General features: G+C 44.5%; 1 long non-coding RNA gene across 1 annotated transcript; it reads left to right on the forward strand.

Moving 5' to 3' along the window:
• The first annotated feature begins 12,364 nt into the window (after positions 1–12,364).
• Positions 12,365–44,513, forward strand: LOC137544169 (uncharacterized). The gene is made up of 2 exons (XR_011025756.1): positions 12,365–12,433; positions 43,750–44,513. It is a non-coding gene; the product is annotated as an uncharacterized lncRNA (long non-coding RNA).
• The last annotated feature ends 27,576 nt before the right edge of the window (positions 44,514–72,089 follow it).

Raw genomic sequence — 72,089 nt, forward strand, 5'->3', positions numbered from 1 at the left:
AAGCCTATGTTAACCCAAAATAAAAAAACAGCAGGGCTAGTGCTAGCTAGTAAAGCACTGCCCAACAATTATCACTGCATCGTTCTGCTGTGTCCTGTAGTCATGTGCAGTCTCCTCCTAGTCCCAGGCACCCCTCACCCCACTGTGCAATCTAGTTTTGGTTGTTCTTGCTTCTAAAAAGTAATATTAGATTTTGTACCATCCAAGTGTAGTGGGAGGGCATGTGCCTGCCACAGGCAAAGGCCACACATCGTACATCACAATATGCTACAAAACTTCAATACCTCTTACCTTTTTAAAAAAAAATGCTTCTGATCTTTCATATGCATTAGGTAATATTTGCCTGAATCCATTTTTAAAGACACATGATCTCCCAGAGTGCACTGAGGAAGAAGGCTGCATGACAGCATAGCCTAAGCTAAACGTTATTGGGAGGGCAGGGATACATACTATATGAATACATTTACCTAATTATCCGGTGCACCAATCATTACATCTATTAGTAAAACCCCATTAATTGAGGGAAGGCACGGCCAATTTTAACAATGGATACTAGAAATGACAATGGGCCGCCACTCACTTACTATACAAATTCTTTATTGCATAAGGTATACAAAACCACGATTCCCCCGTTCCCCCCACCCTATTTAAAATCCCCAAACCCGTGCTGAACCAATCTAGGAGCGCTCCTGGACACTAGTGTTGGGCGAACAGTGTTCGCCACTGTTCGGGTTCTGCAGAACATCACCCTGTTCGGGTGATGTTCGAGTTCGGCCGAACACCTGACGGTGCTCGGCCAAACCGTTCGGCCATATGGCCGAACTAAGAGCGCATGGCCGAACGTTCCCCGAACGTTCGGCTAGCGCTGTGATTGGCCGAACGGGTCACGTGGTTCGGACCCGAACGCGCTCTGATTGGCCGAACGGTCACGTGGTTCGGGTAAATAAATACCCGAACCACGTCATATCTCCGCCATTTGTCTGTGGGTTTAGCTTTGGGTAGGCAGGCAGGGTAGTTCGCGCTCCAGCCACGCTAGCCAGGGTCCCCCCTGTCATTGTGTCACTGCTGGGAACAGTAGTACACCGCTTGCTCAGCCACACTATATAGCATTCTGTTTACTGCCACTCTGTGTACCTCGCTCAGCCACACTATATAGCATTCTGTTTACTGCCACTCTGTGTCTGCTGGGAATAGTAGTACACCGCTTGCTCAGCCACACTATATAGCATTCTGTTTACTGCCACTCTGTGTACCTCGCTCAGCCACACTATATAGCATTCTGTTTACTGCCACTCTGTGTCTGCTGGGAATAGTGGTACACCGCTCGCTCAGCCACACTATATAGCATTCTGTTCACTGTTCTGTGTCTGCTTGGAATAGTGGTACACCGCTCGCTCAGCCACACTATATAGCATTCTGTTTACTGTTCTGTGTCTGCTGGGAATAGTGGTACACCGCTCGCTCAGCCACACTATATAGCATTCTGTTTACTGTTCTGTGTCTGCTGGGAATAGTGGTACACCGCTCGCTCAGCCACACTATATAGCATTCTGTTCACTGTTCTGTGTCTGCTGGGAATAGTGGTACACCGCTCGCTCAGCCACACTATATAGCATTCTGTTCACTGTTCTGTGTCTGCTGGGAATAGTGGTACACCGCTCGCTCAGCCACACTATATAGCATTCTGTTTACTGTTCTGTGTCTGCTGGGAATAGTGGTACACCGCTCGCTCATCCACACTATATAGCATTCTGTTCACTGTTCTGTGTCTGCTGGGAATAGTGGTACACCGCTCGCTCAGCCACACTATATAGCATTCTGTTCACTGTTCTGTGTCTGCTGGGAATAGTGGTACACCGCTCGCTCAGCCACACTATATAGCATTCTGTTCACTGTTCTGTGTCTGCTGGGAATAGTGGTACACCGCTCGCTCAGCCACACTATATAGCATTCTGTTTACTGTTCTGTGTCTGCTGGGAATAGTGGTACACCGCTCGCTCAGCCACACTATATAGCATTCTGTTTACTGTTCTGTGTCTGCTGGGAATAGTGGTACACCGCTCGCTCAGCCACACTATATAGCATTCTGTTTACTGTTCTGTGTCTGCTGGGAACAGTAGTACACCGCTCGCTCAGCCAGAGTATATAGCATTGTGTTTACTGCCACTCTGTGTACACCGCTCAGCCAGACTATATACCATTGTTTACTGACACTCTGTGTACACCGCTCAGCCAGACTATATACCATTGTTTACTGACACTCTGTGTACACCGCTCAGCCAGACTATATACCATTGTTTACTGCCACTCTGATTCTGCTGGGAACAGTAGTACACCGCTCGCTCAGCCAGACTATATAGCATTGTGTTTACTGCCACTCTGTGTACACCGCTCAGCCAGACTATATACCATTGTTTACTGACACTCTGTGTACACCGCTCAGCCAGACTATATACCATTGTTTACTGAAACTCTGTGTACACCGCTCAGCCAGACTATATACCATTGTTTACTGCCACTCTGATTCTGCTGGGAACAGTAGTACACCGCTCGCTCAGCCAGACTATATACCATTGTTTACTGACACTATATAGCAGACTATATAGCATTGTGTGTACACCGCTCAGCCAGACTATATACCATTGTTTACTGACACTCTGTGTACACCGCTCAGCCAGACTATATACCATTGTTTACTGCCACTCTGATTCTGCTGGGAACAGTAGTACACCGCTCGCTCAGCCAGACTATATACCATTGTTTACTGACACTCTGTGTACACCGCTCAGCCAGACTATATACCATTGTTTACTGCCACTCTGATTCTGCTGGGAACAGTAGTACACCGCTCGCTCAGCCAGACTATGTAGCATTGTGTTTACTGCCACTCTGTGTACACCGCTCAGCCACACTATATAGCATTGCGTACTCTGCCAGTCAGTGTGTATATTGCTGGGATCAGTAATACTCCACTCACCGTCAACCACTATATGAGCTCAACATGAGTTCCCCAGAGACCTCCGCTGTGAGCAGCACTCCCAACAACAGCAACAGCCAACGCCCCACGCAAGCTATAACATCCACCCCAGCAGCCAGTGGTCAGCAGCAGCCCTCCCCGGAGGAGAACGTTGTGTCCATCAGTCCGTCGCCAGAGCGATTAATGAGGGCTGCCATTGAGGAGATGATGGGGCCTGATGCGGAGGAGGAGGTCTGGCTCAGGCCAGCATCCCAAGTTAATGTTGAGGACGATGAGGGGTCTGTGTCTGGGGATGTTGGGGTGGCAGAGGTGGTGGGTGGGTCAGACTCAGGAGAAGAGTTGTATGATGAGGATGATGATCGGGACCATCTGTATGTGCCTCAGAGTCCGACCCCGGAAAACATGTTGTATCGTGTGTTTAGGTACTAAAATCTGCGTTCCCTCCCAGTAGTGTTGGGCGAACAGTGTTTGCCACTGTTCGGGTTCTGCAGAACATCACCCTGTTCGGGGTGACTATATAGCAGACTATATAGCATTGTGTTTAATGCCACTCTGTGTACACGGCTCAGCCACACTATATAGCATTGTGTTTACTTCCACTCTGTGTCTGCTGGGAACAGTAGTACACCGCTCACCCGCCACTGTATAGCATTGTGCTCTGTGTCACTGCTGACAATAGTGGTACACCGCTCACCCACCACTGTATAGCATTTCTGTACTGCCACTGTACTGCTGCCAGTCAGCGTGTACTTTAAGGATAAGTGAAATGAGGAAGAAATCCGGTGAAAGAGGGAGGGGCAAGGGAAGAGGTGTTTCCCCTGATGGTTCACGTACAGGCCACAGGGGAGCACCCAAGAAAACCCACTCAATACTGCCCATGTTGTCCAGGACAACAACCCTCACAGATCCAAAAGAACAGGACCAGATAATTACTTGGATGACCTCTCAAGCGTCCAGCAGTGGGTTAAGCAGCACCAGCACATCACGCACGAGGTCCGAGTCCTCAGCCAGTTAAAGTCTGGGCTTTCTTTGAAGACTGCACTGAGGATGTTACCATGGCGATTTGCAAGGTGTGCAAGACCCGCCTGAGCAGGGGGAAAAGTATTAACAACCTCTCCACCACCAGCATGAGCCGCCACATTCTATCCAAACATCCCACTCTGTGGGCAAACGCGGCAGGACAGGGTACCACCAGCAACACTGCCTCCCTTGGGTTCACCAGACTCACCACCAGACCCGCCTCAGCAGCAGCAGTAGCCCAGCCATTGCGTGGTTCACAACATTCACAAACATCAGACGATGCTGACACTGTCACTTTCCGGACTAGTGCTCTTGAGGTCTCCCAGTGTTCATCAAACACAACAACCAACAGCCCTTCGGTGTGCAGCGCTACGGTTGAGTTGTCTGTCTCTGAGATGTTTGAGCACAAGAGGAAATTGCCAGCAAATGACCCCCGGGCCGTGGCAGTAACAGCCAGCCAGCATAGCCAAGCTTCTGGCCTGCGAAATGCTGCCATATCGAGTGGTGGAGACAAACAGCTTCAAGGGCATGATGTCAGTGGCCATCCCACGTTACGTGGTTCCCAGCCGCTACCACTTTGCGCGCTCTGCAGTGCCTGAGTTGCATGAGCACGTGGTCAGCTAAATAACCCGAAGCTTGAAGAATGCCGTTGCCTGCAAGGTTCACCTCACCACTGACACCTGGACGAGTGCGTTCGGCCAGGGTCGATACATCTCCCTTACCGCGCACTGGGTGAACCTTGTGGAGCCTGGCAGCGATTCCTCACCTGCTACGGCGCGGGTGTTGCCCACGCCGCAAACAGCTGGATAACAACAGCAGCACCTACCTCTCTGACTCCTTCTCCTCCAACGCATCTCAAAGCTGTACCTCATCCGGAAATGCTAACCCAGCACCAGCAGCAGTAGGATCGTGGAAGCAGTGCAGCACAGCTGTTGGCATGCGTCAGCAAGCGTTGCTGAAGCTGATCTGCCTTGGGGATAAGCAGCACACAGGGGAGGAAATTTGGAGGGGAATAAAGGAACAGACGGATTTGTGGCTGGCACCGCTGGACCTGAAACCGGGCATGAAGCTAGACACCTGGCACGAACTGGCAATGTACGCAATAGAGGTGCTGGCTTGCCCGGCAGCCAGCGTTATGTCGGAACGCTGTTTCAGTGCTGCCGGAGGCATCATCACAGATCGGCGTATCCGCCTCTCCACAGAAAATGCAGACCGTCTGACTCAAATTAAAATGAATCAATCCTGGATTGGAAACGACTACGCAACACTCCTGGACCCCAACCAAGTAACATGACCGATGAACATCTGGGATGGTTTAGCGTTTCCGGTCCCTGTTTATTGAACCTCTCATCTGTATTACATTTATGACTGCATGGCGGCAAAAAGCATTGCTGCTATATCCGCACGCTTTTTGTCCTCATGCAAGGCCTGGGTTGTTGTGTCTCACAAAGCGTGGCCTTCTCCTCCTGCGCCTCCTCCTGTTCCATCACGTGTGCTGCTGCTGCTGCTGCTGCTGCTGGGTTACCGTTGCCGGTCCCTGTTTATGGAACCTCTTATCTTTATTACATTTATGACTACATGGCGGTACAAAGCATGCTATCCGCACGCTTTTTGTCCTCATGCAAGGCCTGGGTTGTTGTGTCTCACAAAGCGTGGCCTTCTCCTCCTGCGCCTCCTCCTGTTCCATCACGTGTGCTGCTGCTGCTGCTGGGTTAGCGTTGCCGCGTGGTCCCTGTTTATTGAACCTCTTATCTTTATTACATTTATGACTACATGGCGGTACAAAGCATGCTATCCGCACGCTTTTTGTCCTCATGCAAGGCCTGGGTTGTTGTGTCTCACAAAGCGTGGCCTTCTCCTCCTGCGCCTCCTCCTGTTCCATCACGTGTGCTGCTGCTGGGTTAGCGTTGCCGCGTGGTCCCTGTTTATTGAACCACTTATCTTTATTACATTTATGACTGCATGGTGGTACAAAGCATGCTATCCGCACGCTTCTTGTCCTCATGCAAGGCCTGGGTTGTTGTGTCTCAAAGCGTGGCCTTCTCCTCCTGCGCCACCCTCCTCCTGTTCCATCACGTGTGCTGCTGCTGGGTTAGCATTACCGGTCCCTTTTCCTGGAACCTCTTATATGTATTACATTTATGACTGCATGCCGACAAAAAGCATGTTACCTGTGCAAAGAAAACAGACATTTCCCGCATTTAAAAGACAGTTTTCCCTTTGAAACTTTAAAATCGATTTTCTCAAAAACTATAAGCTCTTTTTGCTAAAAAATTTTTTCCTCTTGTACCCACTCCCAAGGTGCACATACCCTGTAAATTTGGGGTATGTAGCATGTAAGGAGGCTTTACAAACCACAAAAGTTCGGGTCCCCATTGACTTCCATTATGTTCGGAGTTCGGGTCGAACACCCGAACATCGCGGCCATGTTCGGCCTGTTCGGCCCGAACCCGAACATCTAGATGTTCGCCCAACACTACTGGACACCAACATACGCATTCATACCACACTCATCAATCGTGGATTGATCAATCCCTACCAACCGATTGAGATGAAGCATGTACAACGACTTTCACTACTAGCAACCGTTTCTAATCTTGAATAAACTTCCGGAGTAACAGTAATAGTCTGTCAACACGCAGTGTGTCCAACACGTCTAGCAAATCAAAGTGAATTCTTCATTTTACTTGCACTTTTATCTTCACCCACTGCGTAATGATGGCAGACTCCGCTTGGGCCTTAGACAACTCCTTTGACAGACTCAAATCACAACTTCAATACACCAAACCAGCCTCCTGCATTGCACATCTCTGTCCCGGCTAGGCGACTCTTGTGCGTTTGTGCATATAGCAAACAGAGTCTCTGCGCGCCAGGCCACTATTGATCGTGCTTACTCTCCGCGATGCTAAGCATCCTCCAACATATCATTCTCAGGCGTAATGGTAGTTACCTTCTTTTCCGCCTAGGTGCTTGAGGTGCTAGCTCTCACTGCGGCGTCCCGCAGTATACAGGTACCTGTCTCGTGGAGTTGCTTGCCGGCTGTTAGTGTGTCGCTTGTATCCTCATTTGGACGTCCAGGTTGCTCATCGTATCCAGCACGCAGGCCACGCCCACATACGCGTTACGCCCACCAACGTGAGCTTCGTCAGTGTGTATACCTTATGCAATAAAGAATTTGTATAGTAAGTGAGTGGCGGCCCATTGTCATTTCTAGTATCCATTGTTAAAATTGGCCGTGCCTTCCCTCAATTAATGGGGTTTTACTAATAGATGTAATGATTGGTGCACCGGATAATTAGGTAAATGTATACAAGTTTTTGGTTCTGTAGTTGCACGATCTTAGTGGCTTAATTAAGTGGAACGTACCACGACCCTGTTCATCTCCTACCATTGGGTGGGATTTTTATCAATCAATACTGTCCTTTATAATGGCGTATGTTTTAGGGTCAGAAATTGATTCTGATATATCATCTGCATTTCAGGAAACTAGTAAAGAAAGTCAGGATGACCTGAGGGATTTGAAAAGATTCTTTAGGATACATAAGAAACTGACCTTGCGACATCTGAGACGAAAGTGGAGCATTCAGACAATGCAATCTTATGTGGACAAGGAGGTGGTACCATGGGGAATGAGAAATAGGTTTGTCCCTGCAGGGCATTTAAGAAACCCCCGTTTTATGACAAAATGGAAAAAGATGGCAATTGAGAATGATCTAAATGTGATGCGTATTATGATAGAGGAAGAAACAATTCAATTAGATACATTAAAATCTGAGATCGCAGAGAGCATAGCTCAGCTAGAGTGCCATAGATCTCATGCAGAATTTGTTAAATTAAATGATATGGTTAAACGTGAGGTGGAAATCACTCAGAAAAAGATCAAGATGATCAAGCAAGTGAAATTTCAAATTGACGTGAAAGAATGGAATAATGGGGAATACTATAACTGCAATCAGGGTAGAGCAAGGTCTAGATCAAGGAGTAGAGGGAGGAGACCCCAGGAGGATGAGAGCCCCGATAGTTCACCCACCGCCTCAGGGAAATCAATCTCTTTTTTAGAAGATGGAGAGGAAACAGAAGAGGGAGAAGGAGAAGAAGAAGAGGAAAGAGTAGGAAGACCGAACAGAGATTATACACAGGGGAGGGGGAGGGGTCAGAGAGGAAAGAAGAAATGGGACAAGGACATACAGCCTATTTTGAAGAAAAGGATACAACCGCACAGGAAAGGCAAAATACACAAAGAGTAGAGAAAATGGGGGAATCTGAGGACAGAGAGGATAAGAAGAATATTGTAAATCTGACTACATTTGTATTAAAGGATCAGCACATATCAGTGCTTAACAAGGGATTATCCTTCTCCCCGGTGTGTGGAGGAGACCCTTTTGATACATATAAAGATTTTCAGTTTTTTCTAAGGAAAGTTTTATTTAAAAAGATGTTTGCTGGAAGAGAAAAATTATCCTCTCTGTCTAATGAGACTCCTGAACAAGAACAGGTGATTAGATCCTTGAAGGAAAGGTCATTGTTGAGAGACTTGGAAGGATTGATAGATGAGGGAACCCCCTCCACTGCCCCCTCCACCACCCCCCTGCAGGGAACCACGGATGGTGGTGTTGTTGATTCAGGCCTCAAAAAATTGTCAAGATATATGCCTCCACTCTCCATGGATAAAAATATTAAGGTGTTTTCTGAGTTGGTCAGTCGTGACCTCGAATCTATACACTGGGGACCCAGGTTTGATAACCTATCCCCCTTGGAGAGACAGGCTATTCTTGAGTTGAAGGAGGCGGACAACATCATCATCCGTGGAAGTGACAAAGGGGGTAATATTGTACTGTGGAGTAAGGAAGCATACTTCAGAGAAATGAATAGACAGTTAAGTTGCAAAGATACATATATGAAGTTGCGTGACAATCCTTTCCCTGGAATAGTTAGAAAAAGAAACAGGATTTTGGAACAGGCACTAATGGAGGGATCTATCTCAGCAGCAGAATATAATTTTATGAAATTAGAACATTATAAAATCCCGGTATTATACTTAATACCTAAAATTCATAAAAATAGGGATAACCCTCCGGGAAGACCCATAGTAGCTGCAATTGAGGGTCCTCTGGAGAAGGTAGGGATCTTCATAGATGAAAATCTGAAAGGCCTGGTTGAAGAGTTACCATCCTTTATCAAAGATACCAGTGAATTGTTGAATCTAATCAGGGAATTTGAAGTTGAAGATGATGACTTGTTGGTAAGTGTAGACATAGAATCCCTATATACTTCAGTCCCCCATGAGGTAGGAGTCGAAGCAACAGGGTATTTCCTGTCACAATACAGAGGATGGATGTCAAAGAGAAATCAAACGGTGATTGAATTATTGGAGTTGGTGTTGCATAACAATTGCTTCATGGCTGACAGGGTGATGTACCGGCAGACGAGGGGGACGTCGATGGGGGCGGCGTGTGCACCGGCATATGCGTGTCTGCATTTAGGGGCTTGGGAAAGGGGTGATGTGTACCCCCACCCCCTTTTTGGTGCACACGCCGCCCTCTGGCTTCGTTACATAGACGACGTCTTCCTCGTCTGGAGAGGGCCAAGGGAGGGTCTGATGACTTTTTTGGAGGATTTGAACTCGAACTCCAGAAACTTAAAAGTGACATACAGTATAGAAAATGAGAGCTTGTCTTTTTTGGATGTGTTGATTGGGAAAAAGGGAGGAAGACTACAGACGTCTATGTTTAGGAAAGAAACGGCAGGGAATACCTACCTTCATGCCTCCAGCTTTCACCCAAGAAGCCAAAAATGGGGTATACCCTATGGACAGCTTGTAAGGATACGTCGAAATTGCTCAGAGGAAGAGGACTTCCATGCTGAGGTGGATAAAATGTGCGAACGTTTTAAAAAACGAGGGTATCCTCAACAGGTGTTAGAAGATGCAAAAGAGCGCGTCGGTAACATTGAACGTGAGGATTGCTTACGTAAGAGACAAAAGAAGAAAAATGAAGGGCAAGGGAAAGTGAGGTTCATAACTACGTATGGATCTCACTGGCCTCAGCTCAGAAAGGTGCTGGAGAAACACTGGCACGTGTTGAGCCTTGACCCTGAATTGTTAAAAATAGTTGGCCCTTACCCGTTAATGACCCCAAGAAGGGCCCCCAATTTAAAGGACTCTTTGGTGAAGGCTGAGGTTCATTCTAGGAACTTTGATCCAAATTGGGGAAGAGGCTTTTTAGGCCCTATTCCGTGTGGAATGTTCCAATGTGGATCGTGTAAGTATTGTAGGTTGGTGGAAAAAACTAATGAATTTGAAAATGCAAGAGGCTCCAAAAAATATGAAATTAGGAGTTTTGTGAATTGCAATTCTGAGGGAGTAATTTACATGATCACCTGCCCTTGTGGACTGAAGTATATAGGGAAAACCAAAAGGAAGATAAAAGAAAGGATTGGAGAACATGTGGGAAACATTACTGCCGCAGATGAAAAGAGCCCTTTGGGTGTACATTTCGCAGTGTTCCATGACAGCAATCCAGACTGCCTGAAATATAAATGTATAATTAAGCCAAAGAGAAACACCAGGGGAGGGGATTTTGAAAAATTATTATATCAGATAGAAAGCAGATGGATATATACCCTGGGAACATTAATCCCAAGAGGATTGAATTCAGAATTAAATTTAGTTCATTTCCTAAAAGAATACTGATAAATGTTATTGTTGTAGGTTAGATTTGGGAGAAAATACTGAAAGATTCAGATGAGTCTGGATGTGCTGGGATGCTGAGGAATGTATAATGTATAATATATTATAACATAAATCTTAGAGCTAGACGAAAAAGCAGGCCCGTATGTTGTACCTAATGGCAATGTGTTTGACATGTAATGGAATCCCTGAGAGTATATGTAGGAGTATGTGTTGTATGAAAGGTGGTCACATCCAAAAGAATTCTGAAAAATTTAATAATGGGTGAGATAGGAGATGTAGCATGAAAACAGGGTACCAATAAAGTGTTAAAAATGTGAAGATTAGCAGTATCGGATAAAACAAACACTGCTGTCAACTCATGAGGCTTTGAAGCATGAATATGGAAATACGTGAGTGCACCTAACAGTGACTTTTCCCTGAATGCGCAGAATCAAAAAAACGGACCCAGAGAGAGGCTTGGTTTGAGGACAGTTTTGTTTTAAATAGGAGAGGGTGTTCCCACTATTACCCAGCCATAGCGTCATCACACTGACGAAGCTCACGTTGGTGGGCGTAACGCGTATGTGGGCGTGGCCTGCGTGCTGGATACGATGAGCAACCTGGACGTCCAAATGAGGATACAAGCGACACACTAACAGCCGGCAAGCAACTCCACGAGACAGGTACCTGTATACTGCGGGACGCCGCAGTGAGAGCTAGCACCTCAAGCACCTAGGCGGAAAAGAAGGTAACTACCATTACGCCTGAGAATGATATGTTGGAGGATGCTTAGCATCGCGGAGAGTAAGCACGATCAATAGTGGCCTGGCACGCAGAGACTCTGTTTGCTATATGCACAAACGCACAAGAGTCGCCTAGCCGGGACAGAGATGTGCAATGCAGGAGGCTGGTTTGGTGTATTGAAGTTGTGATTTGAGTCTGTCAAAGGAGTTGTCTAAGGCCCAAGCGGAGTCTGCCATCATTACGCAGTGGGTGAAGATAAAAGTGCAAGTAAAATGAAGAACTCACTTTGATTTGCTAGACGTGTTGGACACACTGCGTGTTGACAGACTATTACTGTTACTCCGGAAGTTTATTCAAGATTAGAAACGGTTGCTAGTAGTGAAAGTCGTTGTACATGCTTCATCTCAATCGGTTGGTAGGGATTGATCAATCCACGATTGATGAGTGTGGTATGAATGCGTATGTTGGTGTCCAGGAGCGCTCCTAGATTGGTTCAGCACGGGTTTGGGGATTTTAAATAGGGTGGGGGGAACGGGGGAATCGTGGTTTTGTATACCTTATGCAATAAAGAATTTGTATAGTAAGTGAGTGGCGGCCCATTGTCATTTCTAGTATACTATATGAATACACAGCAGTATAAAGACACAATAAGCATCTCTGATGCTGAAGCCAGGATAGTGAGGGTAAATATGGGTATCCCAAATCATTTATTAGGATCTACTAAATATAATTATGTTTTCACATTAACAATATTTGTGTGTGATTTCCTGTCTTCCAGACTACATGATATCACCAGTCCAAAAGCATTAACAATTTGACTAATATGCTAAATTTTGCTAAATACTTTCTTTCTGCCTCTCTCTCTCTGTCTGTCTCTGTTTCTGTCTCTCTCTCCCTCTCGCTATCTTTTCCCCTGTCTCAGTCTCTCTTCCTATCATTTCAGATTCCAGGATCCTTCACTGTGAAGACATGATATTAAGCCGCACCTCCACTGAAACCTCCACAGCAGTTCCTGGCAGCAGGTAAAGGGGAACAGAGGATGTTGAAGTATTGAAGTGTTATTGACAGGACAGAAAAAACTCCAGGGACACTACAGTGTTTTTTCCACCATGTTAAGAGATGGAATTTCACATGCAGTATGATTCCCCTATTGTGTACATTGGCAATCAGCTTCCGCTTTGCATGCATAGATTGCAGGTGGTCACAGAGTTATCATCTGGAGACTGGAGATAGACGGAAGAGATGCCAGAGATGTCTTGCCTACCACAGACCGCTGAGTCTCTGCATCCCCACAGCTGACTGTCTGAAAACAGATGGCACTAATACAATTTCTAAAGCAGCCTCACATTTAAGGCTCTGGGCACTTTAGATTTCCTAATGTATCTGCAATTCATCCTTTTCCTGGTATCTTTTGATGAAGCATCTTACTTGTATCACTAAGTTTCCCATGTATTTTTGCCACCTTGTTATTACCTTCCTCTGATCTCATCTCACAGAAAGCAGCAGCATGAGAAGCTGAAATGGCTGCAGTTGATGTGCCATGACCACACTGGACTTCCTCACTGTCATGTGGGAAAGCTAGGTCATCACTAAGGATAAGCAGGTGAAAGAGAAGTTGAGTTTTGCCTGAGGCAAAACTGAAACGGAATGTTTGTCAACACAGGCAGTGTGGGTTATCTCACCTTGGTTGCTGCCTCTTGTGCCAGTGTTCCCTGCCCCTCTACATACTCCTGATACTTCCTCCTTCACAGCCATGAAAGGAACTATCAAGAAGATGTAGAATGAGGATGAGGGCTGGCACAAGAGGCAGCAACCAATGTTAGTTAACTCACACTGCTGCAGTCCGTTTCCACTAACACTCAGGCAAAATTTAAATTTGATTCAGCCTGCTCATCCTAAGTCACCACCTTCACCACCACTGTTAACACCTTGCCCAGGTGCAATTGTCTGGTGTAGCACTTCTCTTCAGCTGAACACAGTTCCTCTTCATTTTCAAAGTACCAAATTTTTCGGACTATAAGATGCTCATTACCATAAGACTCACCTAGGTTTAGAGGACAAAAATATATATACTAAACCTGGTGCATCCATGGTGAAGTGCCATCGTAAGGAGTCAGCAGGCCCCCGCCGACGGCCCTGCCGCTGACTCACAGTTGTTGCCGCCCTTGCTGCTGACTCACATGCGTGCAGGGCGGCAGGCAGAGGACGCGTCTCAGTGTGCGCTCCACCTACGTAAACAGCAGCCACATGTCTCCCTGCGTGTCAGCTGGTCAGCTGACAGGCTGAGCTCCGATTGGTCAGGCTTTGTATTTGAACCTGGTGAGCGCTCCAGTCTGGCCTGTGATAGCCTATGCTGGGCTTGTTGCTGAGATTGCACTCACACCAAAGTATGTCTTGCTGCCAACTTGTGTCTGTCTCTTGACTAAGCTTCTTCTAGATTGGATTACCTGTTGCCGACCCGGCTTGAACCTGACCATGCTACTGTATTGGATTACCTGTTACCAACCCGGCTTAAAGGATTTGCATGAACGCTGCCTGAACTGACACTGGCTTGCTTGACCACGCATCTGTCTAGTGATTATACTTCAGCCATTGCCTGCCACCTTCTCTTCATGTGGATTGTCTCAGCCTATAGGCCTCAGGTAACTATTCATTATACTGTGTTACAATGCCTTGCTGTGTTTGGTGATTGCTGTCTGCCAGTTTGTATGCTAAATCTGCCTGCAGGGTATTGTAGTTTGTATCAGGCAGGAGCTTTCGCAGGTGTTAGGGCTGGGTTATATGTCAGTCATATGGGCATACAGCCTGACTCACAGCAGGTGACCAGACAAGCTTGACAGTATCATGGGCCAGATATCCCCTAATCAAAGGAGACTAACAGGAGATTTCCATCGTGGAGGATATAAAACAACAAATATTGCTCCTCACAGGAACTGTGAATCTGCTCTTGGAACAGGTATCTGAACAACAGATTCAACTGACTCAATTGGCCAATGCCTTGTCTCATGCCAGACTTCTCGTTCATTCTGCTGGACATCTTGTACTTCCTTTAACTCCTCGGAAAACTAAGGATCCCAAAATGCCTATTCCGGAAAAATTCTCTGGCACCAGATCTCAATTCAGCAATTTTTTGAATAACTGTTTAAATACGTTCTCAATCTTCTGGTTCAGAATCTCAGAAAGTGTCATTTGTCATATCCTTGCTACAAGGAGATCCACAATCCTGGGCTTATGGCCTACCCTCTGAGCATGAAGCCTTAACTTCAGTGGATAACTTGTTTAAAGCTATGTCTGTCTTGTACTCTGATCCTGATGTTACATCTACTGCAGTTCAGAAGTTAAGGAACTTGCAACAAGGTCGCTGAACTGTAGAGGAGAATGCCGCAGAATTCAGGCGATGGGCCGTCTCGACTAAATGGAATGATTCTGCTCTCATGGATCAATTTTTGTTTGGACTTTCAGATACCATTAATGATATTCTAATCAGTCATCCAGTACCTGCTTCTCTTGAAGATGCTATTACTTTGGCAATCAGGGTTGACAGGCGTGTCAGACAACGCCATCAGGGAAGGGTTCATATGTCAGTTCCGATCCCTGATGACCCTCTGGAATCTACTACAGAGTCTCCTATGTTCGATGATCCTGAACCTATGCAGTCAGGTGGTTCTGGATTAACAGTGGTAGAGAAAGCCAGGAGAAGGCTTTGGGGTTTGTGTTTGTATTGTGGGGGTACAGGGCACTTTGCATTTATGTGTCCTATAGAGAAAGAGAAGTTGCAACTTCAGCACTTAGATGGGGTCAAGAGACCTCCTTTAAGTAGACAGGTATTGCCCACTAAAGGTGATGGTGTTAAAAAATCTTCAGGTATTGCTCTAAGGTCTAATATGATTATTCCTGCAGCTGTTCCTCTTAACACCATTGTCACTGAGAAACCAATGCAAATAGGGGTTTCAAACATCTGTAATTCAGAGAAAACTCATAGGAAAATTGAACGATTATGTTTCTATTGTGGTGATCCAGGACACATAGTCCAATCATGTCCCAACAAACCTAAGAGTTTGGGAAACTACCATGCTTAACTGAGGTGGAGAGAACTCAGTTGAGCACGCAAGGTATCTCTCCAGAAAATCATTTGGTCCTGTTACCTGTATCCATTGCATATGGTAAAAATTTATACAAATGTAAAGCTCTGGTTGATTGTGGTAGGGTGGGCAACTTTATGGATGTATCTGTTGCTAAGAAGTTATCCATTCAGACAACTGCAGTGTCTGAATTGATACACGTTACTGCTGTCGATGATTCTATCTTACAGTAAGGTCATGGGTTAATGTTGATTACTGAAGTTACCCTAAAAGTTGGAGCATTGCCTATGGAAACCATGAAATTTTATTGTTTAAAATTGCCTTTTCCTATAGTTCTTGGGTTGCCATAGTTGAGAAGGCATAACCCAGTGATTGATCAGCAGACTGGTCAGCTGACTGGTTGGTCTGCACAATGCAAGGATGAGTTCTTGCAAAAGGTTGTGTTAAGTTGTACAAGACTCATTGAACAAAGATTACCTCAGACTTATCATGAATTTGCTGCTCCCTCACCCTTTAAAAAGGATGGAGAACAAGTAAATGAAGTTGGATTGGAGTGTTCGGAGTCCACTCCTAGGGGGAGGGGTACTGTAAGGAGGCAGCAGGCCGCTGTCGACAGCCCTGCCGCTGACTCACAGTTTTTGCTGTCCCTGCCGCTGACTACCATGCGTGCAGGCCGGCAGGTGGAGGACGCATCTCAGTGCGCGCTCCGCCTACGTAAACAGTAGCCACGTGTCTCCCTGCCTGTCAGCTGATTAGCTGACAGGCCGAGCTCCGATTGGTCAGGCCTTGTATTTGAACCTGGTGAGCGCTCCAGTCTGGCCCGTGATAGCCTATGCTGGGCTTGTTGCTGAGATTGCGCTCACACCAAAGTGCTTGTCTTGCTGCCGACTTGTGTCTGTCTCTTGACTAAGCTTCTTCTAGATTGGATTACCTGTTGCCGACCTGGCTTGAACCTGACCAAGCTTCTGTATTGGATTATCTGTTACCGACCGGCTTGTTAAAGGATTTGCATGAACGCTGCCTGGACTGACTCTGGCATGATTGACCACGCATCTGTCTAGTGATTATACTTCAGCCATCGCTTGCCACCTTATCTTCTAGTACACAAAGAAACAGTAGGGCTCTGCAAAAACCGCACCACAACAATATAAGGAAAATACAAATAGCCTTTATTTATCCATATCAAAAAATGTTTTTAAAAACAAGTACTAAAAACAATGGCACAACAGCGTATTATATACAATATATGGCACAACAGGGTATTATATACAATATAATGTGTCATATAGTAAATCTATAGAAGAGATGCCCTCATAATGCTGAACATCCACACATAAAACATGTGTGTAATCAAATAATAATGGTCCCAATCCACAGGTGAGAATGGAGCAGTGAAAGTGCTAGGGTGAGTAGAAAACAAGAAAAAATGAATAGGTAGAGCCAAATGCCGAACCACCCTGTCTAATGGATGACAGGGTGACAAGGTAACAAGAGAGGAACCCAATGTGGAGATGGTCCGTGTAAAGACCAAAATGTGCCGTGCACTAGGGGATGAGTGCTCAAGGCTGCGAGGATCGCAGCAAAATATACAATAAAGTGCGCAAAACTAGTTTCTTACCAATGTGGAGAGAGAGGAGGGCGTGCGTGCCAAGAGCACGTACCAAGGGGCTCTTGGCACGCACGCCCTCCTCTCTCTCCACATCGGTAAGAAACTAGTTTTGCGCACTTTATTGTACATTTTTCTGCGATCCTCGCAGTCTTGAGCACTCATCCCCTAGTGCACGGCACCTTTTGGTCTTTACACGGACCATCTCCACATAGGACTAAATGGTTTAAAGAGGCGTCCTGGTGGTATATAAAAGCGTTTAAAAGCAGTTTAAAACCGAGAAAGGTTTGAGGTTGCTTACCTCAAGGACGACAAATCTTTGTAGGGACAAAAGATCTTATTGGTAGCACAGGCAACGCGTTTCACGGGTCTGAGCCCGCTTCCTCAGGCCAATAGCAGTGCCAGGCCAATTGAAATAGCAAGCTAAGGGAGGCTATTTTTTCTTGTTTTCTACTCACCCTAGCACTTTCACTGCTCCATTCTCACCCATGGATTGGGACCATTATTATTTGATTACGCATGTTTTATGTGTGGATGTTCAGCATTATGAGGGCATCTCTTCTATAGATTTACTATATGACACATTATATTGTATATAATACCCTGTTGTGCCATTGTTTTTAGTACTTGTTTTTAAAAACATTTTTTGATATGGATAAATAAAGGCTATTTGTATTTTCCTTATATTGTTGTGGTGCGGTTTTTGCAGGGCCCTACTGTTTCTTTGTGTACTATATTGTGCTTTTTGGCCTTTCTGCACGCAATTGGATTTATTTTTGCTGTACATTGATAGCCTAGTATTATAACCAATAGGATGGTGCTTGTCCAACCCCTGTGTTGCCACCTTATCTTCATCTGGATTGTCTCAGCCTATAGGCCTTAGGTGACTATTCAGTATACTGTGTTACATTGCCTTTGCTGTGTTTGGTGATTGCTGTCTGCCAGTTTGTATGATACATCTGCCTGCAGGGTCTTGTAGTTTGTATCAGGCAGGAGCTTTCGCAGGTGTTAGGGCTGGGTTATATGTCAGTCATATGGGCATACAGCCTGACTCACAGCAGGTGACCAGACAAGCCTGACAGGCATCTTGTGGATTATGCCCCTTTTGCAACTCATGCCCCCTTGTATCTCTTGTTTCCTCCTATGTCCCCATGTGTCCGCTTCTGTCCTCTTCTATGTCCCTTTGTGTCCCCTTTGTGTCCTCCACTATGCCCCTTTGTGTCGCCCTGTGTCTTCCTCTGCATGGGCACAGTACAGGGAATCCCCATCATTGTGGCAGGTTGGAGGTTAGTATTGGCAGGCGTTCACAAGTCAGGAACTCCCTACATTTGGACTATAAGACGCATTGACTTTTCCTCCCACTTTTGTGGGTGAAAAAGTGAGTCTTATAGTCTAAAAATACAGTACTCTATGGAGGGGAGGTTGGCGCTGCTTAGTTAGGTTTATAGCTTGCTTAACCACTTGAGGACCACAGTCTTTCTACCCCTTAAGGACCGGCCACTTTTTTTCCATTCAGACCACTGCAGCTTTCACGGTTTATTGCTCGCTCATACAACCTACCACCTAAATGAATTTTGGCTCCTTTTCTTCTCACTAATAAAGCTTTCTTTTGGTGCTATTTGATTGCTCCTGCGATTTTTACTTTTTATTATATTCATCAAAAAAGACATGAATTTTGGCAAAAAAATGATTTTTTTAACTTTCTGTGCTGACATTTTTCAAATAAAGTAAAATTTCTGTATACATGCAGCGCGAAAAATGTGGACAAACATGTTTTGGATAAAAAAAAACCCATTCAGTGTATATTTATTGGTTTGGGTAAAAGTTATAGCGTTTACAAACTATGGTGCAAAAAGTGAATTTTCCCATTTTCAAGCATCTATGACTTTTCTGACCCCCTGTCATGTTTCATGAGGGGCTAGAATTCCAGGATAGTATAAATACCCCCCAAATGACCCCATTTTGGAAAGAAGACATCCCAAAGTATTCACTGAGAGGCATAGTGAGTTCATAGAAGATATTATTTTTTGTCACAAGTAAGCGGAAAATGACACTTTGTGACAAACAAAAAAAAAAAAAGAAAGTTTCCATTTCTTCTAACTTGCAACAAAAAAAAATGAAATCTACCACGGACTCACCATGCCCCTCTCTGAATACCTTGAAGGGTCTACTTTCCAAAATGGGGTCATTTGTGGGGTGTGTTTACTGTCCTGACATTTTGGGGGGTGCTAAATTGTAAGCACCCCTGTAAAGCTTAAAGGTGCTCATTGGACTTTGGGCCCCTTAGCGCAGTTAGGCTGCAAAAAAGTGCCACACATGTGGTATTGCCGTACTCAGGAGAAGTAGTATAATGTGTTTTGGGGTGTATTTTTACACATACCCATGCTGGGTGGGAGAAATATCTCTGTAAATGACAATTTGTTAATTTTTTTTACACACAATTGTCCATTTACAGAGATCTTTCTCCCACTCAGCATGGGTATGTGTAAAAATACACCCCAAAACACATTATACTACTTCTCCTGAGTACGGCGATACCACATGTGTGGCACTTTTTTGCACCCTAACTGCGCTAAAGGGCCCAAAGTTCAATGAGTACCTTTAGGATTTCACAGGTCATTTTGAGAAATTTCGTTTCAAGACTACTCCTCACGGTTTAGGGCCCCTAAAATGCCAGGGCAGTATAGGAACCCCACAAATGACCCTATTTTAGAAAGAAGACACCCCAAGGTATTCCGTTAGGAGTATGGTGAGTTCATAGAAGATTTTATTTTTTGTCACAAGTTAGTGGAAAATGACACTTTGTGAAAAAAACAATAAAAATCAATTTTCCGCTAACTTTTGACAAAAAATAAAATCTTCTATGAACTTACCATACTCCTAACGGAATACCTTGGGGTGTCTTCTTTCTAAAATGGGGTCATTTGTGGGGTTCCTATACTGCCCTGGCATTTTAGGGGCCCTAAACCGTGAGGAGTAGTCTGGAAATCAAATTCCGCAAAATGACCTGTGAAATCCTAAAGATACTCATTGGACTTTGGGCCCTTTAGCGCAGTTAGGGTGCAAAAAAGTGCCACACATGTGGTATCGCCGTACTCGGGAGAAGTAGTACAATGTGTTTTGGGGTGTATTTTTACACATACCCATGCTGGGTGGGAGAAATAACTCTGTAAATGGACAATTGTGTGTAAAAAAATGAAAAGATTGTCATTTACAGAGATATTTCTCCCACCCAGCATGGGTATGTGTAAAAATACACCCCAAAACACATTATACTACTTCTCCCGAGTACGGCAATACCACATGTGTGGCACTTTTTTGCACCCTAACTGCGCTAAAGGGCCCAAAGTCCAATGAGTATCTTTAGGATTTCACAGGTCATTTTGCGGAATTTGATTTCCAGACTACTCCTCACGGTTTAGGGCCCCTAAAATGCCAGGGCAGTATAGGAACCCCACAAATGACCCCATTTTAGAAAGAAGACACCCCAAGGTATTCCGTTAGGAGTATGGTGAGTTCATAGAAGATTTTATTTTTTGTCACAAGTTAGTGGAAAATGACACTTTGTGAAAAAAACAATAAAAATCAATTTTCCGCTAACTTTTGACAAAAAATAAAATCTTCTATGAACTTACCATACTCCTAACGGAATACCTTGGGGTGTCTTCTTTCTAAAATGGGGTCATTTGTGGGGTTCCTATACTGCCCTGGCATTTTAGGGGCCCTAAACCATGAGGAGTAGTCTGGAAATCAAATTCCGCAAAATGACCTGTGAAATCCTAAAGATACTCATTGGACTTTGGGCCCTTTAGCGCAGTTAGGGTGCAAAAAAGTGCCACACATGTGGTATCGCCGTACTCGGGAGAAGTAGTACAATGTGTTTTGGGGTGTATTTTTACACATACCCATGCTGGGTGGGAGAAATAACTCTGTAAATGGACAATTGTGTGTAAAAAAATCAAAAGATTGTCATTTACAGAGATATTTCTCCCACCCAGCATGGGTATGTGTAAAAATACACCCCAAAACACATTATACTACTTCTCCCGAGTACGGCAATACCACATGTGTGGCACTTTTTTGCACCCTAACTGCGCTAAAGGGCCCAAAGTCCAATGAGTATCTTTAGGATTTCACAGGTCATTTTGCGGAATTTGATTTCCAGACTACTCCTCACGGTTTAGGGCCCCTAAAATGCCAGGGCAGTATAGGAACCCCACAAATGACCCCATTTTAGAAAGAAGACACCCCAAGGTATTCCGTTAGGAGTATGGTGAGTTCATAGAAGATTTTATTTTTTGTCACAAGTTAGTGGAAAATGACACTTTGTGAAAAAAACAATAAAAATCAATTTTCCGCTAACTTTTGACAAAAAATAAAATCTTCTATGAACTTACCATACTCCTAACGGAATACCTTGGGGTGTCTTCTTTCTAAAATGGGGTCATTTGTGGGGTTCCTATACTGCCCTGGCATTTTAGGGGCCCTAAACCGTGAGGAGTAGTCTGGAAATCAAATTCCGCAAAATGACCTGTGAAATCCTAAAGATACTCATTGGACTTTGGGCCCTTTAGCGCAGTTAGGGTGCAAAAAAGTGCCACACATGTGGTATCGCCGTACTCGGGAGAAGTAGTACAATGTGTTTTGGGGTGTATTTTTACACATACCCATGCTGGGTGGGAGAAATAACTCTGTAAATGGACAATTGTGTGTAAAAAAATCAAAAGATTGTCATTTACAGAGATATTTCTCCCACCCAGCATGGGTATGTGTAAAAATACACCCCAAAACACATTATACTACTTCTCCCGAGTACGGCAATACCACATGTGTGGCACTTTTTTGCACCCTAACTGCGCTAAAGGGCCCAAAGTCCAATGAGTATCTTTAGGATTTCACAGGTCATTTTGCGGAATTTGATTTCCAGACTACTCCTCACGGTTTAGGGCCCCTAAAATGCCAGGGCAGTATAGGAACCCTACAAATGACCCCATTTTAGAAAGAAGACACCCCAAGGTATTCCGTTAGGAGTATGGTGAGTTCATAGAAGATTTTATTTTTTGTCACAAGTTAGTGGAAAATGACACTTTGTGAAAAAAACAATAAAAATCAATTTTCCGCTAACTTTTGACAAAAAATAAAATCTTCTATGAACTTACCATACTCCTAACGGAATACCTTGGGGTGTCTTCTTTCTAAAATGGGGTCATTTGTGGGGTTCCTATACTGCCCTGGCATTTTAGGGGCCCTAAACCGTGAGGAGTAGTCTGGAAATCAAATTCCGCAAAATGACCTGTGAAATCCTAAAGATACTCATTGGACTTTGGGCACTTTAGCGCAGTTAGGGTGCAAAAAAGTGCCACACATGTGGTATCGCCGTACTCGGGAGAAGTAGTACAATGTTTTTTGGGGTGTATTTTTACACATACCTATGCTGGGTGGGAGAAATAACTCTGTAAATGGACAATTGTGTGTAAAAAAATCAAAAAAGATTGTCATTTACAGAGGTATTTCTCCCACCCAGCATGGGTATGTGTAAAAATACACCCCAAAACACATTGTACTACTTCTCCCGAGTACGGCGATACCACATGTGTGGCACTTTTTTGCACCCTAACTGCGCTAAGGGGCCCAGAGTCCAATGAGTACCTTTAGGCTTTACAGGGGTGCTCAAAATTTAGCACCCCGCCCACTTGCCAGGACAGTTAACAAACCCCACAAATGACCCCATTTTGGAAAGAATACACGCTAAGGTATTCCATGAGGGCCATGGTGAGTTCATAGAAAATTTTATTTTTTGTCACAAGTTAGCGGAAAATGACATTTTGTGAAAAAAAAAAAAAAAAACACAAAACCACAATTTCTGCTAACTTGTGACAAAAAATAAAACATTCTATGAACTCACCATGCACCTCACGGAATACTTTGGGGTGTCCTCTTTCCAAAATGGCATCATTCGTGGGGTCTGTCCTGGTATTTTAGGGTCTCTGCAATCATTACATGTATGGCCAGTATTAGGAGTTTCTGCTATACTCCTTATATTGGGCATAAGGGTAATGCACTGTGGGCTGAAAGGAAAAATGAACGTCAAACAATCAATCAATGTGGATGAAAAAATATCTGCCCAAAAATTTTGAAAAAAAAAAAAAAAAAAAGAGGAGGAAGGCGTCTGCCAGGACATAGGAGCTGCCGCCCCAAAAATCCAAACCCACCAGCTCGTATGCCCTGGCAAACCTGATTTATCCATTCACACCGATCGATGTGGATGAACAAATCATTGCCAGAGTTCTTTTTTGATACAAAGTGTTTGCCAAAGCATATGAATCCCCAACACCACTCCTCGGCCCATATGCCTCGGCAAACGTATCTTTTTGACTGCGGAGGAGAAATCTCGTCCTGCAGCGCTGCATGCACCGACTTGTGTGTAAGCTGACAGACGCGCAATGTTCTGTCAGGATGCACCATCAGTGCTGCAGCTGATTGGTCGGTCTGGATAGAAAAAAAGAGAGAAGAAAAAAAGACAAAACAATACAAAAAGGAGGGGAAGGCGTCTGCCAGGACATAGGAGCTGCCACCCCAAAAATCCAAACCCACCAGCTCGTATGCCCTGGCAAACCTGATTTATCCATTCACACCGATCGATGAGGATGAACAAATCATTGCCAGAGTTCTTTTTTGATACAAAGTGTTTGCCAAAGCATATGAATCCCCAACACCACTCCTCGGCCCATATGCCTCGGCAAACGTATCTTTTTGACTGCGGAGGAGAAATCTCGTCCTGCAGCGCTGCATGCACCGACTTGTGTGTAAGCTGACAGACGCGCAACGGTCTGTCAGGATGCACCATCAGTACTGCAGCTGGTTAGTCATTCGCTCGGTCCACCTGGAAGGTTATTGGATGGAAAAAGAGAAAAAAAACCCCAAAAAACAAGCAAGCAGCAAAGCAATTACTTCATTAACATTAATAACCTTTGAACTTTTTTAATAAAAAACTTAACATTGCAAACCAAACATTAACTTCTTTGCTTACCTGTTTTTTGTTTTTTTTTAACTTACCTCCCGAGGACAAACCTCTCCTCCCCCATGGAACAATGTGCGAAGTGCAAATTGCACAGAGTTGTGGCGAAATACATTACGCAATTTGTCCCAAGTGAAAGGAGAGGTTTCTGGCAGCCCTGTGTATTAGGGTCTCTGGAAACCCGATGTTTGGTTTCACACTGCATATTGACATATCCGGTGGGTCAAGCCCGCCGCACCGTATCGTCCAAAACAGACCTTCAGGCAATACCACAAGAGTAGCATTCGGCCTAGTAATGAACTGCGTCGCCATAGACTAACATGACTTCCGCGCCGATCGATATTGCCACAGAAGCCACGCAGTAACGTAGGCATACACTAGCGTTAAGTCAAGCACTTCCGGCGTAGGGGGGGACCGCAAAGTGTGACTTTTGCTAGGCATTTTGCCCTAACGCATCGCAGCAGTGTGAAATAGCACTGAGAGACCCTTGTGTGCCTACCGCTGTGTGTGGAGTTCCCTACTCTCTAATAGTGTACCTGCTCGTGGTACCTCTCAAAACACTCCCCTAGGCATAGGCCAGGCTGGTCAGGACAGGTGGGACAATAAACAGTGGTGTCACGCCTTATTCCAGCCCTGCTGCAGACACGACAGCGTTTTCTTCGGATTCGTTGACCTGGGGTAGTCGGAATTGGATAGGCGTAATGCCTTCCATGCAGCCGGCTAGTTGCATCTTGGGGTTGGGCCACGGCACCTCCTGGATACAGGAGTTCCATCACGATCTGTTTATTAAATTGAATAAACGAGCCAGTTCTCCCAGCCTTACTGTAGAGAACAAAGCTGTTGTAAATTGCCAATTGAATGAGGTAAAAAGACACTTTTTTATACCAGCGTCTTGTTTTTCGGGCAACTAAATAGGGCGCTAACCTCTGGTCATTGAAGTCCACCCCTCCCATGTTAGTATTATACTCGTGGACGACAAGGGGTTTTTCAATGACCTTAGTTCGCCGTTGAATTTCAACTGTCGTGTCTGCGTGAATGGTGGACAGGAAGTAAACCTCCCTCTTGTCCTTCCATTTCACCGCGAGCAGGTCGTCAGCACACAAGGCGGCCCTCTGCCCCCGTTGAAGTCTGGTGGTAATGAGCCGTTGGGGGAAGCCCCGGCGACTAGGCCGCACGGTGCCACAGCATCGGATTTTTTCTATTTTTAAGTGCTGAAAGAGGGCCACACTTGTGTAATAATTGTCCACAAAAAGATGGTACCCCTTCTGGAACAAGGGTGACACCAAGTCCCACACAACCTTTCCACTGCTCCCCAGGTAGTCAGGGCATCCGACCGGCTCCAATTTTGAGTCTTTTCCCTCATAGACCCTAAAATAAGATGTATAGCCTGTGGCCCTTTCACAGAGCTTATACAGTTTCACCCCATACCGGGCGCGCTTGTTTGGGATGTACTGTTTGATGCGAAGGCGCCCGGTAAAGCGTATGAGGGACTCGTCTACGCAGATGTCCTGGTCAGGGGTATAAGCATCTGCAAATCTGGATGACAGGTGGTCTATGAGGGGTCGAATTTTGTGGAGCCGGTCAAAAGCAGGGTGGTCACTTCGATGACAGGTTTCGTTGTCATTGAAGTGCAGGAAGAGCAGGATGTTCTCAAATCGTGTCCTGGACATGGCAGCAGAGTACAGGGGAACATGATGTGCTGGGTCCGTAGACCAATAAGACCGCAACACATTCTGCTTTACTAGTCCCGTGTGAAGGAGAAGGCCCAAAAAAAATTTCATTTCGGAAACTTGGACTGGTTTCCACCGAAAAGGCTGGGCAAGGTACTTTTCCGGATTGGCGGTTATATATTGTGTGGCCTTACGGTTGGTCTCTGCCACAATTAAGTCCAAGAGATCCTGGGTGAAGAACAGATAGAAAAAGTCTAGGGCCGATCCTAGATTATCTGTCTCCACCTGGACTCCAGACTGGGCGGTGAAAGGGGGAAGTACGGGTGCGGCGGAATCAGGGGATTGCCAATTTGGGTTTGCCAGCACCTCTGGTAAATTAGGGGTAGTACGGGCCCGTCTTCTTGGTGGCTGCGACTGGGATCTTACTGCACGTGCCACCGAACCAGTTTCAACTTCCATGCTGGTGCTCGCCACTTCACCAGGGTCTACGGAAGTACTGGTGCTAGGTCCAGGAGATGTTGTGCTGCTGGTGCCTGCCCCACCATGAAATCTCAGACCAGCACGAGCACCACTTTGCTGCCCTTGAGGCTGATCCTGCGCCACCTGCGGTCCAACAACATGGGGTGTGGTACGCCTGGCTTTAGCCGGGACCTCAACCTCGTCATCACTATCGGTCAGTGAGCCACTGCTCAATTCAGGTTCAAACTCTGACCCGGAAGATTCGTCGAATGAGGCGTCCCAATCGTCCTCATCCGACTGGGCCATGTACCTGAGAACCTCATCATCGGAATACCCCTTTCTTGCCATGGTGGGCTGCTAAATTTAGGGGGTATTCCTCTGAGACTACGCAGAAAAAAGAGCACCTACCTAGCAAAAGGGAGTATTTGAGAGGTAGAAAGCTGTGCTCACTGAGTTTTGATAAAAAAAATAAATCAAAACTGAGGTTTACAGTGCCACAGCTATTGTACAGTGTTTTTTGCAGTGATCAGAAAAAAAATTCTGTCACTGCGGTGGGGCGGGCTGAACGCAAGTGCAGGCGAACGATCAGGCCTGATCGGGCAAACACTGCGTTTTTTTGTGTGGATCCTAGTGACCCTAATAGATCTGACTGCGATCAGTAATGATCACTTACAGATACTATATAGTACCAATGTTGATTAGCAACAGTGATGACGCTAATTAGTGACTGTGGTGCAGTGGGCTGAGCACTAACTGACACTTACAAAGGGGCCTAGCTAACTGGCCTAACTGCTAACACTAGTGATACTAAAAAAGTGACAGTTTTCACTGTTTTTAGATCACTTGGATAGTGACAGGGGGGTGGTGGCGAGTGGGGAATCGGAGGCAATCAGAAACAATCACAGGACAATCAAAGGCAATCACAGGGCAATCGCAGGCCAATCACAGGGCACTCAATTCCCGGGACAATCAAAGTCAATCACAGGGCAATCAAACCAATCACGACACAATCAAAGCCGATCACAGGCCAATCAAAGCAAATCACAGGCCAATCACAGGCCAATCACAGGGCAATCAAACCAATCACGACACAATCAAAGCCGATCACAGGCCAATCACAGGGCAATCACAGGGCAATCAAAGCCGATCACGGGACAATCAAAGCCGATCACGGGACAATCAAAGCCGATCACGGGACAATCAAAGACGATCACAGGCCAATCAAAGGGCAATCACAGGGCAATCACGGGACAATCAAAAAAAATCACGGGACAATCAAATACAATTACAGCACAATAAAATTGAATGTCAGCACAATGAAATTGAATGTCAGCACAATCAAATACAATTGCAGCACAATCAAATACAATGCACTGGGAAGGTGATTGGGGGGGGGGGGGCTGAGGGCGATCTAAGGGTGTGGGGGGTTGATTAGGTGCCCGCACGGGGCAGACTGGGTCCTGATCTGGTGGGTGGCAGACACAGGGGGTGACGATAGGAGATCAGTGAGGGATTACAGGGGAGAATAGATGTAAACAATGCACTGGGGAGGTTATCAGGAGGGGGGGGGGGTCTGAGGGCAATCTGAGGGTCTGGGTGGGTGATCAGGTGCCCCCAAGGGACAGTTTAGGGTCTGCGCTGATGGGTGGTGGTGACAAGGGGTGATAGACAGGTGATAGATGGGTGATAGACAGGTGATCAGTGGGTAAGACAGCTATATAGCTGTATACAGCATACAGGGGGGTGGTCTGGGAGGGGGGTCTGGGGGGGATCTGAGGGTAGGGGGGGTGATCAGGGGACCCTAGGAGGCAGTTAGGGACCTAACCTAGGGGATAGCGTCCCTAGATAGTGACAGGGAGTGATTGATGGGTTTTTAGGTGGGTGGTGGGGTGCAGATGCTGGTGTGCTGGGGTGGTCAGGGGGGTTCTGAGGGCTGGGGTGGGCGATCGGGGGGTCTGTGTGGGGCAAAGTGTGTTTTTTTTTACTCATCTGTGGGCTGCCTCCCTGTCCTCCCTGATGGTCGCACGACGAGTGACCATCAGCGGAGGAGGCAGCCAGTATAATACACTTTGTTACAATAACAAAGTGTATTATACTCCTCTGATTGGCCGGATCGCCGCATTTGAAACCCGCCGGCGCTGCTAATTGGCCGGCGGGTTTCCGTGCAGAGTGGGCGGAGCCTATTGCCGGCGGCGATCGCGTCATTGATGACGCGATCGCCGCACAGCCACCGCTGATGCCGCCCCCGCCGATGGGCGTATTGCGGTCGTTTGGGCCCGGTCTTTGCCGCCGCCCATCGGCTGGGGGCGGTCCTCAAGTGGTTAAAGAAGCACAGAATGTGGGACAGAGTGCTAAATACAAAATTGCTCTGCTCACACCACAGCACTCTTTATTAGTAGCTGTTTAAAAATACAATTAAAGAGAAATGTGTCAGTTATTTATATCTGCAGACTGCAGATATCTAGGCGTGTCACTGGATCATTGAAGAGGAGAACACAATAGAGGATGTATAAATTAACATTTCAATCCAAGAAAGTTTTGTGTATTTTTTCCAGTTCAGTAAGAGTAATCAATGTTGTTTTAGTAGTGGAAGAAAAAAAACCTCCACTTGAGAGTGGTTTCCCTAGATCTACAGTGTTATTTGTTTTTGGAAGACTAAGTAGCACTTTACATTTTGCTCCAGTGATGTCTTAAAGGATTTTCTCTTAATGCCCAGAACAATTTTTCTCTGGAAGATAATTTATAGTTTTCCCATCCTTTACTGTACAGAACACTTTTCTGCAACTGAAGATCAGATCCATTTTCCTCTTTATCACATGAGGTAGCCTTGTTTAGTTTGTGTCCCACTCACAGGGCACCTGAAGTAGATATTTCTGAGCTAAGATGACATTCGAGTGTATTTAAGGAATCTATAAGCCGCCTACCTCAAGTGCGTTTGCTTCAATGATCAATTTAACAATACTGCACGTGAATAACAAAGCATGGCTCTGCTTGTAGTCAAATTCTTTAAAAATAATTCTCCAGTCTTCACAATCATTCATCTTAAGGTCCGCTTCCACTACATTCAGATTCACAGCATTTCACCACTTTCAAGCTGCTTGCAAGCTTGCTAACGCTGACTAGCTTTATAGTGGCTTGTGGTCTAGATCGCACTTCAGTGTGAATCTGGACAGCATGGTGCAGATCAGAGGCAGCCTTAAAGCACGCAGGGCCTGGGGCGAGTGTCATATGCAGGGCCTAGAGCCATAAGTGTAGGCCATATACCATACCACCATGCTCACAGGCTTATCCACCTCTAATGCAGTATGCCTTATTATTGTTTAAAAATTTGTTAAAGGCCACTAAGCCAACCAATATAGGAACAATTACAATACATAATGTAATCAAACGGCCAATGGTTCTGCCATTCGCCGTTTGATCACATTACGTATTGCAATTATTCTAATATTGGTTTAGTGGCCTTTAACCAACTGATGGGTTCTAGGCTGGCCTGGGATGGGTGCTAGGCTGAATGGGGAGACCAAAGTTTGGATTTCTATCCAGTCATGCTCCCCAGCCAACCTAGCTCCCATCCCCAACTCCTCAACCAGCCTTGTACCCATCCCTAGCTCCTCATTCAGCTTAGAACCCATTCCTTGCTTCCCAACCAGCCTAGCACCAATTCCCAGCTCGGGGTTTGTTACTGCCCTCTTTCAAAAACAGCACAGAAAAAAAACAAGTGTTAAATAGTTTAAAGAACACCTGTAAGGAAAAAAGTGCCCTTGGGGGGTACTTACCTCGGAAAGGGGAAGCCTCTGAATCATAACGAGGCTTCCTCCATCCTCCTCGGCGAGCCTGATACTGTGTTGCTGCTGCGCACTGTAGCAGCTTTTCACTTTGGCTCCGGTGACAATAGCCGAGCACGATCAGGTCTGTTCTACTGAGCAGGTGTGAGGCGCTATTTCTGCCAAAGTCTGAGTGGGAAGCTGCTAGTGCACATGTGCACACGCCAACAAGGAGATCTTGGTGGGTCCCAGCGCTGAATTCCCTCTACTGCGCAGGATGGGGAAAGCCTCTTTAATATCCAGAGGCTTTCCCCTCCTGAGGTAAGTTCCCCCTAGGGGCACTTCTTTCCTACAGGTACACTTTAAAGGTGACCATTAATGATACAATTCCATGACAAAAAGATCATTTCCAATCACTGCAGTAATCGATCGGATGCAATCGGTCCTGCCCCATTAATAACCGAATAAGTGGTAGCAAAGTAGATCAGATTAACAGAATCAAAGTTTTTCAGATTGATCCCATCAAATTGGCTGGTGGGAATTCTGCCATTAATGGGTATGATCGATCATTTCTACCTGATTACCACGGAAACGATCGGCTGTAGAATTGTATCATTAATGAGCACGTTAAAGAGAGCCTGTAACAAAAAAAAGTTCCCCTGGGGGGTACTCACCGCAGGAGGGGGAAGCCTCAGGGTCCCCACTCCTGTAGCTGCAGGCAGTCCAGCGCTGGCTCCCCCAAAGAGTCCCGAAATCCTCCCTCGACAAGCCTGACAAGCGCTGCTTTATTTACCTCTCCTGGCTCCAGCGGGGGTGCAGTTGTGGATCTCCGCGAGGAGATAGGCGGAAATAGCCGATCTCCGTCGGGTCTGCTCTACTGCGCAGGTACACACACAAGCACACACACACACACAGATACACACACACACCTGTGTCCACTCTGCTACCTGAGACAAGTCCCACTGCTGGTGGCTGCTGCCTGGGGGGCTGAATTGGGTCAGAGCTGTCATTCGCACAGTGTAGGCAGAAATGATGGCAGATCGGTCTTCTCCTACACATTCCAGCTCACACAGAAGCAGCACATTAATCACGTTCTGGCTGTGCTGATAGCGCTGATAGCGCGTCTCTGTATTCTCCCTTCCTGGCTAGAGCCTGCAAGGATGTGTACAGCACACACTGCTAACGGGCAATACAACTTTTCAAATCCCCCTCCTAACCCAGTCCCCACCAGTCTGCGTGATATCCAAACAGCCAGGGGTTGGGGCAACACTCTCTCCTGAATGGATGAAATTGACCCAGTGGCAAGCCAATCTAGGAAGAGAGGTAGGGGTCCCCGAGTCAGCTGCTCAGCAGGGAAATTGGCCGACAAATGAGTTGCTGGTAAAAATATAATGCCGGTGTCATGTCGTTTGTGTATGATTTACCAGCTGCATGGCAACCCTATATGGCGGGCATTACATGTGGGGCCCTCTTCAAGTGGGGCGCCTGGGGCAATCGCCCAACTTGCCCCCCCCTTCCCCCAAAGGCCGCCTTTGTGCAGATTTCTGCAGCTTGCAGCCAAATGCCTTCACTGTGCATGGTGTCGCTACCGATCCAGGCTGCAGCCATGCAGCAGAACGGGAGCCGCGGCGGAATCGGAAACAGCTACGGCTCCCAGTGGAAATGGGCCCTTAACTGGTAAATGCAATGAGTAATGTTGTGTTATCCTGGATAGATAACACAGCTATTGTAATCAAAGTCCTTGAACAGCTTAATTTAAAGACTCTAAGCATTAAGATCAGACACTAGGATAAAGTGATGGACATGTCATTTTATAATATGGTATATAAGTAGATAGACAAAGTTGTAGGAACTCCAAAAGAAAAAAAATGCTAAAAGGAGTAAAGGTGTTGGCCTTCCCCATAATGATGACATAATGATGGCTTATTAGGCCACATAACTTTATTGAGTAGAAGTAATTTGATTGCATCTTCTATACCATATTTTCGTGGCCTTAAAAAACAGGGTCCTCACTGGAGGTAAGCCAATATCATTACTCACATTTTAATTTTTTAATTATTTTATGATTTTTGTGTGGGGGGTTTTATGAGCTATGGGGGATGGTTAGATTTTTATGATTACATCTTTTCCATAATTAAGCTTTTTGGAGTTCAACCTTCCCTTACAGATACTCAAAGGGCTCTCAGCCAGCCAAGTGGGGTTGGGTTAATGTAATCTATTTTGCTTTATCATTGGTTGCATATTGGTAACTCTGATTTGTGAATATTTTGATTATTTTTGCGTTATAGCATGGTCTTTTTTGTTTTTCTTTGAGGCTCCTCATTCACCAGTTGCACTTTGGAGTAAATAGGTATGGGATCTTGTAAAAGACAATTTTACCAATTTACATGAGTGGGGGTGGCTATGTCATCATACCTTTCTAAAGGAATAGACCAGATAACACCATAAGCTTTTTAATGCCAGTACCTCCACCACTTACTGGGACTGGAGGTTGGAAAGAGCCCCTTTTTCTTAACGTTGGAACAAGCGTGCTTTGCAAAAGGAGGGACTTTTTTTTCCCCACTTTTGCATGACATCTCCCAACCTTAAAAACTGTGTCAACTGATATAGGTCAGGAATCAGAGGCCTATTCTGCTCCTTGATGGTCCAATTAGGATAGAGTAGGCAACAAGTTTTGATGAGATGTGGCGCAGCTTGCTGCTATTTAAAGAAAAACAACAACAAAAAGTACAGAAAGGATTTTCAGGGATGTTTTATAAACATTTTCTGCTATAAAAAAATGTCAGAAGAAATGTTTACAAGACATCTCTGCCTGTTTTTATAAACAGAAATAGCAGCATATTAGCTGGCGATCATCGCAGCAATCGTTGAGCGCAACCTTTCCATGGCTAGAAACATAATGAATTCCCTATCTACCTCCACGGCTACTCACTGCCTGATATGGTTTAGTAAATTTATGCTCGGGACTTTTTCCAGACATAGATTTACACGAGCTCTGTAATACACAGCCCATGGCTCATGTACATAAACATGTGTTGGTCAAGTGTTAGTTGGCTGGTTCCTAAGGAAGATGTCTCAAATCTACTTTTGCAATAAATGCAAAATACAAAATGTGCTAAGTAAAAAATATTCGACCATGCTTGTGCCTTTATTCATTTCAGATCCAGTCATTATAATTGCATTTATATTTTTTAACATACTTTTAAAAATTATTTTTAAAATAAGTAATTAGAAAATATTACCTATAAGTTTTTCATATGTATAATGTTCACCTAGCAGATACCGTAAATGTTAATTCAATAATATTGCAGTAACCTGTGGTGCCCTTTGGACATACAGTATTAGTGCAGAGTCCAACAGCCTAATAGACATCTGACTTATTAACACTACTGCGGAAACCCTATGTGAGGGTCCCTCTGAACCCCGTTTACCAGCTCCCATAGCTATCCGCACTGGGTGAGTGGGGGTGGCAAAGCCTCCTCGTCAAAAAGATCTGAGGCCAATACTGTTGGGCATGGAGCTCTTTGGCCACCACCTCAATGAAGGGTGAGTATATATGGTGGTATACAATTGTATAAATAATAGAATGATTACAAAGGAGCCCAGTCCTGGCAAATAAAGAGAACCCTGTCTTGATGAACCACTTCACTGAAAACGCTTCTGTTGATTGCAGTGTGGAACATTTCCATGTTGGTTGCAGTGTTCCATCTTGTGGGAAGAGATGCTAAGAAAATAACATCCTCTTGAAACTTTCAAACACTGTATCAGTGACTGCTCTGTCTTTATTAAATGCTAGATTGGGTGATGCTGGCCTATGTTAGTTGTGGCAAAAAGTTCAAATAAGCCCCACTCTGTAGGTCAGTCATAACAGCTCACAGCTTAGCTTGACTATATAGCTGATGGTGCAGTAGTTAAGTGGAAAAGACTGCAATGAATGTATGCTTCTCCCAGCATCTCTTTGAGCAAGACAAAAGACAACAGACAGAAGAGAAAGCTTTAATAAGGCAACAGACCAAGATGGAGGTTCTTGAGAAAAACTCCAAAGACTTCTAGCAACATCCAAAATAATAAAAATATCATAACAACTGTTTTTTATTTATTTATTTATTCTTTTTAACTTTTACATCTATGACAATCTTGTAATGGATTTTAGAAATATTTCTGTACTGATTATCTGGCATATGGGTGCTCATCTTATTAGTCCATTATTAGAGTGGTTGGATAGCACCATAAATCCTCATCACTCATTACCTGGTACCCCTCTCTGTGAGGCTTTGTCTGCAGAGCTGCATCATGAGTGGACTCAATGCTTTGTGTGGCGGTAGGCATTCCGTCCTACTGCTGATGGTCAAATAAGAAGAGTTGAAGGAGACCTCCACCCTCATGTGTCTCTACTTGCTTATTACTAGCTCTTGTACATGGAAAGGGGGAAGGGGGAGCCCAGAAAGCTATCTGGAGACCTCCACATTGCTTGTTGTTTTTTGTTTACACAGTAAATAGAAAAGCAAACAATATCATTTTAAAACACTATTATGCCTGGTACACACGATGATTTACTGCCAGATCGATTGTTACCAACATGTCCGTTCTGATTTCCGATTGATTTCCGTTCGCTTTTTGTCAGAATTTTATTATATATTTTCATGGTAAATATATACCTACAACTAACTTGATAATTTATATTAGTCTCCAATTAAGCAAATTATCCTTACCTAGCCCTTGTTCAAAAACTAACTGTGAACAAAAACACTTTGTTTAAAGTGTGGGTGTAACGATTGGGGTCAGCAAATACAGAGTTCAGATTATTTTTGTGATCTGCAGTATCACCAAACAATGCAGATACTATATCTGATTATATGGTGATCTGCAGAATCACCAATAATCCAAATATAGCAACACTAAGGAATTAACGTGACCTTAGTCACACTTTATTGCACTGAGTGTAGTGATTGGTGCAAACAGTAAGTACTGATAGGTTTAGCAACACCTCACCAGAGGAGCTGGTGGGTACTAACAGTACAGAGCCCCTCACCAGAGACAAGGGCTCCCTGGTGAGAGTAGAGAGGTCAGACTAATCGATTCGGCAACAGACAGGTAGATAAGGTACAAATACAGAAGGCAGAGGCAGAACGATATTCAGGCAGAGTCGGCAGCAAGATCAGATGGGCAAAGGTACAGAATCAGAAGACTGAGGCAGAACGATATTCAGGCAGAGTCGGCAACAAGATCAGATGGGCAAAGGTACAGAATCAGTGAGAGTAAGAATAGTCAGAACCAGCCAGAGTCATACACAGATAATAAAAAGTATAATGAACAATCCTATCACTGTGTGAAATCCCCGGTTTCCTCCCGGATCAAAGCACACCGGATCTGTCTAAGGTCTGAGTAGTAACACTAAGTGATCGGAACAGCAGACAAGGTCTAACTGAATCCTCCGGGCTTAAGAGCCCGAGGAGACCCTGAGGCACGCCCCCCCCTGCGCCCGGCCAATCAGCGGCGGCGGGCGCATGACGTGACATCAACCGACCCGCAGGTCAGCTGAGACGTCTCTTCGCGCACGTGTCAATGCGACCCTATGAGCGGCAGACAAACCCGTCCTCGGCGTGCTAGACGCCCGAGACAGGGAGATGGAGGCAGCTGCAGTGACGGTGCTGTTCGCCGCAGCTGCCCCACTATTTGTTACAGTGGGCAGAAGGTGGTGTCACGGGTAATCTTTAGTTTCTAATACAGAGATGGTGAGAGAGTTTGTGGTGCACAGAGGTAGAATGTCACTATAGTATAAATTTAGCTCAGACATCATTCCCGAAATTGATAATTTGGGGTCGTATATGTAGATGGACAAGGTGGACAACACTTGATGTAGGAAATGACAGTATCAATTATTATCTGCATCATTATTATTATATTTAATATTTTTGCATTTGGTAAATATAACCAACAGACTTGAAAAGACTAAGGAAAAGAATAAAATGAAATCAGTGTATTTCCGTTTACTATTTACAATATCCAGCTACGTCTGTTTTTCTTATAATTTCCCCCAAAGCAATAACAGTGTACAGACTGCTGCTAGCAGGTTGCTAGCAATTTGCTGATGATGTAGATGGCAGGGTAGAAGCTGGTGAGTCCTGTTAGTGCTATCATTACACACAACATGCTCTGTGCTGCTGTGATGTCACCGCAGGCTGTACTACACTTGTTAGTTTGCATTGTGAAAATGGTACACAGCTACAAAACTGCCAGAATACATAGATGTCCTTCAAAATGTGTTTCTGCAGTGAGAATAACACATAGAATAAAGATGCATTGCTTAGGTGATTCTCAGCTGTGTTCTAAATATTACTGAAAATAGGATTAACCCTTGTAATTCATTGTATTTTTTGTTGTTGTTGCTGTTGCTGTTTTTTCACAGGTCAGTCTGTGAATGTGAGGGACTGTGCAAAAAGTCTGGTGACTTTCCACTGAAACCTGAAATGCCTGACTATAAACAGAAAAATCTGTGTTTAAAAACCATGACACTCTGTTTAAAAAAGGAGAATGTTTGGGCACAGGTCTTGGAAAACCGCCAACTGTGTCAAGACTGCACAGAGTCAAGTATTTCAAGAGCTGAAGGATAATAGGGAGGAAGTCAGCAATGGCAATGGATGTGTGGGAAGTGTCAGGAAAGGTCAAACAGAGGAAGCGGACTAAGATGGGTCCAAGGGAATTTCGTTTACTCTGCTGATCGTAAAGCTGCACTTTTATGGAATAAAGAAAAATATATCCAGTGCATTTACATACTGTTATATGCCCTTTCACTTTTTGGTAGGCTGCAGCCTCATGCAAAACTAATTCCCCCGCTCCTGATCAAACAACACTAAAGTGTTCACCGTTTACCACTCAAACCACTTAGACCACTTGAAATCTATTTCTGGTGCACCTCACTCATCAAAGTTGAAATGTTCCTTTAAATTGTTTAACGTGTCCCTGTGATAGACTATTGAACGTGATTTAGAAACACAACACCTGTCTTTATATGGTACACCTGTGGGCAATATCATGTATAACGGCAAACGCCAAGCATGAGGTCAATGAATTGCTTGCAGAGTTGATTACTGGATTATGTTGAAGCACAAGCTGCAGAAAAAAAGTTTCCCCAAAAAAAAGAGAGTTTGATAAATGTGTTGCAGGCTTTTCTTCATCATGCAGTTGCCAAAAAGGTGGTGGAAACATGGAGAATAAGTGCAGGAAGTTTTCCAAAAAAACAAAAAAAAAAGTAGTCAACCAGTATTTAGTAATTTCCCCCAACAGCACATTCTACTCCAAACCAATTTCCTGTACATGCCCACTGATTTTCTCAGCACATTGTTCTCTGTACAGGGAAGAGCCTCTTATCTGTTCCTGGATCCCTCACCTCTCCCATGCATCTAAAATAGAGCCGCCTTTCCTGATCAATGCTTGATTGAAACAATGATTGAACATCAATCAAGAAAGCCTTCATTTTTATTCTTTTTAGATTTGGAATTGTATCAACTCTAAATTATAATCTATTAAAATGTATAAAAGTATATGGTGGCCTCTAACAACCCTTTCCCATTGTTGCGGGCATAGTTCTCCCTTTCCCAGTGTTGCGGGCATAGTTCTCCAGTGGTTCTAAAGTTATATAAGAGAGAACAGAGGCGCCTCTGTTCTCTCTTATATAATATTGTATCCACCCTTGGTGGAGGGTTGCGACCCTTTCTACTATCTACAGAGAGCGACTTCTTATTCCTGAGTGGGGTCAGGATAATCTCCCCACCTGCCTTTACAGTGGTTGCCTATTGGTGACCCATGTTTGTGAGTATAACAACTATTACTCTTTGTCATTACCCCTTTTGTCAATACATACTACACTATTGGGGCTCTTGGTGTTCCTCTGTTTATCTCGTTAGTGGTTCTAAAGGTTCATACACACCTACCAACTATCTGTCCAACTATCTACCAAACATGTCTGTTAAGCCCCATACAACTTTTGTTGTGAAACAAGTTGAAACAACTAAAACAAGTCTTTTGCTGTTGTTCAAACAGCTGATAAAACTGATAAGAAGTCGATCCAACTGTTGGATTGACTTCTTATCAGACTTATCAGCTTTTTGAACAATAGCAAAATACTTTTTTTTTAGTTGTTTCAACTTGTTTCACACCAAAAGGGGTTTGACAATTGTGCTGCATAAAAGACCACTGTTGAGCCTGTGAATGGGGCTTAACAGACCAGTTTGGCAGATATTTGGATGTTAGTTGGTAGGTGTGTATGAACCTTAATCCTTCTTGAGTGGCAGAACTCAAAAAGTGTCTATGGGGTCCTTCCTGTCTACCTCTGTACCATTGTTCTCCCTTTCCCAGTGTTGCGGGCATAAATCTCCGGTGGTTCCAATCCTTCTTGATTGGCAGAATCCAAAAAGTGCCTAGGGGGCTCTTCCTGTCCACCTCTGTACCACTTAAGTATGGGGTGCCCCAGGGCTCAATCCTTTCTCCCCTGCTTTTCACAATTTACATGTTACAGCTTGGAAAACTAATCCAAATACACTGCTTGACATACCACTGCTATGCTGACGACACCCGACTATATCTTTCCTTCAAGCCTGGTGTGACAGACCCAACTCCAACAATAAACGCCTGTTGAGCCAAACTACAGCAATGGAGGAGTGACAACTGGCTGAGACTAAATGCAGATAAAACTGAAGTCTTCCTGATTGGAGGGCAGCAAATGACAACAAAACAACTTCACAAGCAGTCTTCATCACTGGAAATAGTAGGCACAGATCTACACAGCTCTGAGGAGAATCTATAGGCTTTCCTGTACCAAAACTCACACTATCCTGGGAGTTCTAATTGATGGGGATTTAAACTTCAGAACCCACATCTCTGCTTTGGTGAAATCATCCTATTTTCACCTGAAGGACATCGCAAAAATCAAGCACCTCATTCCCACCAGAAGATCTGCCAACCTCAGTCCATGCCTTCATTACATCCCAACTTGGACTATTGCAATGCTCTCTACACTGGCCTTCCAAAAAAAGGACTTGTACCGCCTACAGCTGATACAGAATACTGCTGCCAGACTATTAACTAACCAACCCCATCACTGCCATATAACACTAGTCCTGCACTCTTTTCACTGGCTACCTATAAAATGGAGGATTCTATTCAAGATCAGCCTACTGGCATTTAAATCACTACATAATCTGGGCCCTGGATACATGAAAGAAATGTTGCAGCTGCATAGCAATCCCTGCAATCTGAGATCCACAGGTTCTAATAATCTAGTCATACCCAGAGTTTACCTAAAAACTTTTTGTCCCAGAGCCTTCTGTCATGCTGCTCCTACGTTATGGAACTCCTTACCTCAGCAGATCAGGACAGTGCACACACACACACATGGAGTAGTACACAGCAAATTATTTGTATTGCCTGATCTGGCGCAGGGTCTTCTCCCACTTTCACTATCCACTACCCTGCTCCTAATTGGGTCCTCCCACATAATAATATTTTTGGGGAGGAGACCATTGCTCAGCTGATAAGGTTTTTTTTAATTGATAGCAATTTACATTTATTAAAATAGGCTTTAAAAGTGTCTGACGTTTGGGAACCCCCCCCCCCCCAAAAAAAAAACTGTGTTTGGGTTGCTGGTAATGTTGAGTTTTAGGCTAGTTTCACACTTGGTGCAGTGCAATTTGCATACGGCAAAAGAGCCTACTGTAGAACATCGCCCCACACCATTGCATGCAGATAGCGCCAACAGGGAAATCTGCATGTCCCTGCCCTCTGAAAGTGTGCGCAAGTGGCGTCAGACATTGCTTGCACCTAACCCCTCAGTCACACTGCCAGGCAGGAAGTGCGTCACATGACTTCACCGGAATACACATGCCCCGCACCTCTACCGCAACAATCTATAAAGATTGCTATGGTACCATTGGCTCCAATGCAATCGTATGCTGTGCGGTATCTCTCATAACGTTCGGCAACGTGCTGCAGAAACTGTGTTGATGGCAGCACTCCATCGCATTGCGTCATACAGCAGGTACTGTGGCTTATCTCTAAGAGGTTAATGGCCACTGTGACAGAGAAGGAGAGGGGGAGAGTACCACAATGCAACGCCTTAAGGTAGCCATACACTGGTTGATTTGGCATTAGATCGACCAGCTGAAAGATCCCTATCTGATCGAATCTGATCAGAGAGGGATCGTATGGCTGCCTTTACTGCAAACAGATTGTTAATCGGTTTCAGCCTGAAACCGATCACAATCTGTTGAGCTGCTCCTGCTGCCTGTCCCCCCCCCCCCTATACATTACCTGAAGCTGGCTCCGGGTCCTCTTCTCCGCGCTGCACCCCGCACCGCATCCCAGCATACACTGTGTCACTCCGTGACCAGGAAGTTCAAATAGAGCGCCCTCTATTTGAACTTCCTGGTCACTGCAGTGACACAGGAAGTTAATGTACGCTGGGATGGAAGCAGGAACAGAGTGGAGAAGGCGCGGAGAAGATGCCCGGGAGCCAGCGTCAGGTAATGTATACCTGATCGGATTGGCAGCCGCTAGCGACGCGCTCCCTACCCGCGGGCGATCGATGGTATTTTTCCGCACGGCACGACCGATCCGATTTCGGGAGGAAATCGGATCGGCAGGTGCGTTTAGCGCGAACGATTGGCAGCAGATTCGATCCCAGTGATCGAATCTGCTGTCGAAACGGCCGCAAATCGGGCCAGTGTATGACCAGCTTTAATGTAAAAGGGTTTTTATTGTGTGTTTGTTTGTTTATGTTGACATATAGAGCAAACATATGGTGTCAGTTGTGAGTCTGAAAAGTAACCCTTAGAGAATAGAGATTCTGTAACAGCGTGCCTAGCATTAAAGAGACACTGAAGCGGAAAAAAAATTATGATATTATGATTTGTATGTGTAGTACAGCTAAGAAATAAAACATTAAGATCAGATACATCAGTCTAATTGTTTCCAGTACAGGAAGAGTTAAGAAACTCCAGTTGTTATCTCTATGCAAACAAGCCGTTAAGCTCTACGACTTTCAAAGTCGTGTAGAGGGCTGTTATCTGACTTTTATTATCTCAACTGTTGTTTAACTATTTACTTTTTCTCTGCCAGAGGAGAGGTCATTAGCTCACAGACTGCTCTGAAAGAATCATTTTGAATGCTGAATGTTGTGTAATCTGCACATATTATAGAATTATGCAATGTTAGAAAAAACACTATATACCTGAAAATAAAAATATGAGAATATTTTCTTTGCTGCTAATCTTCTAGTGATTATTCATAGTACACAACCAATTCACTATATCATATTTTTTTTTCGTTTCAGTGTCTCTTTAAGTGATTCCACAACGTTAAAAATGGGAGGATTTGCATTCCACCAAGTGACATTAAATGGCCCTTCCTCACAGCTGTGTACATTTTCCCATTTCTTAAATAGCAACACACACATCATTTGTGTAGTGGAGGGGAGGACCTGGACACCAAAGTGCGCCCCTCCATCCCTCCCACCCCAGCCATCACACACTGATTGCTATTAGACTAAGAGGTGCCCCAGGGCCCCCAACACCCTAATCTCTAGTTATCTGACTTGCATTTACTGCCATGTATCCCCTTTTTGTTATTTTTCTCTGCTACAAACACAATAGAGGAATGACAGCTGAGTGAGTTGTGTGCCCCTTCCTACACTGCGCCCTGAGGCCAGAGCCTCTCTCGCCTCTGCCCGGCCCTGGTGGAGGGTCCATGACATTTTATTTCATTTGGTGTAGTTGACCTACAGTAGGCTGAAACCATCAGAGCTCTTATCCTCCCTCAGTTACTTTAGTGGTGTTCAGATTCAAGGCCTTCTGTATCCAGATACCTGTTTGGCAAAACTACCTTCAAAATGAAGAAAGGCATGTCTGAGAAATTTGTAGAGATGTAGCGAACTGTTTGCCGGCGAACGGTTCCAGGCGAATTTTGGGGGTTCGCGCTCGCCTGCACCAGGCGAACTTTTGCGAAAGTTCGATTCGCCCCATAATGCTCTATTGAGCAAAACTTTGACCCTCTACATCACAGTCAGCAGTCACATTATTACCAAACACACTGCTCTCACTGCTGGAGGCCCGTCCCCCTCCCTCCTCCAAGCAAGGTCCTTATGCCATTTCACTCACTTGTCGGCCTACACTAATTAGTTAAGGGACAGCTGCTTCCCTCCACCTCCCACCTCCCTCTTCCCTCCTCCCATCTCCCTCCTCCCACCTCCCTCCTCCCATAAATGGTAAATGCTAGGCCAGCTTCAGTTAGTACTGTTGTGGTACAGCGGTTAGGGTGCTTGCCCACCACACAGTGAGACCCGGGTTCAAATCCCAGCCAATGTGAGTTGGCTTTTATGCTACAAATCCTTAAAGGGAACCTAAACGGAGAAGGATATGGATTTTTCCTTTTAAAATAATACCAGTTGCCTGAATCGCCTGCTGATCCTGTGTCTCTAATACTTTTAGCCACAGCCCCTGAACAAGCATGCAGATCAGGTGCTCTGACTGAAGTCAGACTGGATTAGCTGCATGCTTGTTTCAGGGTGTGATTCAGCCACTATTGCAGTCAGAGAGATCAGCTGGACTGCCAGGCAACTGGTATTGTTTACAGGAAACATCCATATCACTCTCAGTTAAGGTTCCCTTTAAGCAACCTAATGTTTCTATTGCATTGAGCATAAATAGTAAATGCTAGGCCAGCTTCAGTTAGTACTGTTGTGGTACAGCGGTTAGGGTGCTTGCCCACCACACAGTTAGACCTGGGTTCAATTCCCAGCTATGGTATGTAAACTGGTTTTTGAAATAGTATAATTCACTGGCAGATGAGACCCTCCTCCCTCCGGTAGGAGGGAGGAGGGAATAGGTAGGAGGGTGGAGGGTGGAGGGTGGACCTCCAGGTATTAGAGCCCTTGAAACATGTTTTCTATCATTTTTCCAGCCAATAGAATTTTTTCAAATTTTCAAAGTTCGCCTCCCTATTGAAGTCTATTGCGGTTCGCGAACTTTTTTGCGAACCGAACCTTTCGCGGAGGTTTGCGAACAGGGTTCGCGAACCGAAAATCGGAGGTTCGCGACATCTCTAGAAATTTTATGGTGTACTTCCTCTTCTTAGTAGCAAAGACTTGGACCATAACCTTGCCTTACCATGGCATGGTGACATCTGTGCATCTTAGTTCATAGACTGTACCATTCTTTTTTATAACTGTATACTCAAAATCCCATGCTCTCCACTGCAGGAATTATTGAATGTCACATTACGTACATATGATGTGGAAGAGCTGTAGAGATTATGTTTCCATCAAACGATGTACACATCAGATCTTACATAGACAGCATCAGTAAATGTACAAGGGCAAGGTTCTCTCCTTTTTGATTCTTTGTGTTTTTCTTTGCTGTTTGTTTTGACAGATTGCATTGCTCAATTTGTTATTTATTATTTATTTTTTTAGAAACTAATGTCCATATTACACACCAAATGGTTGATTCTTACTTTGTAAAGGACCATGGTACTATATTTATTTATTTAAGTATTTATATAATGCCGACATATTACGCAGCGCCGAACAGAGTATATATTGTCTTGTCACCAATTGCCCCTCAGAGGAGCTCACAATCTAATCCCTACCATAGTCATATATCTATATCATGTAGTGCCTGTATCATAGTCTAGGGCCAATTTAGATGGAAGCCAATTAAATTATCTATATGTTGTTGTTTTTTTAGATGTGGGAGGAAACCGGAGTGCCCGGGGGAAACCCACTCAGACACATGGAGAACATACAAGCTCCTTACAGGTGTTGACCTGGCCGAGGTTTAAACCGTAGACCCAGCGTTGCAAGGCGAGAGCGCTGACCACTACACCACCGTAATAAACACAGGCTTGAAGAGGTTCTCTGCCATAAAAGACTGTTTAAGTGGAGGTCCCTCAGGTGACCAAAGACTATGAAAACGAACACTATGCACCTCCTCTGCCCAAGCCAACAAATGTAAAATCCTGTGTATAAAAAATAACTTTTAGAAAAGATAGTGGCCAGGCTGGGATTCAAACCGCAGACCCAGCGCAACAAGGCGAGAGCGCTAACCACTATGCCACCGTCAGAAACCTGGAAAATATAACAGAAGCTGGCAGCCCAGATGAATTTCTCACGTCACACAAAAGAACAAATGATTCAAAATATGGCAAACTGCCATGTAAAGTACTTTGGCCACCTCTGACGATCTAGCTGTTATAGCTAATGTTGCTATTAGATCATGCTATGCAGATTATAGATTTGTATGGAGTACTGTTTAGAACCTGCATAGCATTACATGAGGTTTAGTGAACAGTGATTACATCTTAAGCATCTGCTATTCTGAAAAAAAAAATATAACGCAATTAAAGAAAGTACAGCATAAAGCAGGTTTATGAAAACAGGTTTTGCCACTTTTAGTTTGTATTACTTTACCATCGATGTGACATCGTACTGGAATAAAACGTTTTGCAAAGATGGATGGCCATTTTTAAATAATGTGACTTGGCAGACACTATTGTATCATAAAACAGAAATTACTGCAAATTGTTTTCATCTTTGTTATATCTGAAGGTGAATAAACATGTAAGGTGGACAAAGGAATAGGATATAAGATTGAGGTGGGTAGAAAGAGCAGAGACAGCTGTCACCGACCTACTAATCTGACAGATGACAGGCCCAGAGGCATATTGAGATCTGCCAGTGTAACAGCCTGCAGTGTCTGCCAATAAGCCAAATGTAGTAACTGGAAAAAAAATGTCTTCAGAAGCTTAGCATCTGGGTCCTGCAGTGGATAGCCTTGCATCACCTAAAATCTGTCCTTAGAATGAACTGTAACCTTAAACAAGACATTGTAGGCATACAAATTATTCTGAACAGCGCGCAGCTGCATCGTTCGCATGGCGTTTCCAAATAGGTCTACCGCAGCTGAGATCCTGCAGATGTACATGTAAAGCATAGACTTTCCGCTAATAGAAAATAATACAGCCTAACAATATAGTCATAAACATGCAGTATTTATTTGAAATAACTTAGCAGAACACACTGAAACTTGTCTAGCTCACTGCGGTTACCCTGTGTGCGCTACAGAAATGACATGTCACTGTGTGAGTTTTGATCGTAGATAACTATCGCCGCAAGGAAATTAATATAATATAGCAATAAGCACAAATAACATTAGATGGGAAATACTGGCGCTGGGCTCACTTGGTTGGAGCTGATTTGTTTTTCTCCTGTATCTCTAGCTAGACTGCAGCCGCAGAGACAATATATATGTCACATTTACAAACACCCACACAGATACTCCAGCTGTCCTCTCTGCAGCTTATCACTGTTACAACTCTGACTGTATGGAGGGGAGCAGGAGACACTGTGCAGCACATTTTCTTTGTCTTGCAGACCCTTCATTTTTAGCTGCTGCTGTTTTCTTTCTTTTTTTTTTTATTCAGCCTCAGAGCTGCTTTTGTTCAGCCTAGTAGTATGTCAAGCGCAGCAATTGAACCCATCTCATGTTATAAAGGTTATGTGTGGTGGCGAGTGGGGGGCCATACAAACATGTCTTTTGCTGTGCAGAATGAATTTCACAACCACAGTATGACTATAATTAGCTGTTTTGATTTATACCAATATTTATGATGCCGCTAGATGTTTTTTTTTTTTTTATATATGTCTAATAAGTTGATATTAAAAGGAACCTGAGGTGAGAGACATTAGGAGGCTGCCATATTTGTCCTTTTAACCACTTCAGCCTTCTGTGTTGTTTCACCTTATGCTTCCGAGCAACTTTCACCTCTCATTCATTCGCCAATAACTTTATCACTACTTATCACAATAAAATGAGCTATATCTTGTTTTTTCCGCCACCAATTAGGCTTTCTTTGGGTGGTACATTTTGCTAAGAATTATTTTAATATTTTAACAAGAAGATTAAGAAAAAAAATTGAAAAAATGCATTATTTCGGCCATTATAGTTTTAAAATAATACATGCTACTATAATTAAAACCCATGTATTTTATTTTCCGATTTGTCCTGGTTATTACACCATTTAAATTATGTCCCTATCACAATGTATAGCGCCAATATTTTATTTGGAAATAAAGGTGCATTTTTTCAGTTTTGCGACCATCACTTATTACAAGCCCATAGTTTAAAAATAACAGTAATATACTTTACTACAGACATATTAAAAAAGTTCAGTCCCTAAGGTAACTATTTATGCAATTTTTTTATTGTATATTTTTTATTTATTTTTTTTTTTCTTACAAAAAAAAATATGTGTACCTATCGGGGAGTGTGGGAGGTAAGGAGCTAATTTTAAAAGTAAAAAAAATGTAATTATCTGGACATTTTTATTTCCAGATGTAATTTTACTATTTGGCCACAAGATGTCCTCGCAGCTCACTTCTAAATGCATAGTATTACTACGCAATACAGAAGTGATGCGAGGATGACACGGTAGGGGCTTTGTAAAAGACGGAGCCGTCTCTTTGATGGTGTCGGTCTTTCATAAGGGGACTTAGATCAATGAATGGAAGGCAGCGGGAGTGCACACGGCTGCGCTTGCGATCACACGCCCCAGGCAGTGGCAGCATGGGATATATCTGTCCAAATAAGATTAAGTGGTTAAACAATACCAGTTGCCTGGCAGTCCTGCTAATCTTTCCGGTCAGTAGTGTCTGAATCACACTAGAAACCAGCATTTTTTTTTTGTTAAAAACTGCTGCATGCTTGTTTAGGGTCTATGGCTAAAAGTATAAGAGGCAGGGGATCAGCAGGACAGCCAGGCAATGTGCATTGTTTAAAAGGAAATAAATGTCAGCCTCCATATGTCACTCATCTTGGGTTCCCTTTAAGTCAGGCCTCTTTCAGACACGCAGCTGACAGGAAGTGAATTCACCCCCTGTCAGCTGCTCTCCTTTACTGGCCCTGCGCTTGTTAGTGCTTGGTACCCATGCTAGACAGGGGGCCTCACTATAGAGTCGCATCTTAGTGGAAGCCGAAGCCATTCTGAGATGCGACATGTCACGGTTCTCTTTTGCCCGGTAATGCCACTGCGTGTCAGTGCATGACATGCATAGTGTTACAACAGCTGCCATTTGGCTGCATTTTAATTGCACCCAAATTGCACTGGCAGGCGGCAGACATGACACTAATCATCTCAGCAAGTGTCTAGTTCAGTCGTCCATCTGAAAGAGGCCTAGGGTGTATTGAGGGAAAATACTACCCTTCAGTCATACAAATGAACATTTTTCAGGAAGTACAATAACTCCTTAGATGACAGTTGACAGAACCCCTTGACAAGGCATCCGTATGAAATCGCCGCTGGAAGACTTGGGTGCAGGATACAGCTGATATACGGCTTACCCTGCTCCTGCACAAGTCCCGGCGGTATTAATTACTATTCCCCCTCCAGGTCCACGTGGATGGTGGGGAATTATGTAATTCAGCTTCCAGCTATTCCTGGCAGCCGAATTACCGTGTTTTAAAACTAACTTCAGCTCTGTGGAAGTTACTCAGTGTGCAGCGCTATAGCCGTAATTCATATTACGGTCTAAGGTGGAGCCGGCTGTGCCCAAATCTCCTGCGCTGTTATTAAGGCGCTCGTCGACAAGGACACGGTTATATAAAGGAACAAATTTGTTCCAGAAATGGCAAATAAACCTCTCTCTGCAAAACAGGATGATTTTCAGCCTAATTTCAAAGATTTCAACATGCATGTGCCATCACATAAATCATAAATGACCGTACAATTTTTTTGCCACACCCATTTGGTGCAATCATTGCTGCTGCAACACGTCAGTGTTTGAAACAGTAAAATAAACAAATTAACTTTTTTTTGCTACACCTATCTGGTGGAATCAGTGTTTATGCAACACTATCCAACACATCAGTATCTTAACTACCTGGGGACCGCGTAATGCCGATGGGCTCGCCCGCGGCGGCAGCCCCAGGACGCCAATTGGTGTCAAGTCCTGGGGCTGCAGTTTCCCTGGGAACGGTAATGCAGGTGGCATTGCTTAAGAGTGCCTAGATCTGAGGGCCCCATGAAAGTTTTGCTATAGGGCCCCATGATCTCTAGCTACGTCACTGTGGGTCAGATTTATCAAGAGTGTCTGAGACAAAATATTAGTAGGTTTTTAGAAATCCATGAAGAACTGTCTCAGGCATCTTAAGAAATCATTAGATAGTGCAGATTCCTTCTTAAACTGTAAGGAATAGAAGGAATAGAAGGAGCTAGGAAGGTGTAACGGTTGGTGTCAGCTAACAGATTTTCTGATTATTGGTGATCTGCAGTATCACCAATAATGCTAGTATAGCCAGATACAAGACTACCAATGTGAGAAGTGTTTGGTGTAACAGTAATTAGGATGAGCGGGTTCACCCGAGGAGCGGGTGACCCAGACAGTACTGCAGCCGGTGCTCACTATTTGGCAGGTGAGTCAACCAGACAACCAGAGCTGAACAACTGATCACCTGTGGAGCAGGTGATTCAGGTAGTACTGCAGCCTAGTAGTGTTTGGTGCACAGCACAAGGAGGAATAATACAATTAATACTGCACTAACGATCCCCTGTGGAACAGGTGATACGAACTGTATTGCAGCCTAGGCGTAGTTGATACAGAAGGTACTGCAGCCTAAGTGTAGGCAATTCAGAAAGTACTGCAGCCTAGGAGTAGATGATACAGACAGTACTGCAGCCTAGGAGTTGGTAATACAGACGGTACTGTAGTCTAGGTGTGGATGATACAGACAGTACTGCAGCCTAGGAGTAGATGATACAGACAGTAATTTCCCTCACCAGTGGGTAGGCCAACTGGTGCGGGTAGTGAGGTCAGACAGGCAGAGTAGGCAACGAGCGGACAGGTACAGTACAGAAACGGAAGACTGATTCAGCGTCAATAACAAGCAGGGTCGGCAACGTGAATCAGATGGCTGAGGTACAGAATCGCCAAACAGGAGGATAGTCAGAGTAAGCAGAAAGTCATAACAAATAAACAATGCAATTAGTACTTTAAGCTATCAACAGAATCTGGCTAAGTGTGGATCCCCGGCTCCGGCCGGTTCTAGTACACTTTGGGATCCAACTAGGGTCTGAGCGCTAACACGATAGCATTTGCAACAGCAGACGAGGAGCTACTGACAGGCCTGTCCTATATATACCCAACCATACTCCACAGCGCCGCCCCAGTCACTTAGCCAATCCGGATGTCCTTATCAACAGAATCTGGCTAAGTGTGGATCCCCGGCTCCGGCCGGTTCTAGCACACTTTAGGATCTGACTAGGGTCTGAGCACTAACACGATAGCATTTGCAACAGCAGACGAGGAGCTACTGACAGGCCTGTCCTATATATACCCAACCATACTCCACAGCGCCGCCCCAGTCACTCAGCCAATCCGGATGCTGGCTGGAATCAGCTGTCCGTGCGTCAGCTGACTCCCCTCCTAGATGCATAAAGGTCCTGTCGCTCGGTTCGCGCGCGCGTAGCCCTTAACCTGTGAGCAATAGAAGGACCAGGCAAAGTCTCAGCATGTAACTGCGCGGCAGAGGCCGCTAGCTGATACGCGGAGATAGCCGCCATGCCGCTTGTCTCTGCGGCGGTATCTCCGCTATCTATTACAGAAGGTCTCTCAGGCAGTGCAGTGTGTGAGGGGAATTGCTGTTGCTGAGGTAACCAACACACCTGCTGTCAGCAAGCTTTGAGTGAGGGCGGAGGAGCCCTTCACAAATCACATCTAGCTTGCACTATCTGTAGAACTGCTATTGAGCACTTCTTAATCTGCAGCAGTTAAGGAATGGATTTGCACTTTTCTTAACTGTAGTGTAGCTCTTGAAATCCACGCTAAACTGCCGCTATTACATAGGCTTTGGGAAGTTTCTTATTATCATGCAGAACTGTTCTTCTGCTGGTTAGAACAGTTTTAGAAGAAAATACTGTGGGTAATGCTTTAATAAATCTGGCCCAATGTGAGTGTAAATGTCAAAATGCAATGAAATGAAGGTAATTTTTATTGGGGTGGGCAAAGGACACATTATAACACAACTGCTATGTTGGACTTGCACAGTAAGTTCATTTGTACTAAAGCAGTATACAAAAACTCCTAGGAATTACAGTTTTCAAAGTTGGTAGTTAGAGATAGCCCGAACCTCCGCAAACGTTCACGAACTTGCAAACTTTTGCGAACCGCAATAGACTTAAATGGGGAGGCAAACTTTGAAAACTAGAAACATTTATGCTGGCCACAAAAGTGATGGAAAAGATGTTTCAAGGAGTCTAACATCTGAGTTTTTGCATGGATGAGTGGGATAGTCGCCAAAAGTCCCGGGGAAAAATCTGGATTTGAAGCAAAGCAGCGTTTTAAGGGCAGAAATCACATTGCATGCTAAATTGGAGGCCTAAAGTGCTTTAAAACATCTTGCACGTGTATACATCAATCAGGGAGTGTAGAGTACTGCTTCACCCTGACACACCAAACTCACTGTGTAACACACCGCAAACAGCTGTTTGTGTTGTGACGGCCATACTGGACTGGTGCGCACCATGGCGAGAGTGCAGACGATACCGGTTTTCAAGCTCATATGGTCGCCAGGCTGAGGTAGCTCAATGACAGAACAACAGTGATTGTCCAGCTGATCGAATTTGGTCTGTCCACAATGAAGCAACAACCTTATTATCTTTGCCCCTCCCCCCCCCCCCGAGACACTCATATAACCTGCGGTCATTGATTCATTGTGATACGCAAGTCCCTTCACCGCGGCAAGGTAACGATCACGAAGGGGAATAGACACATGTACATGCCTTTTGTTTTGTTGTTGCAGCCGCAGTGCAGCCAAAAAAATTAGGCAGGCATGTACACGCACCAGAAAAATTATTACAGCGGCCGCTGCTAGCGGCAGCCTTAAAAATTTAGGAATCCGCTTGGAGACCTGGACCCTGTTGGTGGTGGCGGAGAAGGCAGTCAAGCGGCCTGCAGGCAGAGATGCTGTGTGGGGAGCGACTTAGTCATGGGGCAGGCAGTCACACGACGTGCAGGCAGAGATGCTGTGTGCGGGGACTGACTTAGTCTTCGGGCGGGCAGTAGCCCTCCGGGATCCATGCCTCATTCATTTTGATAAAGGTGAGGTACTGAACACCTTTTTGACTTCTCTTCTCAGTGACAATGCCTCCAGCTGTCCTTTCTGACAGGACGCTTGAGGCAGGGCAAGACAGAAGTTGGATGGCAAGTTGGGAAAGCTCTGGCCACAGGTCAAGCCTGCGCACCCAGTAGTCCAAGGGTTCATCGCTGCTCACAGTGTCTACATCCACACTTAAGGCCAGGTAATCGGCTACCTGCCGGTCGAGGCGTTGGTGGAGGGTGGATCCGGAAGCGCTAAGGTGAGGCGTTGGACTAAAGAATGTCCACATGTCCGACATCACCATGAGATCGCTGGAGCATCCTGTCCTTGCCTGCGTGGACATGGGAGAAGGTTTAATGGCAGTGGTACATTTATTGAGTTGTGCTGTGACATCACCCTTAAACGCATTGTAAAGCATAGTTGCCAGCTTGTTTTGCAAGTGCTGCATCCTTTCTGCCTTCTGGTGATTTGGAAACATCTCAGCCACTTTGTGCCTATACCGAGGGTCTAGTAGCGTGGCCACCCAGTACAGCTCATTCCCCTTGAGTTTTTTTTATACGTGGGTCCCTCAACAGGCTAGACAGCATGAAAGACGCCATCTGCACAAAGTTGGATGCAGACGTACTATCCATCTCCTCTTGCTCTTCCTCAGTGATGTCAGCTAAGTTCTCCTCCTTCTCCCAGCCATGAAGAATACCACGGGAAAGTTGAGCAGCACAAGCCCCTTGCGACACCTGCTGTGGTTGTTCTTCTGCCTCCTCCTCCTCCTCCAAAACAACACCTTCATCATCATCTGACTCCTTTTCCCCAAACGACTATTCCTCCTCCTCCTCCTCCTCCCCCTCTGTGCTGCCGCAGGTGTTGAGGAATCATCTGCTTCTGCTGAGAATTGATCCCACAAGTCTTCCTCCCGTTCCTGTTCCTGTTCACGCTCCTCCACAGCTTGATCCACCACTCTACGCATGGCACACTTCAGGAAGAAGGCATATGGGATCAAGTCGCTGATGGCGCCTTCACTGCGACTCACCAGGTTTGTCACCTCAAATGGTTGCATGAGCCTGCAGGCATTTCGCATCAGTGTCCAGTACTTCGGCCAGAACATCCCCATCTCCCCAGACTGTGTCCTTTGACTGTAGTTGTAGAGATACTGTTTGACGGCTTTCTCCTGTTGTAGCAGGCGTTCGAACATCAGGAGGGTCGAATTCCAGCGAGTCGGGCTATCGCAAATCAAGCCTCTCGCCGGCAAGTTGTTTCTCCGCTGCATATCGGCAAAGCGTTCCATGGCCGTATAAGACCGCCTGAAATGCCCACACACCTTCCTGGACTGCTTTAGGATTTCCTGTAAGCCTGGGTACTTAGACACAAATCTCTGAATTACGAGATTGAGCACATGTGCCATGCAGGGTACATGTGTCAACTTTCCCAATTTCAAAGCCAAAATGAGATTGCTGCCGTTGTCACACACCACGTTGCTGATCTCCAGTTGGTGCGGGGTCAGCCACTGATCCACCTGTTTGTTCAGAGCAGCCAGGAGAGCTGCTCCAGTGTGACTCTCCGCTTTGAGGCAAGACATGTCTAAGATGGCGTGACACCGTCGTACCTGGCATGCAGCATAGGCCCTGGGGTGCTGGGGCTGTGTAGCTGGAGAGGAGATCGCAGCACCAGTAGAGTTGCGCTGCCACTCAGCCAAGGAGGAGGAGGGGGACGACAGCAAAGAGGATGTAGCAGGAGGAGAGGAGGTGGCAGCAGGCCTGCTGGCAAGCTGTGGAGATTTCACAAGTAGGTCCGCTGCACAGCCACGTACTCCCTGCTTGTCAGCGGTCACCAGGTTGACCCACTGGGCTGTGTAAGTAATGTACCTGCCCTGACCGTGCTTGGCAGACCAGGCATCCATGGTCAGATGAACCCTTGATCCAACGCTGTGTGCCAGAGATGACACCACTTGCCTCTCAACTTCATGGTACAGTTTTGGTATCGCCTTTTTTAGAGAAATAATTGCGGCCAGGTATCTTCCACTGCGGTGTCCCAATGGCCACAAATTTACGGAAGGCCTCAGAGTCCACCAGCTGGTATGGTAACAGCTGGCAAGCTAACAGTTCTGCCAAGCCAGCTGTCAGATGCCAGGCAAGGGGGTGACTGGCAGAAATTGGCTTCTTCTGCTCAAAGATTTCCCTCATAGACACCTGACTGCTGCTGTGGGCAGAGGAGCAGGAGTGGAGGAGGGTGGCTGTGATTGTGAAGGTGCAAGGGAGAAAGCAGCTGAAGATGCTGCACCTGAAGGAGGAAGAGGAGAAGGAGGGTGGCTTTTCTTTAGTGTGCTGCTTTTCCTCTGGTGCTCTTCCCATTGCAGTTTGTGCCTTTTCTGCATGTGCCTTCGTAAGATACTTGTCCCTATTTGGGTGTTGGCCTCTCCACGGCTCATTTTTTTGAGGCAGAGAGAACAGATGGCATTGCTCCGATCTGAGGCAGACACACACAAAAATTTCCTAACCACTGAGCCCCTCTGGGGTGATGGCACTATGGTGGCATGAGCAGCTGACGTTGAAGGGCATGTTGGCTGACTGTTCATAGGTGGCGATACATGGCACCGGACACTGCCACCAGCTGTTTCTGACGACGAGCTCTCCCTGCATCTTTCAGGAACTCGTCTCCTCCTACTCCTCTCTGACTCCCCCTCTGAACTGTCACCTTGGTCATCTTCTCTCTTAGGATCCCACGTGACATCCGTATCATCGTCATCATCATAATCATCCTGCCCAGCTTCACTTGCCTCAGACATCTCATAAACTGCACCAACAGCAGGTACTTCATCATCCTCCTCCTCACACCTTACGTCCATAGTGTCGCCTAACTCAGACATATGAGGTGGTGTAACTTGCTTAGCGCCTTCATCTGGTTGTAACAGTAGTTGCTGTGAATCAGTTAATTCCCCACCAAATAACTCCTGCGAAGTGTGAAATGGAATGGATGTGGTGCTTGGAGTAGCGCTGGTGGCTGCGGAAGATGAGGTGTTCTGTGTTAAATAGTCAACCACGTCCTGACAATCTTGGGAGTTGATGGGACGTGCCTTCTTCTGAGCACTGTACTTTGGTCCAGGGCTGCACGAAATCACATCAGCACGACCTCGAACAGACCTGCAGGGTGGCGTTCCTCTGAGTCTTCCTCTGCCTCTACCTGTTTTGTCCATATCGGGGGGATGAAGTGGAAGGTATGCACTGACTTGACTAATACAATGTGCAGTCACACAGGTGCAGTTAAGAGGTATGCAAAGAGTGGTATATCACACTGCGTGTACTCACGTAGGTAGGTGGGTGCACTGAACAACAGGTAGGTATAAGCAGTGATGGGTATTACAAATGTGCACCTGTCACACACACCTACCGCAAACAGGTGCAGTGACTGGTGGTATTAAATAGCACACTGCGTGCGCTCACGTAGGTAGGTAGGTGCACTGAACAACAGGTAGGTATATGCAGTGCTGCAGGGTATTACAAATGTGCACCTGTCACACACACGTACCGTGAACAGGTACAGTGACTGGTGCTATTAAATAGCACACTGCGTGCACTCACGTAGGTAGGTGGGTGCACTGAACAACAGGTAGGTATATGCAGTGCTGCTGGGTATTACAAATGTGCACCTGTCACACACACACGTACCGTGAACAGGTACAATGACTGGTGGTATTAATGCGTGCGCTCACGTAGGTAGGTAGGTAGGTGGACTAAACAGTGAACAGGTGCAGTGATTGGGATTACAAATGTGCAGCTGCCTGTCACACACACACAGGTAGTCACTGAATGTGCTGGGCCTGGCAGTGGCACAGTAGGAATTAAGGGACCAAAGGCCAGCTGCGGATGACTGACAGGGCTGTATATAAATATAATGCAAGTGGGTGCCACACACACACACACAAAAAAAAAATTGATCACAAGAACAAGATTAGCTCTCAAAAAAGCTGTTGAGAGGTGCTTTTTAGCAATAAGAATCAGCAAGGAGCAAGCTAACAAGCCTACAAGAGCCTAACTAAGCTTTCCCTATAGCTCTCTCTGCAGAAGCTCTCCCTTCTCTAATTACTGCAAGCACACGAGTGAGTCCAATGCCTGACGCTGCCAGCATTTTATAAGGGGGGGAGGGCCTCCAGGAGGAAGTGTAGCCTGATTGGCTACAATGTGCCTGCTGACTGTGATGTAGAGCAGGGGTTCCCGAACGTTTTGGGTCGAGGGCCGGGTCAACATACTTCAGACTGCTGGGGGGCCAGAGTATACATAAAATGATGTCTTTGCGGGCCAGACAGTGAAGCATACTTAGGTCACACAACCTGAAGTCCAATTGGACAGCAGTGTCACCTGATGTGGAATTTGATTGGAAACCAGCAAATTACTGATTTCTGGCTTCCATGTGGATGGGTGGTGCCAACACTGCTATTCTATATGTGGACCACCAATATTTAAAGGTGTAGTTGACTGCATCTATAAGTAATACATTTTGTGTGTGAGGGGCCGGTAAAAAAGCCTCAGGGGGCCGCATTCGGCCTGCGGGCCTCAGTTTGAGGACCACTGATGTAGAGGGTCAAATTTGACCCTAATGATGTACTATGGGGGCGAATCGAACCTCCGGAAAAGTTTGCGGTTCTCCACGATCGCGAACCCCGGAAGTTCGCCGGCGAACCGTTCGGGCCATCTCTATTGGTAGTATAATACAGCTAGATAAGGGACAATGTGATCCAGCAGTAGTACAGTGCCTAACCAATTTGTACACATACTTCCACCTAAGTTACTCATCACAGCAGCATTCAAGCAATTCTATAGCTGACAGTTCTCACAGTACTAGCTGCAGTGCACCGCTAGAAAACAAGCTGGAGGACTATAAGTATCTTTCTATAAGTATAACTAAGCACACTGAGTTCTAATCTGAAAATTCCGAGAAAATTTGCATTTTGCTCTATGAGTAGCGGCACAGAGCAGGAGCATGTTAATCATTTTCAACACCTGTAAAAATCCACTCTCATTCTCTCTCTCTCTCTCTCTCTCTCTCTCTCTCTCTCTCTCTCTCTCTCTCTCTCTCTCTCTCTCTCTCTCTCTCTATATATATATATATATATATATATATACTGTATATATGGGTGTGTGTTCTTGGACATAGAAACATAGAAAGTAATTACAGCAAAAGTGCTTTTTTAATGGAACAAAACTTTAGCCATAAATTGGTTCTCTAATAGCCAGACCCCTGATAGAGTGAACTGGCAAAATGAAACAATTCTATTTACAGGTTTTTCAGCAGACAATAAAATACAAGCCTGTCTTACATTTTCATCAGCAGAGATGGAACTTTTGTTGGAAGAAACTTGGGAGAGGGATTAAAGATTTCAAAGTGTAACCTCCTCAAGCCCAGAGCAAATTCCGAGCTGCCTCATTTTAACTACTGGTACATATACTCTAAGTATTCAGAACTTCATGCTTTTACAGATGGCTAACACAGTACAATACTGCTGCTAGAGCAGGCATGGGCAAACTCGGCCCTCCAACTGTTACGGAACTCCTAGTCCCACAATGCATTGCAGGAGTCTGACAGCCACAGACTTGATCTACTTAAAGCCAGTGGTTACCGATTTAAAAACCAAAAAGTTAGATACTCACCTAATGAGAGGGAAGGCTCGGTCCTAATGAGCCTTCCCTCTCCTCTCCCGGTGCCCTCGGTGCTGCGCTGGCTCCCCCGTTCGCGTCCGCCGCCGCAGGGACTTCGGAGGTCTTCAGGAGCACTCGGGCTTCCGAAGACGGGCCGCTCCATACTACGCACGCGCGAGTGTGTCATAGAGGGCGCTCGCGCATGCGTAGTATGGAGCGGCCCGTCTTCCAGAGCCCGAGTGCTCCCGAAGGCTTCCGAAAGCTCCCTTCGGCATGCGGAAGTGGCAGTATTTGACCGAACTGGTCGAATACTGCCACGGGGGATCCTGCGCGGGACCGGGCACCGGGAGAGGAGAGGGAAGGTTCATTAAGACCGAGCCTTTCCTTTTCCTTAGGTGAGTATCTGACTTTTTGGTTTTTAAATAGGTAAACATTCACTTTAAATAATACATGTATTGTACTGTCCACGTTTTGATTTCAGTGAATTGTTTTTAATAAATGAATAGAATTCTGTTCCTGGTGGGAACCATGTCTTTTGCCCACAGTTTGAGGCTAAATCCTGATGTCATTTCTGCCCTTAACTTTTTTTTTTGTTTCTCTTCCAATCGCTGAGTCACCTCAGCCTTGCTTGTAAATACAGGTGAGCAGAGGATCATGTTTCAGATAGGCAGATAGGCGGGAAAATAAGGAGAAGAGGAGGGATATATTATAGATTAAAAGAACCCCCAGCATGCAACTGTTTGGCATTGACTATTAAAGGGCCAGTGCTCCTAAAGTATGTGATAACTCCAAACTAGGATTAGCATCTTTATCACGTAATACACTCAGACCAGTTGCTGTTGAAATTTGATTTTTATGGTGACAATCCCGCTTTAATATGCTTTACAGATGCAATCCCTCTAATCCTTCCAAATCCCCAACCTTTCCCATGGAAGAACTAAATATGTATTTTGGATTTGTGCTGCTTCATGTTTGTACTCCACTATTGTCTGTTTTGTACTCTGTACAACACAAAACTAGATGTTGGCATTGTATAAGTTAATGGCCATTATGTAACAGAAAGAGCTCTTTGGTACACTAATACATAAGAACAGCCAACAATTCTTTCTGATTTGTTTTAAACGCAATGAGTTTCAAAAACACATATCTCATTGCCAAACAAAATTTGCTCTTTTTCACAAAAGATGAGTGAAAGTATTGGACATACTCCAAATAAAATCGAGTATATTTTATTCAATTTTAATTAAAAAATAGGGAGGTTGACTTAGACATGGAACATATTATTTTCTTAATTACTATCTATTATAAAATACTCATCTTTATTTCCCCAATGCAGTGTGTCAAAGGGAAGCTTATTAGGGTTCTTTGTAGTCACTTTTCATGTCGTGGGCTTTACTTCCTATCCTATCTCGTTTTCCATACAGGTTTCATTCTGTCCATGCTGCAGGTGAGTTCAGTCCAGCATGTTGAAAAAAAAAATCATATTTTGAAATGTTGCACCCAAACTGAGAAGGATATGGAGGCTGCCATATGTATTACCTTTTAAACAATACCAGTTGCCTGGCAGTCTTGCTGATCTCTCTGGCTGCAGTAGTGGCTGAATCACACACCTGAAACAAGCATGCAGCTAATCCAGTCCAACTTCAGTCAGGGCACCTGACCTGCATGCATGCTAGGGTCCATGGCTAGAAGTAATAAAGGCAGATGATCAGCAGTATGCCAGGCAACTGGTATTGTTTAAAGGGACACTTAAGTAAAAAAAATGAGTTTTACTCACCTGGGGCTTCCAATAGCCCCCTGCAGCTGTCCGGTGCCCTTGCCGTCTCCCTCCGATCCTCCTAGCCCCGCCGGCAGCCACTTCCTGTTTCGGTGGCAGGAGCTGACAGGCTGGGGACGCGAGTGATTCTTCGCGTTCCTGGCCACAATAGCGCCATCTATGCTGCTATAGCATATATCATATACCATATAGCAGCATAGAGGGTGCTAATGTGTCTGGGAACGCGAAGAATCACTCGCGTCCCCAGCCTGTCAGCTCCTGTCACCGAAACAGGAAGTGGCTGCCGGCGAGGCCAGGAGGATCGGAGGGAGACGGCGAGGGCACCGGAGAGCTGCAGGGGGCTATTGGAAGCCCTAGGTGAGTAAAACTCTTTTTTTTTTTGCTTGACTTAAGTGTCCCTTTAAGAAAGAAATATATATCAGTCTCAGTGCATGTGTCCCTTAATGCTTGAAACAGATTATTGATGGGCCACTTTTTCTTTAATAGAATGCTTTTGGAATTACCAAAAGGGATTTTTTATTACAAGATAAATAAATAGAGAGCTATGTTTTACCATTGTTGTTGATGGTGTCAATCATGCTGTAAAATGGTTTGGGATGGTCAATGGGGGTAATAATACTAGGAGATATGGGAACACTTTTTGGATCATACTGTAGTACTTGAGGAGGAAAAAGTGGGTAAAAGGGTAGAGTGAAGTACATGGAAAAACTGGTGGGGGCAACATGACAGTTCAACCTATTGTTGGAAGATATGACTATAGTTATGGGGGTTATTTATGACTATCATTTATTCTTGGGTTGACTTATTCTAAATCCAAATATTTTTCTTTTTTTAAAGATTATTTACGCAAACAAAAATGAATGAATACAAATTGAAACAGTTTAGCAAAGTTAAAAAAGCCTTTGATAGGCTTAATTGGCCATTTGTATTTCAAACTTTAAAACATATGGGCATTTTGGGTATTGTTTTGAGGGTTCTCCATAAACTCTACTCCCAAGTAGCATTGAAGATCCCATATACAGATCCACATGACTACTTTATGAAAGCAAATAGGACTCGCCAGGATTGTCTCTTGCCCCCCTTTTTTACTCTCTAGAGAACCCCTAGCAGCCAGGGTAAGGGTGCAACCCTGACATCGCAGGGATAGAGGTGGATGGTTACAGTATTTGGTAATGCCATGTTACTATCTCTATCAAAACCCCTGATTTCACTACCAAATGTCCCGAAGGAACTTTCTTTATACAGCTCCGGGTCGAATTACTGTATAAGATAAACAATAGAAAAAAAGTATCAGGCTCTCCCATTCTATCAGCCTCCTAAACTGTTGGCCTCTCTTCAGCAACAATTTCCATACAGGTGGCAGACTCATTCTATATGTTATCTTGGTATACAGATCCCTTCTGATTCCTCTAATCTAGTACAGTACAATATGGTTCTGGTCAATAATACAATTATAGCAGATTTAAAAAAGTGGGTGGACTATCCTATATCCTAGATTGGGCATATGACATCATTTAAAATGAACTCATTGCCCAAACTAGTATACCTGATGTCTACAAACCCATTGTGTGGATCCTTTTTTTGTCGGGTATTCAGGGTAACATGTTAAGGTTTATTTGGCATAATAAGTGCCCTCATATTAATAAGAATATTCTAATGCTACAAGTTCCTCTTCACTAGAAATAGTCAGTGACATGCAAATATCTCCAGCATGGACCATCCCTACCTCTTACTAAAACCTGGTTGCATCCTTTAGGCTGTCTGGTGATTCATTTGCATACAACAAGCAACAACTGCATAAACCAGGTAACAGAAGTACCAGGCCTGGAATAAATCCATTTATGTTAATCAGTCCCAGGCTTTTCCCCTGAAAAATGTATGACATATTTCATTGATTTTTTTCTGGATTTATGACATAGGCCTCAATTCACTAAACTTTATCAAACACTTTATCAAACGTTTGACAATTTACCTCATGGTTAAAATCTCATTTTGAATTCACTAAGGTGTTACATATTCATTAATTGTTTCATCGATAACACATTCGATAAATATATAACACCTTAGTGAATTCAAAATTAGATTTTACCTATGAGGTAAATTATCAAACGTTCAATAAAGTGTTTGATAAAGCTTAGTGAATTGAGGCCATAATCTAAATGTGTCTAAGTGAAATTATCTTTTTAATAAGCATTCTGATGCATGAGACAAAGGAAAATGCTTTACCCATAATAGCTGGACAAAATGAAGCATGCCGGATGATGAGACCTTTATATTGCACTCCCATCACAAAGGCCTACTTTTCTGTGGCATCGCTTATGAACCTAGACAAGAAAGCCCTCAGCAGTCTTGCAAGGGATCATGCTAATTCCTCATTAATATGCATGCAGATGAACTGTCGAATTACACACATTAATTTCATGCAGATGAGCTACCATGTCATTTCCAGGCTTCGTACTTCAAGAGATCTTGCACTGAAATAATCCATTGATAAAAGAGAAAACAAAAAGACTTATTTATCAAACAAGTGGAAATGACAGATAGGTGCAAATTTTATGAACTGACTAATTAAACCTTACTGCAGTCACTGATTTCTGAAAAACTCTGACATACCATTCAATAACAATGTGTTACTCCTACTTCTTATTGCCCATACAGCAATCATATTTGCTTTTGTGCAAAAGTAATATTGTCTGTCTACAAATTATAAATTCCCAAAGTACAGTTGATCTGCTGTGAAAGCTGTCATTGCACTTTATTGCATAGCTGCTGTATTTATATATTAAAATCTATTTAGTGATCACATACAATTTCTTGTGAGTTAACTTTATTGGTATGCACAAAAAATTGCATTCTGCAAGATTTGGAACTGAAAAATTGCAAAATGCAAAATCCCAAATATGAAACAATGTGGGAAAATACGGCCGAAAATTGCAGGGATAAGTGTGAAGGCTGCCTTATGAATTAATTAAACCTACTATCATAAGCAAAGCAGATCATAAGCTAGGCATACATGTGCCATTAATGGCCTAATATGGCAAGGTGATTGATCTAATTCTGACTGAAAATCGACTGGAAATTGATGGATACACAAAAACCGGTTCCCCTCCTGACTGATATATTGGCATACTTAGGGAACATTTCTAAGAGTTTTGCCAGCTGTTACACAGTTATATGTTGTCTTTGCTCTTTCTGGCACCTAGATGCTTTGTATACTCCAAATATGTTAATGGAAGTTGCCTTGTTGATTTTGTTGGAACTAATGATACGAGTATTTTTATTGCTATTGCTACAATATTTTGTATTCATTTAATAAAGAAATTGTTATAAATAAATAAATAAACCTGCTTCCTAACAATAGCGAAAAAGACCATTTACATCAAATCGTAACAACCATCCCTAAACAGGGGAGGGGCCATGAACACCATTTATCATCAACACACAATACTGTTTTGCTATTTACCTAGATGGAAAATATATAACAAAAATTATATTAAAACAACATTTTAAAGAATTAATAAACTGAAAATTGGCATGTGCATGTATATTTACCCCCTTTGCCATGAAACACCTCAAAAGTCTTGGTGCAGCCAATTACCTTCAAACATCCCATAAAATTCCATAATTAATGAAATTAACCCCACCTGTACGCAGTCTAAGCGTCACATGATCCCTCAGTATAAACAAACCTTTTCAGGAAGGCTCAGGAGGCTTTACCACCACTAAGCAAGAGTTATCACACCATGAAGACCAAGGAGTTTGCCATACAATTCAAACCTGCCAAGAGAGAGCTGCCCACCAAAACTCACAGACTGGGCAAAGATGGAATTAATCAGAGAGGCAGAAATTAGACCCAAATTAACCCTGCAGGAGTTGCAGAGTTTCACACCGGAGACTGGAGCAACTGTCCATAGGACCATAATAAGCCATACATTCCATAGAGCTGGGCTTTATAGAAGAGTGGCCTAGGAAAAAAAGCAACTACTTAGCCAAAAGGCATGTAGGCAACTCCCAAAATGTATGGAGTAATGTATACAAAATGTATGGTAAATTTAACTTTGGTTGCCAAGGAAAATGCTTTGTTAGTGCAAACCTAACACATCTCATCACCCCAAGATCACCATCACCACAGTGAAACATGCTGGTGGCAGAATAATGCTGTGAGGATGTTTTTCAGCAGCAGAGACTGTGAAACTGGCCCAAAAAGAGGGAAAGATGGATGTTACCCAGGGCATTGCTAGGGTCCTGGGAGATCAGGAGCACCTCTGGGCACCAGGTCAGTGTTGAGCTGCACGCCATGTAAAAGATTGGTGAGGCCTTGTGTCTAAAAGTAGGTATAGTCATGGGTGCGGCCAAATGTACATGAACTTAGCAGCAGTGTAACCTAGGCTACATTCACAGTGGTGCATTGCAGTGAGGCATACGAGCTGCTTTGTAAAGCGGCTTGCTGTACTGCAATGCCCCACATATAACGACAATCACAGTGTGGCAGGTGTGTTCCTACATAGAAATATCATGAATAGGCAGCATGATAGGCAGATTGTCCCCTCACCTGGCTTCTGTGTTAGCCTGGGTGCTGTGCTGGCTAGCCCGTCAGTGTTGTGTGCTGGGTTGGCTAGCGGTGATGCTATTTCGGATGGCAGTGAAGCTGGCTGGCGGTGTTGCTGGGCTTGCTGGCAGTGATGCTGGTCTTGCTGCATACAAAAGAAAAAATAATATTGCATCAGCTTGCCAGGATGTAGAGGGTCTACACTAACTCTCTGCTGTGCCCTGTAGGAGTTGGCCCACGCAAAGTTCTTTGCATCTCAACAGGGGCGCCGCATGTAGGTGTCCCATGCCCTCAAGAAATACGTGGCAGCGATACAGCCCCCCCCCCCACACACACACACACACACACGACGTGGTGCACAGAAATCTTTACACTGCCTGGCAGCAGATGTCATATGGGGCAAAGCAGCCAATTAGGGAAAAAGTGAGGCTCACTCCTCCCTTACTGGCTGCCCAGCCCCGTGTGATGCCATGCAGTGTAATGCATCAGTAAATTTGCCCCTGCATGCCTCCTTCTCATGCATGCTTCTGCCTCCTGCACGGTAATTACTTCTATGCACTGCACGGGGCCATAGCAATGGAGACAGCGCTTCAGTGTCCCCCAGCATAGGGCACTATCGCAGGCAACATCCGAGGAACCCCAGGGATAAGTTCAGGGTAGTGCCCCGGATCTATCACACCAACAAGGCGCCTGGATGGTGCTAAATACAGGGATATTTTTGAGCAAAACGTGTGTCAGTCTGCCAGTGATTTGAGACTAGGACGGAGATTCACCTTCGGACAGGACAATATAATAACATACTGCTAAAGCAACACTCAAGTGGTTTAAAAGGAAACATTTTTTGTAATGGCCTAGTCAAAGTTCACACCTCAATCTAATAGAGAATCTGTAGTGAGGTTTGAAGAATGAAGATTACTGCTCACAAGATGGAGCAGTTTTACCTTGAGGAATGGGTAAAAATTCCACTGGCAAAATGTGGCAAGCTCATAGACACTTATCCAAAGCAGTAATTGCCACAATAGCTGGGTGCACAAAGTACAGACTTTAGGGGGGTGAACAGTTATGCACACTGAAGATTTCAGTTATTTTGTCCTATTTGTTGTTTGTTTCACAATAAACCAAATAATACATCTTCAAAGTTGCAGGCATATCCTGTAAATTAAATGGTGCAAACTCTCAGGCAATTCATTTTAATTTTACGTTGTGAACAAAACATGAAAAATACCAAGGGGGTGAATACTTTTGCAAGGCACTGTATCTTCTAGAAAACAATAAAAGATGTACAGTTGAAGGTAATTTACATTTTTCTTTGGATACATTATGACGTGCATAATGAGAGCCATTACTGAAATACACAAGCTGATATTTAAACTGTTTTTGACTTTTATCTGACTACAATTGTCATTCCGCAGAACAGCAGTAATATTAGGCATTGGTGATATAATCTATGATAAGATGGAAGGAACAACATCATCATCCATAAATGAGCTGCAGGATTTGATATTCTTGCTTACTCTATGCTGCAGTCATCTGTACTGGAAGGGCAGAAACATGCCCAGGGCTAAAGCAGGAGGCTAGAAGAGCCAGAAGGCTCCATACAGCCCCAAGGGTAGTAACTGACATGTATCCACATGTATATCAGAATGATGCAGAATATACCTACCTTTGTCAGCTATGTCACTTTACTAAAGATATTGAAGACCAACTTGTACTGTGGAGACCTACTGAAGTTACACTGGAAACCTCTTGACAACAGACTTCAAAAGACCTATTTTCTTTTGTTGGCTCCCCCTCAGGATTGCAATGTAAATATTTTAATTAGACCTACACTTTCAAATAGGCTCATTAGTATTCTAAACTTCTTAATTTGATTTCGGATTTCTAAACATATCACTGTTGAGTAGTGTGTCCTATGAGAGAAAGACACGAATACAAATGCATATGGCATATATATAAAGAAGTGTACCTGTAGCTACTGACGCCAACACTTAAATCGGACAGATGTTTGGTAAAGAGACAGATGACCTCTATTCAATTCACTTTTGCTCCTTAGTTTTCTAAGGTTACATTTTCACACCCTATCAATAAAATGCCTTTTAAGCCATGAGCATGCAAGAAAATACCCAGAATAATTTTGCTGATTGCGATCGCTCTGAATCGTAGAAGTGTGAGCAGTGATTTTACTGTGCTAATTGCGGTAAAATCACCCACACAAAACAGTTTTGTGATTTATAGTGTGAATGGGCCCTAAGGGCCAGAGAGTGTTTTTTCATATGGGAATAAAGAGCAGGAAGCGGTTGCTCCATGAGGTGAAACCACGCCTCCTACCTGACTAACAGCCTGTGACTTCAGACTGGGGTGGTGGAGGTAGGGTGTGAACAGGCACCTAGAGATTGCAGTGGACTAAATGAAAAGTTATACATTAATGGAGAAAGTATTTTCCCACAAGCTGCTAAAAATGTTATGTATTTATACAAAAAACAATGGACTAATTCATGTGTATAAAAATGCTGCCTGAAAGAGCTTTAATATTCTCAAAGTCTTCAGGATTCCTGTCTTGATCCACTCCCTGCAAGCTGCTACAATACTTTTGCTGAGTAGCTTGAAGAATCCTGACATCTTACTTGTGGAAGCAGGGAATTCAGGTGCAAGATGCACTGCAGAAGTTCGGGTGCCGCCATAGGCACACACATAAATTACGCCTATGGGGGAAATTTAGGCACCAGAGGCACCTGATAAAATAGCCGGCTCAGAGGCTGCCTGCTATGGAAACTGTGGCTACAAATAGCGGGCGCTGTAGTTTAGTGTTGGGGGGTGAGGGGGTTTAAGGTTAGGCATTTGTGGAACTGTCTTTTATATTTATGGATCTGGGGGGGTCTCTTAGTGTTAAGGTGGCCACACACGATACAATAAAATGATCCGATTTTACGGTAATTCGATAAAAACGATCGGATCTCCCGAAAAAATCGAAAGCTTTTTTTTTTCATTCGACTGAAAAATCCGATCGGATTTCCCGTTTTCTTCGATTTTTATCGATCCGGAATGCCAGATATTTTTCTTCAATCTTTCTAAAGATTGTATGGTGTGTGTTAGATTGCCAATTTATTAATATACACAGCCTAGTAATTTTGTCAGAGTATCCAATCATTTTTATGATGATTGGGCAAAAAAATTTAACATATGTGTGTGGTACATTGGTCATATTTTTTAAATGTTACAATCAGTCAGAAAAATGTATTGCAATTCTTAACCCTCTGGGCGATACAATAAGATCGCCCAGGAGGGGGCGCAGCACTTTTTAAAAAAATTTTTAGTTTTTAAATCATGTAGCGAGCAAAGCGGCATCCCCCCACCCACTCCGATCGCCTTCGGCGATCAGAGTAAGCAGGAAATCCCGTTCAGAACGGGATTTCCTGCTGGGCTTCCCCGGTCGCCATGGCAACCGGGCGGGATGACGTCACCGACGTCATGGACGTCGTGACGTCAGAGGGAGTCCCGATCCACCCCTCAGCGCTGCCTGGCACTGATTGGCCAGGCTGCGCAAGGGGTCGGGGAGGGGGGGGGCTGCGCGGCACGGCGGCGAGCGGCGGATCGGCGGCGAGCGGCGGCGATCAGAAGTTACACGCAGCTAGCAAAGTGCTAGCTGCATGTAACAAAAAAAATTATGCAAATCGGCCCACCAGGGCCTGAGAACTCCTCCTGCGCGACATACCCCGAGCTCAGCTCGGGATTATCGCTCAGGAGGTTAAATTGAACAGATATTTAAAAAATTGTATGGTGTGTGGCCACCTTTAGGCATTGCCGGGGGGTGGTGGTGGTTAGTGTTAGGCATCAGCAGGGGGGGGGGGTTGTGGTTAGGGTAAGCTATGGGGGGGTGGTTAGGGTTAGGCATTAGCGGGGGATTTGTGGTTAGGGTAAGCCATTGGAGGGGGAGTGGTGGTGGTTAGGGTTAGGCATCAGCGGGGGGTTGTGGTTAGGGTAAGCCATTGGAAGGTGGGTGGTGGTCAGGGTTAGGCATCAGCGAGGGGGGGAGGGGATTGTGGTTAGAGTAAGCCACTGGAGAGGGGGGTGTTAGGGTTAGGCATCTGTATAGAAAACAAATTGAATATCGCTTTTCTCCGGTCGGATTCAAAGCACTTGAGAGCTGCAGCCACTAGGGGCATGCTCATAGGCAGTAGCAGTGTTATTGAGTCTTGCCCAAGGATTCCTTACTGAATAGGTACTGGCCTATTGAATAGGAAGAGTTGAGATTTGAACACTGGTCTTATATGTTAAATGGGGTGCTCTTAACGAGTACACTCTCAAGCCAGGGAGGGCTTTGTGTGAGAATAGAGTTAGGTTTGGCAGTAGTATAATATCGGTAACATTTAGCAGTAGTAAAATATTGGTGACATTTGTTGATTTGAATTAGCACTACCATCCTCCAATGTTTTATCAGCTTAAAGGGACTCTGAGCATCTCTCATGGGTATGCCTTTAAGCCAGACGACTTCCAAAAAAGTCGTGCTATGACCCCTCTGGAGGAGCCTCTTGCAATGGCCATGCGTGTCACTTCCTCTTCCTGCTTCATTTATAATGCACTTTTATAACAGAGAAGACAAGGGTGACCCAGAAGTTATACCATAGCCAGGATGGCAGCCGCACTTTTTAAATTGAAATCGAATGAAAACTATTTGGTGTAGAACGGCAATTCAAATGAAAGAGGAAAGCACAAGCTACAGAAAGGTATGCATCTTTAAGTACTTTGCAGTACTGGTAGGAGTCTCTAGGCATACCCATGAGAGGTGCTCGGAGTCCCTTTAAAGGACAACTGAAGTGAGAAGAATATGGAGGCTGCCATATTTATTTCCTTTTAAACCATATCAGTTGCCTGGCAGCCCTGTTGATCTATTTGGCTGCAGTAGTGTCTGGATCACACCAGAAACAAGCATTCAGCTATTCTTGTCAGGGCCTATGGCTAAAAGTATTATTATTATTATTATTATTATTATTATTAAGTATAGAGGCAGAGGAACAACAGGACAGCCAGGTAACTGGTATTGCTTACAAGGAAATAAATATGGCAGCCTCTTTAGACCTCTTGCTTCAGGTGTCCTTTAACTGCAGTCTTCTCCACATTGATTGAAATGCCAGCAGCATCTATCTTGTTTGCGATAAGCATTTTTTTTCTTGAACATGGATTTACTAAATCAGGCCCACAGTTTCCAACACCTCGCTAAACCTGTAACACAAAATAGAGTCATAAACAATGTATCTTTTGTGCCATCACATGGAGTAGTTTTGGTCCAAGCTTTGTAAATGTAAATTGTGTTCGAAGGATTAGTGCTGCTATTTAAATTCCACATATAGTGAAATTTGGCTTGAACCAAACACAGGAAAATTCCCATAATGCTCCGGGCAACAGCAGCAGCAGCAGCAGCAAATCATTGGCCAGAAGTATTCAGGGTACTATGGAAACCACGCACTACTGGATGTCTTAATCACCTGGTTATAGTCCAAACCCAGGAGTATGTTAGATCCAGCTGTTGCTGTTTGAATGGGTTTGGTCAGTGCAGCTAAGACGATAATTAAACAAAATGTTTTCAGGGGACAGTAACTGGTTAGCACTGTTTTTAGGTGGTTTATTGTACACCATTTGCAGGATATTAAAACTCATTTCAAGTGGAGTGTGTGTAAGAGAGTGACTTCTTCTGTGTCTAGTTATGCTGTAAATAGAGAAGGTCAATGAGATAATAATAATTTTAGCGTGCATGAAAATGTTGTGTAAACTGTATGCAACTTAGATTGGGAAAAAAATGACAGGAAGTGTATTTGATTTGTCCAGTTCCAAGCTGCATAGTTTGCATTAAATGCAAGCCAGAAGTATCGCATGGAACATGGCTCTTTAATCAGCTTCAGCATAATCAAGTTTCAATAGGTTCCCACAATCTTCAAGAGTCCAAACACGCCTACCATTTTGTACATGTGATGTTTGCCATCCCTTACAACTGGAGCAGATAAGATATAATAGAGTGGATAACTTAACTTGTGTCACTGCAGACTGTACCCTCCTCCTGCTGTTCCTGTCAGACACAGAGCAGCCACTTTATGTAGAGCAATGAAAATGTTCATTTACTTCCACCTTTTTCAGATCCCCCAGACATTATAACGCAGTCATAATCAGCACTCAGTAGAAATATGTAACCATTCAAATTTAGGGCTGTGGATGGAGGACTCAAAAAAACAAAACAAAACAAAAGGAGATGACCAAGACATGCTTTCTTCTGCGGAGGAAGAGGTGGAGCCAGCCAAAGGAGGATGAGCATGGTGGATTAGTTTATGCTGTTAATCCTGTACAAGAGCGGTGTGAAGTAGTGGACCACAAGTATGCAAAACGACTAGTGCTTGCTGTCAGACTGCATCCTGTCAGGAGGAGGAAGTGATAGATAACAAGGTGTCTACTCGCCATGAGGTGAAGGCATGTATCACTCACTTCCTCCAGCCAGCACACGCACAATGGTTGGCACTTTTTCTCTACATCTTTTTTCAACATCCATGTTCCCCTAAATGAATTGGGGTAATAGAATGGGGAGACTAGTGGTCCAATCCCGAAACCCCTTAATAAGGAACTTAAGTAGTAGTGTAAATCAGTGAAGACATTTTTCTAACCCTCTCTCTATTTACAAAGATGTAAATGAATAAAAAAAAGACACCAGCACTGAAAGAAATTCTGTTAATTATCTGAAAAAGAAAAAAACCTACCTGCTTTTAAATAAATGGTATTAATGATCTTAGAGGTAAATTTAGTGCCAGCCACAATTAGGGATGATCAATGAGGTGCAAATACTTTCTCCTTGCATTCAGATTTCATGTAAATTATATGCAGCTTGACATTGGATCAATCAGAATAACTTCCTGTCTATTTTCATTGGTCCAAGTTCAAGCTGCATAACATTTACATAAAATTTTAATGTAGGCAAAATTATTAAAATCTAATTGATCATCCCGAGTCACGATGTCCAACAATGTATTTATCAACCATGTTGTCCAGCATTGTATTCCAAGGTTGGTCAAAACTTCCAAAAAGCCATCTGTGATCTTCTATCTTCAACAAAAAACAAGCTGCACAAATCCTCTTAAAGTCTTGTAAACTTCAGCTAATGGTTTAAAAATAGATTCCAGTAAATGAAGGGGCTAACCTGGGAATCCCCAGATGACATCATCATGTACTACAAAGATACCATTTATGATAAATCATGTGACCAGTTTCACCGTAACCTCTCAAATATGTGCGTTAAATCTATTCTCTGCATACCCCATCTCTTAATACTAACTCAATCAACTAATAATGTGTAAGCTCTGACCCTAGCCAATACTCTCTATTGTTTTCCTTTTGTGATTATTGTTTCAAGCACCGCTGGTGCTCTGCTGTTGTATAGCCAAGTTCCATCTGTTGCTTTAGCTGGTAAAAATGGGAGTCTGATTTTTGCCAGTAGAATAGCTGCACGGAAACCTAGTTCAAATAGTAAAACCTGTAGCACTACCACCAAACCACAAATTGTGCATTTGGACTTTATGGCAACACCTAATGTATAAGGTACACCAGGTGGTAACATAGCCTAATTCAGCCTCTGATTATCTGCCCTGTAATAAAGGTGGTACTTCTCTGTACAGGACTGCAAAGTAAAGGCAATGGTGGGAGTGAGGGGGTTTGTAGGGTATGGATAATTTTAAAAGGTTAGGGTGATATATAGTGTTAGTGGAGTCCTGAAGTGAGACTAGGGGGATGCATAATGTGAGTGGAGAGTTGAAGTAGTAGGGGATGTATGATGTAAATGGGATTTGAGGGGCAAGTAGGGAGTGTATAATGTGAATATTAGCAATGACATTTAATTTGAAAGAACCTTTTCAAATTGTTCTATATTTCAACCTCTTTTCCAGTCACTTCTCAAACAGCTGCAATGTTGTCTACACCCCCTAATTGTAAATACAATAACTGTCATTTGAAAGTTGTTCTCTTTTTAAAGAAAATTAAAGGGTTTGAAAGCTTGCCCTTTTAAAGAGAGACTGGAGTCTGGAAAAATACATATGCCGGTTATCCCGAGCTCAGCTCGGGGTAACCTGCCGCGGAGGATTCCTCAGGCCCTGCTGGGCCGATTTGCATAATTTTTTTTTGTTACACGCAGCTAGCACTTTGCTAGCTGCGTGTAACTTACGATCGCCGCCGCTCCCCGCCGATTCGCCGCAACCCGCCGCGACAGAGGGTGTCCCCCCCCCCGAGACCCGTGCGCTGCCTGGCCAATCAGTGCCAGGCAGCGTCGAGGGGTGGTTCGGGACTCCCTCTGACGTCACGACGTCGATGACGTCGGTGACGTCATCGCGCCCGTCGCCATGGCGACGGGGGAAGCCCTCCTGGAAATCCCGTTCAGAACGGGATTTCCGGATGGGTATATGCGCCGGCGGCGATCGGCGCATTCGGGGGGACGCCGCAGGGAGGGGGGAAGCATGTAGCTAGCGCTAGGCTAGCTACATGCTAAAAAAAAAAAAAAAATGCGAAAAAACACCCTCCCTGCCGTGCGCAGCATTTTTTTATAACGGCAGGGAGGTTAAAAAAGCTCTTTAAAGGAAACCTTAACTGAGCAGGATATGGATGTTTCCTTTTAAGCAATACCAGTTGCATGACTACTCTGCTGATCTCTGCGGTTGCAGTAGTGGCTGAATCACACACTTGAAACAAGCATGCAGCTAATCCAGTCTGACTTCAGTCAGAGCACCTGATCTGCATGCTTGTTGAGGGGCTGTGGCTAAAAGTATTAGAGACGCAGGATCAGCAGGAGAGTCAGGCAACTAGTATTATTTTAAAAGGAAAACTCCATATCTTTCTCAGTTTAGGTTCCCTTTAACATCATCAATGCCTTAACTGAAACGCTGCAACCCCATGGCTGAACATTAAATAAATCACCCCATACTCACCTAGACACATTGCGGGGAGCAGTTCCGTGTAG

The sequence above is a fragment of the Hyperolius riggenbachi genome, chromosome 2, assembly GCF_040937935.1.
Source record: "Hyperolius riggenbachi isolate aHypRig1 chromosome 2, aHypRig1.pri, whole genome shotgun sequence".
Classification (NCBI taxonomy): domain Eukaryota; kingdom Metazoa; phylum Chordata; class Amphibia; order Anura; family Hyperoliidae; genus Hyperolius; species Hyperolius riggenbachi.